The sequence below is a fragment of the Lepidochelys kempii genome, chromosome 5 (assembly GCF_965140265.1).
Source record: "Lepidochelys kempii isolate rLepKem1 chromosome 5, rLepKem1.hap2, whole genome shotgun sequence".
Classification (NCBI taxonomy): Eukaryota; Metazoa; Chordata; order Testudines; family Cheloniidae; genus Lepidochelys; species Lepidochelys kempii.
Window position 1 is genome coordinate 30,310,161 of NC_133260.1, and position 72,089 is coordinate 30,382,249.

The 72,089-nt window shown below is 42.1% G+C and overlaps 2 protein-coding genes across 2 annotated transcripts; one reads left to right on the forward strand and one right to left on the reverse strand.

Annotated features, from left to right (window-relative positions):
* Positions 1 to 9,841: 9,841 nt before the first annotated feature.
* On the forward strand, positions 9,842 to 42,306 carry CCDC152 (coiled-coil domain containing 152). The gene is made up of 8 exons (XM_073343863.1): positions 9,842 to 9,928; positions 12,464 to 12,569; positions 19,754 to 19,822; positions 27,207 to 27,271; positions 27,748 to 27,850; positions 38,338 to 38,465; positions 39,497 to 39,583; positions 42,184 to 42,306. Exons 1-8 carry the CDS (start codon positions 9,842 to 9,844, stop codon positions 42,304 to 42,306), a joined length of 768 nt encoding a protein of 255 aa, XP_073199964.1.
* Positions 42,307 to 42,433: 127 nt separating this feature from the next.
* SELENOP (selenoprotein P) lies at positions 42,434 to 55,257 on the reverse strand. Its single transcript, XM_073343862.1, has 5 exons — positions 55,154 to 55,257; positions 53,415 to 53,630; positions 49,407 to 49,619; positions 48,055 to 48,172; positions 42,434 to 44,274 (listed from the first exon to the last, which is right to left on the reverse strand). Exons 2-5 carry the CDS (start codon positions 53,615 to 53,617, stop codon positions 43,921 to 43,923), a joined length of 888 nt encoding a protein of 295 aa, XP_073199963.1. The 5' UTR covers positions 53,618 to 53,630; positions 55,154 to 55,257; the 3' UTR covers positions 42,434 to 43,920.
* Between the last annotated feature and the right edge of the window lie 16,832 nt (positions 55,258 to 72,089).

The window sequence follows — 72,089 nt, forward strand, 5'->3', positions numbered from 1 at the left end:
CACCAAGAGGCTGCCCACAAGAGGGAAATGGAGGCAAGGAAGCATGTGGAGGAGGAGAGGGAAAAAGAGAGGAAGCATGTGGAGGAGATGGAGAGGATAAAGGCCCAGCAGAATATACCAACAAACCCTAGCAATCCTTCTCCAGGTACCACTTCCCATCCCAGAAAGTTCCCCACCTACAAGGCAGGTGATGATACTGAGGCCTTCTTAGAAAACTTCGAAAGGGCCTGCCTTGGGTACAACATCTCTACTGACCAATACATGGTAGAGCTGAGGCCGCAGCTCAGTGGACCCTTAGCTGAGGTGGCAGCTGAAATGCCTAAAGAACACATGAACAAGTATGAACTGTTTAAATCCAAGGCGAGAGTCAGAATGGGGATAACACCCGAGCAGTCTCGTCGGAGGTTCAGAGCCCTAAGGTGGAAACCAGACATGTCATTTACCCGACATGCCTACCACATTGTAAAACATTGGGATGCCTGGATATCAGGAGCAAGTGTTGAATCTCCAGTAAATTTGCCCTTCCTAATGCAAATGGAACAATTCTTAGAGGGTGTTCCTGAGGAAATAGAAAGATACATCCTAGATGGGAAACCCAAAACTGTAATTGAGGCAGGAGAGATTGGAGCCAGATGGGTGGAGGTGGCAGAGAAGAAGAAAACTGGTCGCAGTTGGAGCGGAGACCAGAAGGGACCACCCCAGACCACACCCTATTACCGGGGGCCGCCCAAAGCCCCACCTACCTCCCAAAGAACCCTCCAGACCCCTTATCGTCCCACCACCCCGTTCTCCAGCAACCCTCCTCGCCCCAGTGACCCGTCAGCTGGACGATGTTTTAAGTGTAACGAGCTGGGGCATGTAAAGGCCAACTGCCCCAAGAACCCCAACAGATTACAGTTCATTGCACCGGAATCACACCAGAGGTCCACAGGCCCAGATACCTCCCAGATACCCTTGGAGCGGAGGGAAACTGTGAGTGTGGGTGGGAAGAAGGTCACCGCGTGGAGGGACACCGGAGCACAAGTGTCAGCTATCCATGCTTCCTTAGTGGACCCCAATTTAATCAACCCAGAGATCCAAGTGACGATTCAACCCTTCAAGTCCAACTCTTTCAATTTGCCTACAGCCAAGTTGCCTGTCCAGTACAAGGGCTGGTCAGGAATGTGGACTTTTGCAGTCTATGATGATTATCCCATCCCCATGCTGTTGGGGGAAGACTTGGCCAATCATGTGAAGCAGGCCAAGAGGGTGGGAATGGTCACCCGCAACCAGGCTAAACAAGCCGTGAGGCCTAGCTCTGTTCCGGAAACTTCTATCAGGACCCAGTCAGAGGTGATGGACCTGGACCCCAGGCCAATGTCTGCAACAGCAGTAGTGGATCCAGTCCCAGAGACCCAGACGGAACCAGTCCCAGAACCGGAACCAGCCGAACAACCAACACCAGACCCCGTGTCAGCACTGAATCCAGTACTTGCAACCTCAACACCAGAGGGCCCCACCGAACCTGAACTGGCAGCAGCCGATAACCCTACACAAGAGGCTCAGCCGGAGCCTGAATCCCAACATAGTACACCAGCGGAGAGCGGTTCACAGTCAACAGAAACAGCTCCACCCCCTATATCGCTTCCAGAGGGACCAAGCCTAGGTCCACAATCCCATGAGGAACTGATGTCTCCAGCATCAAGGGAACAGTTCCAGACCGAACAGGAAGCAGATGACAGCCTCCAGAGAGCTTGGACGGCGGCACGGAGCAACCCACCGCCTCTCAGCTCTTCTAATCGATCCAGGTTTGTTGTAGAAAGAGGACTTTTATACAAGGAAACTCTTTCTGGGGGACACCAGGAAGACTGGCATCCTCAGAGACAGTTGGTAGTTCCAACTAAATACCGGGCCAAGCTCTTGAGCTTAGCCCATGATCACCCTAGTGGCCATGCTGGGGTGAACAGGACCAAAGACCGTTTGGGGGGGTCATTCCACTGGGAGGGAATGGGCAAGGATGTTTCTACCTATGTCCAGTCTTGTGAGGTGTGCCAAAGAGTGGGAAAACCCCAAGACCAGGTCAAAGCTCCTCTCCAGCCACTCCCCATCATTGAAGTTCCATTTCAGCGAGTAGCTGTGGATATTCTGGGTCCTTTTCCGAAAAAGACACCCAGAGGAAAGCAGTACATACTGACTTTCATGGATTTTGCCACCCGATGGCCGGAAGCAGTAGCTCTAAGCAACACCAGGGCTAAAAGTGTGTGCCAGGCACTAGCAGACATTTTTGCCAGGGTAGGTTGGCCCTCCGACATCCTCACAGATGCAGGGACTAATTTCCTGGCAGGAACTATGAAAAACCTTTGGGAAGCTCATGGGGTAAATCACTTGGTTGCCACTCCTTACCATCATCAAACAAATGGCATGGTGGAGAAGTTTAATGGAACTTTGGGGGCCATGATACGTAAATTCGTAAATGAGCACTCCAATGATTGGGACCTAGTATTGCAGCAGTTGCTCTTTGCCTACAGAGCTGTACCACATCCCAGTTTAGGGTTTTCCCCATTTGAACTTGTATATGGCCGTGAGGTTAAGGGGCCATTGCAGTTGGTGAAGCAGCAATGGGAGGGATTTACACCTTCTCCAGGAACTAACATTCTGGACTTTGTAACCAACCTACAAAACACCCTCCGAACCTCTTTAGCCCTTGCTAGAGAAAACTTACAGGATGCTCAAAAAGAGCAAAAAGCCTGGTATGATAAACATGCCAGAGAGCGTTCCTTCAAAGTAGGAGACCAGGTCATGGTCTTAAAGGCACTCCAGGCCCATAAAATGGAAGCATCGTGGGAAGGGCCATTCGTGGTCCAGGAGCGCCTGGGAGCTGTTAATTATCTCATAGCATTCCCCACCTCCAACCGAAAGCCTAAGGTGTATCATATTAATTCTCTAAAGCCCTTTTATTCCAGAGAATTAAAGGTTTGTCAGTTTACAGCCCAGGGAGGAGACGACGCTGAGTGGCCTGAAGGTGTCTACTACGAAGGGAAATGTGCTGGTGGTGTGGAAGAGGTGAACCTCTCCATGACCCTTGGGCGTATGCAGCGACAGCAGATCCAGGAGCTGTGCACTAGCTACGCGCCAACGTTCTCAGCCACCCCAGGACTGACTGAACGGGCATACCACTCCATTGGCACAGGTAATGCTCACCCAATTAGGGTCCAACCTTACCGGGTGTCTCCTCAAGCTAAAACTGCTATAGAACGGGAGATCCAGGATATGTTACAGATGGGTGTAATCCGCCCCTCTGAAAGTGCATGGGCATCTCCAGTGGTTCTAGTTCCCAAACCAGATGGGGAAATACGTTTTTGCGTGGACTACCGTAAGCTAAATGCTGTAACTCGCCCAGACAACTATCCCATGCCACGCACAGATGAACTATTAGAGAAACTGGGAAGGGCCCAGTTCATCTCTACCTTGGACTTAACCAAGGGGTACTGGCAGGTACCGCTAGATGAATCTGCCAAGGAAAGGTCAGCCTTCATCACACATCTCGGGCTGTATGAATTTAATGTACTCCCTTTCGGGCTGCGAAATGCACCCGCCACTTTCCAAAGACTTGTAGATGGTCTCCTAGCGGGATTAGGAGAATATGCAGTCGCCTACCTTGACGATGTGGCCATATTTTCGGATTCCTGGGCAGACCACCTGGAACATCTACAAAAAGTCCTTGAGCGCATAAGGGAGGCAGGACTAACTGTTAAGGCTAAGAAGTGTCAAATAGGCCTAAACAGAGTGACTTACCTTGGACACCAGGTGGGTCAAGGAACTATCAGCCCCCTACAGGCCAAAGTGGATGCTATCCAAAAGTGGCCTGTCCCAAAGTCAAAGAAACAGGTTCAATCCTTCTTAGGCTTGGCCGGTTATTACAGACGATTTGTACCGCACTACAGCCAAATCGCTGCCCCACTGACAGACCTAACCAAAAAGAAACAGCCAAATGCTGTTCAGTGGACCAGAAAGTGTCAGAAGGCCTTTAACAAGCTTAAAGCGACACTCATGTCTGACCCTGTACTAAGGGCCCCAGACTTTGACAAACCGTTCCTAGTAACCACAGATGCATCCGAGCGTGGTGTGGGAGCAGTTTTAATGCAGAAAGGACCTGATCAAGAATTCCACCCTGTAGTGTTTCTCAGCAAAAAACTGTCTGAGAGGGAAAGCAACTGGTCAGTCACTGAAAAAGAATGTTATGCCATTGTCTACGCTCTGGAAAAGCTACGCCCATATGTTTGGGGACGGCGTTTCCACCTGCAAACCGACCATGCTGCACTAAAGTGGCTTCACACCGTCAAAGAAACTAACAAAAAACTTCTTCGGTGGAGTTTAGCTCTCCAAGATTTTGATTTCGACATCCAACACATCTCAGGAGCTTCTAACAAAGTGGCTGATGCACTCTCCCGTGAAAGTTTCCCAGAATCAACTGGTTAAAATCGTCCTTGAGATGTGGAAAATATTGATAGTCTTTATGTACTTGGTAGTATATTTAGAGATGCATGTGTCTTATTAACTCTGTTTTTCCTAGAGCTCCAGGAAGAAATCCCAGCCAGTGTTTCACCCTAGCTGAGATTTGGGGGGCGTGTCATAAATATAAAGGGAAGGGTAAACCCCTTTGAAATCCCTCCTGGCCAGGGGAAAGCTCCTCTCACCTGTAAAGGGTTAAGAAGCTAAAGGTAACCTCGCTGGCACCTGACCAAAATGACCAATGAGGAGACAAGATACTTTCAAAAGCTGGGAGGAGGGAGAGGAACAAAGGGTCTGTCTGTAGTCGTCTTGGCCGGGGACAGAACAGGAATGGAGTCTTAGAACTTTTAGTAAGTAATCTAGCTAGGTATGTGTTAGATTATGATTTCTTTAAATGGCTGAGAAAAGAATTGTGCTGAATAGAATAACTATTTCTGTCTGTGTATCTTTTTTGTAACTTAAGGTTTTGCCTAGAGGGGTTCTCTATGTTTTTGAATCTAATTACCCTGTAAGATATATACCATCCTGATTTTACAGGGGGAATTTCTTTATTTCTATTTACTTCTATTTTTTATTAAAAGTCTTCTTGTAAAACACTGAATGCTTTTTCATTGTTCTCAGATCCAAGGGTTTGGGTTTGTGGTCACCTATGCAAATTGGTGAGGCTTTTTATCCAACATTTCCCAGGAAAGGGGGGGTGCAAGTGTTGGGAGGATTGTTCATTGTTCTTAAGATCCAAGGGTCTGGGTCTGTAGTCACCTAGGCAAATTGGTGAGGCTTTTTACCAAACCTTGTCCAGGAAGTGGGGTGCAAGGTTTTGGGAAGTATTTTGGGGGGAAGGACGCGTCCAAACAGCTCTTCCCCAGTAACCAGTATTAGTTTGGTGGTGGTAGCGGCCATTCCAAGGATAACGGGGGTAATATTTGTTACCTTGGGGAAGTTTTGACCTAAGCTGGTAAAGATAAGCTTAGGAGGTTTTTCATGCAGGTCCCCACATCTGTACCCTAGAGTTCAGAGTAGGGGAGGAACCTTGACAAGGGGCCACACTGTATGTGGAGGGTGGTCCAGGCTAATTTGTCCCTTATGGGGCACCCCCCTAGGAATGGCCCTGGTGGTGGAAGAAAAGGTTTTTGCATGCCAAACCAGCCGCAACCACGTTGTAGTCAGTGTAGCAGAGTTAAAGTGACTCAGTAATTCGATACTAAGTCATTCTCTCTGGAGTGCTACAGTGAGACGTGATTGAATCTTCTCATTTTCTAGTTTGTTGGTTGTTAGCATTCTCTCTGTTTTATTTTTATTACAACACAATAAATATTTTGTACACAAGTTCAGTGGATAAGTGGCTGAAAAAGGAAAGTGTAAAGACACAAGAATCAGCTAGTGTTTCCTCAAGTCCACACTATGGAAAATCTAAGTCTAATGATCATGATGGTCCTGGAAACTCACCTACAAAGAAAAGAAAATATGACGATGATTATATAAAATATGGCTTTACATGCATTGGTGATCAAGAATAGATCACCACTGTGTGTGATTTGTGGTGATGTTCTAGCAAACAGCATTCTCAAACCTTCTCTACTTCGGTGCCATTTAGAAACTAGGCATCCTGCACAACTCGACAAGCATGTTGATTTTTTCAAGCGAAAATTAGCTGAGAGGAAAAGTGACACTACCAGTTTTATATCCAAAGCAAGTACTGATAATGAAAATGCACTTGAAGGATCATATTGCATGAGCTACTGAGTAGCAAAAGCATCAGAAACCTATACCGTAGCAGAGAGCTTGATTGGTCCATGTATAAAAGACGTAGTTCATTGCATGCTCAGAGAAAAGGCTGCAAAAAGGATTGACATGGTACCTTTGTCCAATAATACATTGTCACGAAGAATTAATGACAAGTCAAATAACGTAGAGACTACAATGGTACATAGAGTGAAAACTAGTCCATATTATGCTATACAGTTGGATGAATCAACTGATGTAGCTAATCTAGCCCATTTTGCTATAGTTTGTATGTTATGTGAATGAAGCTATGGTTGAAGACTTGTTGTTTTGTTGACCACTGGAAGAACGTACAACTGGAGAAGATATCTTCAATCTGACTAATGAATATTTTCAAGAAAAGGAAATAGATTGGTTTCGTTGCCTAGGCGTTTACACTGATGGGGCCACATGAATGACGGGGAAGTATACTGGATTTGTAGATAAAACAAAAAAGGTTGCATCAAAAGTCTCTTGGACTCATTGCAGTATCCATAGACAAGCCCTTGCAACAAAATGCATGCCTGAGGGACTGAAGGAAGTGCTGGAATATGCAGTAAAAATGGTGAATTTCATAAAATCACAGCCAACAAATTCCAGAATATTTCACGTACTTTGTGAAGAAATGGGTAGTATACACAATTTTCTGTTGACCCACACCGAAGTTAGATGGCTCTCACGTGGCAAAATCCTTTTGCGCTTGTTTGAGCTTAGAATGGAAATCCTAGGGTTTTTTTCAACAGCCACCCTTTCCACCTTGCCAGCTGTATGGAAAATAATGTCTGACTCCAGAACCTGGCTTATTTAGCAGATATTTTCTCAAGAATTAATTACCTAAATTTATCTCTTCAAGGCCTCAATATAACAGTTTTCAATGTGCAATAGCGAGCTGAATCCATGATAAAGAAGTTGCAGTTCTGGGAAAGTTGTCTGAAAACAATCAAACTGAGTGTTTCAGTACTCTTCATGACTTCCTGGCAGAACATAAACTTCAGTTGGATCAGTGCACTAAAACCAATACACCTAACAGGACTTTGCACAACTTTCCAGCTCTGTCAGGCGATAATGACTGGATTCACAACCCTTTTGATGATACCACTTTCTCAACACAGATATTGAACACTGAGAAAAAGAGAAATTGATTGAGATCTCCTGTGATTACTGAAAAGGAGTTTCAGAAATCTGTCATTGATCAACTTTTGGCTGAGTTTAAGAAACGAGTAGCTTTTTCTGCCAGAAGAGGGTATTACAGTTTTGTTACCATTTTCAACAACATACTTATGTGAGAAAGCATTTTCCTCATATGCACATCTGAAAACCAAATACAGAAACAGACTTGATGCCGAACCAGACCTGAGACTTTATCTTTCTCCAGTGGTTCCAGACTTCCAAGAGCTATGCAGAGCAAAGCAAGCACATCCATCACACTGAGGAAATTTAAACTTAAATCCCTGGAAAATTTTTAGGAGGGGGTTCACAAGATTTCACAATTTAGTGAAAGGGGTTCGCGGGTTCTTAAAGTTTGGGAACCACTGGGCTAGACAACTATATTTCAAGGATGGCACAGGTTTACTTGGCCCTCCCTTACCACTGGGCTTTATAACTTCTCGAGGTCCTTTATAGCCCTCCATTTCTATGATTCTGTACAGGTAATTACTTATTAGGAAGAAAAGTTTTATTCTGTAATGCTAACCACATTTTGTACATATCTTCCTGAAAAATATTTGTAAAGTTAATTAGCTGTTTAAGTAATCTGTGAGAACAAAAAAAAAATGTACTCATCACAGAGTGCTAATGTTTTTACATTATTGTTTTACTAATGAAGCTATAAAATATATGTGTATATATATATATATTATACAGGCTTCTAATCATTACATTACCAAGAATATCTGCTGGCTTGATGACATAATTTTGTCTGCTAATCAAAACTGGTCACTTAAATGCACATTTCTGTGTAATTTTCTCTTAAATGGTTTTATCTAGAAATCCATTCAATTTTTTTTTATACTGCACATTCCAACCTCTGGTCTTTTTCTATCATGTTGCCACTTACTGTTTGTAAAAATTGAAAACAAAAGGTTGTACAAACCATCTTGAAATTAAAAGTTGAAATTAAAAGTTGAAGTTAAAGCTCTGTCCTAATTCATAATTTGTTCTGGTCTTTCGGTTGTTTCCTAACAGAGTCTTCAGGTTAATGCATATAGACTGTCTTTATAAATATTTATTACAAGTGAGACTTTCTTGTAAATTTATGTTTAAGTTCTTAGAGTGAAATTTCAAAAGTGTTGACCTTTGTTTCCACTCAAGTCAATGGAAGTTTTTTACTGTTCACTTCAGTGGGAAAAGAGTTAGGCCAGCACAGATTGCTTTTGAAAATCACACCCCACTGTGAGACATAAAACCGTGAATATATGCTATATATACTGTAATACAAGGCTCACTGGCCTGCACCCAAATCATGGTTTAAAAGAACACATAAAAGTGAATTTATGCAGGATTATAAACCTGAGTAGTTAAGTCTAGCAGCATGTACATTATAAACATAAAATAACTGGGCCAAATTCTATATTAATTTACACACTGTAAAATCCCACTGATATCAGTAGCATTGTATAGGTTTTAAAGCAGCACAACATTTGATCCACTGGTTCTAGTATCGGTGCAGTGTGGTATAAAGGAGTAAGCACATAGCTGTCTTAACTATTCATGTACTGTGTAGTTTGGGTACATCACTTAGCCTTTCTGATTCAGTTTCCCTAGCTATAAAATGAGGACAATCTATTTCACAGGGTACTGTGGATTAATTGTCTTTTAATGTTTGTAAAGTTCTTTGTACATGTAAACCACTAATATTTATTTGGCATAGTATGTTGATGATATGGTTGCAGCTTTAGTTTTGAACTTCAGCAGAAAATTCAAATTCTTACAAGATTGCCCGCTATTCTATTTAATAACATTGCCTCTGTTTTCTGACATTTAAATATCATTCCTAGAAATGTCACTAAAGGTACCAGAGAGACAAGATGGGTGAGGTAATATCTTTAATTGGACTAAATTCTGTTGATGAGAGAAACAAGTTTTTGAGCTTACACAGAGCTCTTATTCGGATACTAGTGAGAATGATTTTTTAAAATGGTTCTCATAGGTGCATATGAAATAGCACATCTAGAAAAATGTCTGCAACACTTTCTGGCTTATTAATAAAGATAAGTGAAATATTATATGTAAAATCAGCTATGTCTAAGTTGGATAGAAATTCATTTTAATTTGCAAGACTAATTTGATTTGAAGATAAGACATATTTTGCCCACATTCACACCCATGCAATCCCTTTGACACGTGAAATGAATGAGGGCATAGGTGCTGGAACTTGGGGTGTGGGGGGTGCTGCAGCACCCCGTGGCTTGAAGGGGTTTCCATTACATACAGGATTTACAGTTTGGTTCAATGATTCTCAGCACCCCCACTATAAAAATTTATTGCAGAACCCCTGAATGAGGGAAGAATTTGGTTCAAGTAGTACAAATTCTTAAATCAATGTTAATTTTATATATAATAAATACTGGGTGATATTTTCTAGAAACAAATGAATCACACCAGTGAAGCAAATATGAAGAAAATCAGCGTGGCAAATCTTGATAAACTTTTAGATGACTTCTCACAGATAGAAAAGGTAGGTAACAAAATTAAGCTGAAATGGCTCTTTGTTAACACTTTGTGACATCTTTTTAAATGCTTTTTTTAGTGAAATTGTCTTCAGTGTGGCATCTGCAGTTGTCATACTTGTGGAATGCGCCCCCTAGTGCCACAGAACTTCAAAATCTGTTGCAAAGTAGTGCCTATTTGTGCCACACAATATCCTCTCTCATCACTGAATGTTTGGAGCCAACGCTGTAAAAAGGCTGTCGTACAAACATAATCCTGGATCTGACAGTGGATCAGACATCTGCCCTGCATAGCAATAGAATGGGCTATCTTCAGCTTTAAACCCAGCAAGTCAGGGATAGCTGGCACCAAAGACTTCAGAGCCAGGTATATCAGATCTATAGCTGTAAGGCCAGATTTCTAAAGATATTTGAAAATCCCACTCATAGCCTATCTGCATATTCAGGTGCCAAAATACCTTTAAAAGTCTTGTTCATGGTGCTTTATTCACCAATGAGCATCAAGACCTCATTGGCACAGGGAACACCTCAGAGAAGCGGCCCCTCTGGTACCAAAACTTTATCAGTGCTGAGGCCACTTTGGCTTCTAGATAATATGACAGAGCAGCTCTCACCAGCACCAGTTGCTAATATTAAGTAAGCACTTACTGGTGTGTTGGTGCATTGGTGCTAGACTCCTTCAGTACCAAAGAGCTTTTTCCGTTGGAACAAGTCATGCAGATACTTTTTCCGTGCAGGAATTGTCCAAGGAAATTGCAGCAACAGTGAGGACCTCTTTTAAGTATGATCTCCTAAGCATCAAGCAGTTCATTTTAAGGATGTATCACTTCCTCAAAGATTGCACACTTTCAGAGATATTACTGCAATTTTTATTTAATTAGAACGACTCAGCCCAAATTCCTAAGGGATTGTACTGCTCACTAGATTCCCACAGTGGGAATATGCAGAGGCCACCTCAAGAGAAAATAATGATTTTCCATAAAAACTGTGGTTATACAACAGTGTTGTCTCTGCATATTCACACTACCTGCCCACCTTGACTCTTCCTCAGAATTCTACTCATATGGGGCCTTCGTCAACTCCACTGAAATTAAGAGGGATTCCCATTGAGTTCAATGGGAGCTGGATCTGGCCCATAATGTTCTGGAGTTTAGTGGAAGAAATTGAGTCAGTAGAGCTACACTACAGTACAGCCCTTTTATAACGACTGTCATTATCATTACCTTCCTCTCCTCTTTTCCAACACCAAGGTTGGATAGGGCCAAGATTATGAGCAGATGCTGTCCACATCAGTTTTGAGTTACTATTTTAGCCTACTGAGGGGGTTGCCTGGGTGGTTTTATATATACCACTCTCTCCTGGGACATCCATGGCTTCTTTCACCATGCACTCTTCCATAGAGAATAATTTTAGGGTGTCAGTATGAGGTTATTTTAGCAACATCTCCAACTATTGTAGTTGGCACCTTCTGATGATTGTATTTAACTACTGCACTTTGAGTCTTCTACAGATGTCATCATTAGGCATGACAAGGTTAAGTAGACAGGTATGGCACAGGCCCCTCATTTTAAATGTGTGCAGCTTTTACTCCAGACACTTAGTCTGTACCCATGTTTCCTAATTGTAAAGTAATGTGGACACATGGGTGTATATAATCTGGTTTTAGCTGTCGTGGACACTGATTTAAGATTCCAATTGTTTTTATTCAGGCACACAAACATTCTGCTGGCGTTAGCGATCCACTTGTTGATGTCATCATCCTAATGGCTGTCATGTATTATGATGGAGATCAAGTAGCAAAAGCTGTCCACTTGGTCGATGTCTACACCAATCATGACTAGTTTAGCCTATTTCTTTGATTTTTTGATGTTACCATTAGTTTGGTCTTTTGTCATTCTTTTTTAATCCCCGTTCTCTGACTGCTGTGTACAGGTTGGTTGCAACTTTTTGGTTGTATTCCTCCAGAGGCATTATCACTACAATATCGCCTACAAGGTCAAGGTGATTGATAATTTCCCCCCATTATCATCCAACTTCCATCAGTACTACCAAGCGTGTTGGACAAGATGTTTTCTAAATATAGAGCAAAAACCTTGGCTTGAATATTTAGTTCTGCAAGAAGGAGCTTACAGAGCCCGAATGGATTCTGCTTCCCAAAGATTCCCACAGCTCTGCAGCTTGGACAGGGACATCCCTAAGCTTGAATATGAAGAAGCAATACTCTGAAAGACCATTTCCATAGTAACCATTATCAGAGAGGAGCCTAAACCTTTAATTATCTACAATGCAAGCCTCTAACACCTAACTTCATTTCTTTACGGCTAAATCATAATGGCAGTATAATAGACCTGGGAGGGAGGCACTGAACTATTCTGTAAACCTCAGCTCAATGTTGTTGGTTTTTTGTTTGGTTTGATTTGGGATTAGTTTTTTGTTTGGTTTTTGTAACTTTCACTTGAAAAACCAGAGATTTAGATTGAAAATTTAGAACAAAAGGATTTAATTTAGCATTAACCTACAGATATTTCAATATTTTTTTGAAGAAAATATGCGAAATTGATGGAAAGAATAGCCTTCTGGATCTTCAGCTGGAAAAATGTAATAGGTTATTAACATTAAGCCAATCGAAGGAAGACTCAATAAAAGAGGGTAAGCATTATTTTAATGCTTAAAAATACAGTTGATTCCATTCTTGTATTTGACAATTCAAAAAATAATTCCACTATCTTCCATCATAAAATGTACAATAATAACTTAGTAAGGAACGTAAGATATCCTATTAATAAAGCAATTTTCTACAAGACTTTGGAGCGAATCCAGTCAGATGTCCTATTTAAATGTATGGTAGACAAGAATGTTGATTAATTCATAACAGACTCAATATGAAAGGTAGAAGGCCAAGGGGAGACGATTACAGTAATCATGCCAAGGCATGGACAAGAGTTTTAGCAGTACAGATAGTCAGGAAAGGTCAGATTTTGGTAATGTTAAAGAAGCGGTGACAGAATTTGGAAAGAGGGTGGATACAGAGGAAAAAGTAAAAAGAAGAGTTGAAGATTACTCCAAGCTTTCAAGCCTGGGAGACTGGAGGGGCTTGTAGCAAAGGAGAAGGATCTGGAAGAAAGGTAATTTCTGGTTAGGAAAAGTTTGAGAAGGTGGTGGGATGTTCAAGAGGAGATTTTCAGAGACATTTGGTAATGGTGAGAGTGGAGAAGGGGAAGGGAAGATATCAAGGGTATAGACAACAGACGTTAGCTGCTCCCCTGATAACTAGTGAAGCAGCAAACATTTAGCACAATATTGCTTTTTTTATGTAGGCAAAACTCCCAGTGGGCCCACAGTTAATTGTCAAGGTGTTTTTTTTTTTTAAATCAATCACACAGGTATAACCATATGGAAAATTTGTCAAGATATGTCTTACAGACATGGTCACATTAAGGCATAATTCTTGGGATTGGGGATTCTTAATCACAAGTGGTTTACATTCAAATAGGGGTGGAGCAGCAAGCATTGGTTCAGTCTGCAGCTAGTTTCTCTCCACTGCCTTGCCTACTAGGTATACTGACTGGGTTGCCTCATTTGTGAATATCACCAAGGATTCAAAATGAAAGGAAGACAAGAGCCGTCCAGGGGTGTTGGAAAAATATTATTAAAATATAATAAAAATTTCCACAAGATGTATGCAGCAAAGGTTTTCAAAATGTGCTTGGACTAGAGCCCTGCACGGGACTTTTTAAAATCCTACTTCCACCCGCTCCTGCTATTATGGCAGCGAGTCCTGCTGGACCCATGGGATCCCAGTCCCTCTGAGGGCTCTACACTAGTCTTGTGCAGGACTCTACCTTGAACCTAAAGGATGGTATATGGGCAACAAGTTTCCATCATTCTGAGTGGAGAGGCAGAACCAGTCACTGAAAATGGAGGTAGGAGTAAAGATGTGGATGCTTTCCCTCTATGGGTCATATTTGAAGAAAGTTGGTTTTCCTTGGGTCCTAATCATAAAGCATTGAGATGCAGTATGTAATCTATTTTTTAGCATGAATAAACATTATTTCTGAAAATAAGTCTGTAGGACACCCAAATAAGACATAATTTAAGGGACTGGGATTGGAAGTAAGTAAAGAAGAATTACATGATTCCTGAATAAAGAATGCAATTGTGTTCTGTAAATTATAGGTGGAGCTGAGAGCGCCACCTATTGTTAAGATCACTTGACACTAATTATGAGACCCTGTTTTTACTTGCTCTGCCAAACTTACTGTGTGTGTTGAAATTTTCCACGTAGTGTGTCTGCCTCGGGTTGAATTCTTTTAGAAATTTTCAGCAAAAATGGTTGAGCTCCTTCTCAAAATAAGGTGAGGGGAAAACACATAACTTTAGATACATTTAAAAAAATCTTACCACCTTTTTTGGTGAAAAGCTTTGTCGTCTCCATGCTTTGGAGCAGGCACTTCAAATTTGGCAGCGGGGGGTATCCTTTAGCATCAGAGGTGTGCCTTTTGTTGTCTCTTTGAAAATTCTCCAAAATTTGGCCAAATTATGAGCCTCTGAAAATCTCAGTTCACAGTAGAGACAAATCTCAGTAGAGACTTGGAAGTTTGACAGGTAATTTTTCTGAAGAGTCCTTCTGTACAGAGCATATTCGAGTCTGGTACTGTAGGCGCTGAACAGGACTTTCCTGCAATTACTGCTTCTGGCTTCTGAGGATGCTGTGGTAATGGGCACAAGAAATGAGAGCAAGGAGATTAGCTGTCTTTCCTGTGCTCTCTATGCTCCCCGTACTGGCCGCCAAGCAGTGTGAAGAGGAGGATGAAGTAGCCTACTGAAATGCAGGGGCTGGAAATTCAGAGGGGTAACGGAGGGAATAGATTGGGTGAAGGAGCCTAGGGGAAGACTGGGAGAGGAAACTGGAAGCTTAATCTAGCTCCTTGTGTACATCGTTGTTAAAGTCTTTGATTTCATGATCACATACTATTTGTTTCCACACGACCCCTACTTCATTCAGTGCAAAGGATGGATGATGCTCTGGAGTTGTATCAGGATTGTACAGTGAATGAGGTTTTGGTCTGTTGGACCCCCTGCCTTATTTGTTGCAGATGTTGGAAGATATACTGCGAATGACAGAGGATTGCAGGAAAAGAAAGGATGGCCTCAGACACAGGCAACCTTTATTCTAGCATTTCCTGACTTCTGAGTGCTTGGTTTTGCAACCTTAATATTCTTTCAATGTAGTTTTCTGTGTGTAGTTTCTAAACAGTATGAGTTTTTTAAAAGAGGCATGCACACAATATCTAATGAGGATTTTATATTTTAACATATTACAGGAGAGCCATCTTGTGTTCACATGTTAATATTGCAAATGTTTGCAAAAACTGAATAATTTTTTGCTTATAAATATGTTCTAGTTTCTGAAATTATTTACCAATAAGAAATGGCCAGTTTCCCAAACAAATACAAATTGTATTTTCATAGTGGTTTTATTTAAGATGCTGTGATGGGGTATTTAAACCTGTACTAGCATGGAAGAGGATAAGGAGCTACTTTGGGCTGGAGTAGCCCTGCCCTGTCACACCTGCAAATGGTGCCAGGACTGGAGGAGGAGTTAAAAAGAGGTAATTCCACTCAGATGGGGAACCCTGGAATGGGAACAGACTGTTGAGCTTTTCCAGCCCAGGAGAGGGGACTGACAGCTTGCAGGGCCCCTGCCCTCCAAGAAGGAGGGTGCAGAAATCCTGAGTTGAAGGAGAAAAGAACTGGAGCCCAGTGAACTCTAAAGTAGATACTGATACTCCAAGGGCCCCTCTGAAGTAAGGGAGGTCCATATGCTGGAGGGAGCTGCTTTACCTTTCTCTTGTTTAACTCCTTTTGCTGGCTATGGGCTGTTTAGTGGCATCACTTGGGACACAGAGAAGGGATCAGACAGTCTCAAGGCCCCAGTAAGAAGGTGAGTGCTGACATGCTAAAAAGATGACCTGCGACACCTGTTGGGATGGGGGTGGAGTAATTGACTTGTGTGTGTGCACTCCCCATGTAGCCTAAAGGGGGTGCTCACCACAGAAAGATTTGTAACAGATGGAAAACTGGAACAAAGTACAGAGCTGCATACTCTTTGAATTTCTCCAACTTTGGTCTGGATTATAAAATACATGTTAATATCTGATATCCAAAAGGGGAAAAGAAAGATTGGACAATAAAAAAACCTTATGTTTATTTAGGAGCTATGTCTAAATTAATCCTCCTTCACCTTCTACTTAATAGCCAAATTTAAATTCAATTAAGAAGAAATGGAAGAATATCAGAAACAATATCTCCATTTAAAATAAATTTGATGAAATTTGAAGATGCATTTAGCCTTCATCTGTTGGTATTTCCAATAAAATGTGAGACTTAGAACACACAAAAACTATATAAATTATCAAGGTACTGGTTCCTCTCGTCCTGTAATCTTCAGAATTAATAATCCCACCAGTGTCATTGTATATTATGTTAAAAAAACTATATTAATTAAACATTAAGGTTGCAGAGTCAAACACTAAAAGTTAGGAAATGACAGAATTCGAATAATAGCATCATAGAAGTGTAGGACTGAAAGAGACCTCAATAGGCCATCTAGTCTACTCCCCTGCACTCAAGGCAGGTCTAAATAATAACTAAACCATTCCTGACAGGTGTTTGTCTAACCTGTGTTTAAAAATCTCCACTGATGGAGATTCCCCAGCCTCCCTAGGCAATTTGTTTCAGTGCTTAACTATCCTGACCACTGTTCCCTCTAAGCTGTGTGTGTGTACGTGCACACACACAGATGCTAAACCCCATGCGCACGGTGAAAACACCGTGCGCACAAAAATTTGCACAGAAGAAATTTTTTACGCAAATGGCCTGTCAAAAATTTGAGGGAACATTGATCCTGACAGTTAGGAAGTTTTTCCTAATGTCCAACCTAACCTTCTCTTGCTGCAATTTAAGCCCATTGTTTCTTGTCCTATCTTCAGAGAACAGTTTTCACCCTCCTCCTTGTAATAACCTTTTATGTACTTGAAAACTGTTATGACGTACGTACGTCCTGTCCCCCACCCAGTATTCTTTCTTCAGACTAAACAAACCCAATTTTTTCAATCTTTCCTCATAGGTCATTTTTTCTAGACCTTTAATCATTTTTGTTGCTCTTCTCTGCAAAATGGGAATAATAACATCTTACCTCACAGGGGCGTTAATATAAATTAATTAATGTTTGTGAAACACTCAAATGCTACAGTAACGAGTGCCATAGAACAGTCCCTGAGAAACTTAATAATTCTGTACTCATAACAGGGCTTGAATGATGTGCAATAATGCAGAATGGAGCCACAAACTGAATGATGAGAAAATGAAATATTGCATAGCTGCTCCTTCAGTGAGCACCATTCATCCTGTGCACTGAATGAAGGGGCCGCTTTAAAAAAAAATGTGAAAATGTAATTAAAGACTGTATCATAATGCATATGCACAAAGCAACCAAATTAAGATTTTAAGGTTACCTTAATTTTGTCATTGCTTTGCTGTTGGGTGCTTAACTTCACAACCTTGACATTCTTTTAATGCAGTTTTTGTATGTAATTTCCTAGGTTTAAAAAACCCCCTGAAAAAACAGAAATTCTATCATGTTAGCACCATATTTACACCCACTTGGTCCATCAGCAGGCTTGGAACCTTTAGATCTAAAGAAATCTCTGCTGCTTAATCTAACAGAGTAACTGGTAGAAGTAGTAGGTTGTCATTGTTTTATGTGGGTCAAGCACTAGTTAAATGAGGCACACGTTTGCCAGTGGATTTCACAGGTATTTATTGACAGCAGAGGAATGCTGACATTTAAGGAGCCTTGTTCTGTTCAAGAGTTTGAGGGCAGCATACTTTAAGAGTTGTAGGCTCTTCGTCCTTGGCCTTCCATTATGTTTTTGTCCCAGTCTTTGTCCTCCACCCCCACCGCACTTTGGCTCCTCATCTAAGTCTCATTCCCCTTCCACCAGCCCCCTTGATTCTGTGTCCCGGTCCCCTGGTTTAGGGTCCCATTCTTCTCCCAACTGCTGCCTCTTGGTTCACAGTTTCAGTCCCTCCCTGGTTTCTCATCCCACTTCCCCCTCTACCTACCCCCGCCTAAGTCTCCACCATGGCACCATACCCCAGTTTACCTCCTCCTCTACATTCCAGTCCTCCTCCTCCTTGCTGCCTAGGCTCCAGCAGTTAGAACACAGGACAGACAGCCTTCCTGCTTTCACTTCCTGTGCTTGATGCCCCAAGAAGCCCCTGGTATTGTGAATAGTTCTCTGAAAACATTCAGTCAATGTGCAGCAGCAGTCAAAAAAACTAACAAAATGTTGGGAATAATTAGGAAAGGGATAGATAATAAGACAAAGTATCATGTTGCCTATATATAAATTCATAGTATGCCCACATCTTGAATACTGTGTGCAGATCTGGTTGCCGCATTTCAAAAAAGATATATTGAAATTAGTAAAGGTACAGAAAAGGGCACAAAAATGATTAGGGGCATGGAACAGCTTTCATATGAGGAGAGATTAATAAGACTGGGACTTTTCAGCTTAAAAATGAGACAACTAAGAAGGGATATGATAGAGGTCTATAAAATCATGACTGGTATGGAGACAGTAAATAAGGAAGTGTTATTTACTCCTTCTCATAACAGAAGACCTAGGGATCACCAAATGAAATTAATAGGCTGCAGGTTTAAAACGAACAAAAGGAAGTATTTCTTCACACAGTACAGTCAACCTGTGGAACTCTTTGTCAGAGGATGTTGTGAAGGCCAAGACTATAGCTGGTTTCAAAAAATAACTAGATAAGTTCATGGAGGATGGGTCCATCAATAGCTATTAGCCAGGATGGGCAGGGATGCAAAACCATGCTCAGAAGTGTCCCTAGCCTCTGTTTGCCAGAAGCAGGGAAAGGGTGACAGAGGATGGATCACTTGAGGATTACTTGTTCTGTTCATTCTCTCTGGGGCACCTGCCATTGGCCACTGTCAGAAGACAGGATACTGAGCTAAATGGACCATTGGTTTGACCCAGTATGGCCATTCTTATATTCTTATATTGCAAAGAAATTCCTGTTCATCCCTGTTTGGATTATGCCCCATGCAAATAGAATCTTCAGAGAATTTAGCTGCCAAACTCTAAAAGGTCTCTACTGAACATGTGCAAATTAAGATTTTCAGAGGCTCAAAACTTGGCCAAGTTCAGGGAGATTTTCACAGGAATGGCAATAGGCACATCCCTAACATCAGCATGACCCCCCACTTCCTGGCCAAATTACAAGTCTCTGTTCTGAAGTAGGGAGGTGCTAGAGCTTCTCAACAAAAGAGTTGTAAGAATTTTTTTAACATGGCAGAAAACAATGTATTCTTCCCTCATTTTGTTCTGAGAATTGTCTGAACTATTTTTACTGAAGTTTTCATTAAACAGAATCACACTGAGGCAGACACCTAGTGTGGAAAATTTCTGTTCAAACACTTAACATTTGGCAAAGCTTTAAGTGACTGAAAACAGGTTTGTTCTTACAATGGACAGTGTCGGGAAACCTGACTATAGATGTCATTGCCTGTACTACCTATAATAGGTATAACATGGATTTGTACGTTTGGAAAAGTCTGTAACTGAACACTGAAATAGTTGTAAGATTGTTTTTCCTTGAAGTACCTGCTACCTGTTACAAAAGACCACTCATTGTTAAATAAGATATTTATGGTTGTTTTCAGTTCTTAGAGTGGAATCCTAAAATGAAAATAATGAAAAAATTATTGAAAAATAATATAGTTATATTTCTTTTTGTTTGTTTAGAATATGCCACTCTCCAGAATGTGATAAAAGGTCTAAGACAAACAATTGAAAATCAGTGTAACCTGAGAGGTAAAAAAAACAAACACAAAATCCTGTAAAGTATATTGCATTATATTTTAGAACAAATATGCATCTACTGAATAAACAAGGAGATTCCTAATTCACATGTAATCCTTTTGTTAGGCCAATCTTTAACTGCCAATCAGAAAACACAACAAAATTAAATTTAAAAAGAAACAAACCTATCATTTCATATGTACCTAAGTTTAAGTGTGTGATACACAATAAAGGTCTTTTCCTGCAGTTCTACACATACAAAAATTGCTTTATCTTCAATGGGAGTTTTGCCTGAATGAGGATTTATATCCTGAATTTGTGGTTTGTTTTTTATTTCTTAGCAGTGCAAGAAATCTTGCAAGAAATCAAGGTAGTGTAAATCACTTTTTTTAAGTGCTCTGTAATCCAGCAAAGCACTTAATCATGTGCTTACACATGCATTAGTGCTTTCCTGGGTCAAGGAAGCCTAGGCTTTAGTTTGATAATGTTCTTAAAATGCAGCTATCATCCAGAAATACTTTGATCTAGGTAGTTATTATTAGATATTATTTTGAAATTAAATGATAAATATATTTGTAATGTTTTGTCTTATTTTTGATACACATCATAATTAGAAGCAGACGGTTATACTCATAAAGATGTTGATTTCTGTGAAATCTCTGCTTCTTCTGAATTGTTACTTGTGAAATTCACCCTTTATGAAGGGCCAGCAGAAACTATGTTCTTGTTAAGTGCTCCTTGAGCCTGTGCATTTAAGTGGTACTTAGGCCTTGTGCTGGGAAGTGAATTTTCCCTAGAATGAATGCCATCTCTCTTTCACTTATTAGTTTCACATTAATAAAAGTATGATATCCAGTTCTAATCAGCTCATCTTGTATTCTGTCAGTTTGCCCAATATTTTGCATTTACAGGTTTAAACTTTGCTTAGTTCTAATTATCTGCTATTGGCTTATAAACCATCTATTCTATGTTAGTACGTCTGAATTGTTCAATACGGTTTTTAATTTTTCTGTGATATTGACAGTCTTAGAGACATTTCCTCCATGCTTTTTTCTCCTTGTGTTTACTTCATGCCCTCTCCCCATATTTACCCTACAACTTTGTTTATCTCTAGAACCTTGATATCATCTGCTATGCCCATTCCAAATACTCCCCCAGCTTCTCATAATGCTAATAAAATATTACACCCCTTCAGGAAAATGCTGATAGAATGTATATCATGTAAATAGACTCCCTGAGGGAGTACTTCTGCTGTCCTTCAGAAATGGTGATTTCTTTCACCCATTTTAGAAATCCTCCTTGTGCTGTTTTAACTAAGACATCCTGCCTAGTTCATTTACTGGACAGTGTCAATCTTGAAGAATAGAATGCAGTGAGAGAAAATTGTCCAAATTTGAATTTTTGCCAGTCATACATTAATGTCACAAATTTTACTACATGTGCATAGTCTTAAAAATGATTGTGTGTGTGTATTGAGTTTCTTAGTTTCTTTCTGTGTACTATTTTTATGGAAAGATTTTTTTTGAAAAAAGACTCCACAGTTTTCAAATGTCCTTGTAGTCTTAGTCTCTGGTCTCCAGTTTGATGACCTTGATTTGTTTCCAGTATCAACTTTTAGCAACAAAAATGTCTACAAGTATGAAACCAAAAGCTAGAGAAAAGTATTAGCAGATGATTCAGATCTAACAACCCCTGCCTTCTAAAAGAACATGACCATCCAAATTTGTGAATTTTTGAATACATAACTCATAATGCAGCGTTTTATGTTGATGACAGCTAAGCAAAATAGATTAAAATATACATATATTATATATATTAAAAAGCTAAGAGTCTGCTCAACGCACATCAACTAATAAGAAAGGATCAAATCCTGCAAGACACTGCGCCATCTAATTTCCATGGGAGTCAGACATTTAAACACCTTTGAGGATCTGGGCCTCTGAGTGTCTCCTGTCAGCTACTGAGCAACCTCAACTCACATTAGCCTCTATGGGAGCTATGAGCATTCAGCATGTAAAAGGAGGTGCTCTGCACCTCTGCCCTGTTCCTCCATAATTCCTACTGAAATCCATGGGAATTTTGTGTGGGAAACAGCCTTAGGACTGGTGTCTTAAAGGGCTTTCATTACCCAAGTGAAAGTGATTCAGCTCCTCTTATTGAAGCTTTACTGTCCCATTTACCATCTGTCTGGGAGGTAGGTTGGCCCTCTTTTTAACAAATGAGCAAGGACTCTAAAGTACTGATTCTCATTTGTTCTAAAGCCACTTTACACCACTCCAGCAGTGTAAAGGACCTTAAAAGGGTGTATATATAATTTACTCCCACTTTATGGCTCCTTTACACTGGTGTAAAGTGGCAATAGTATCTATGAGAATCAGCCTTAAATAAAAAGAAAAGGAGTACTTGTGGCACCTTAGAGACTAACAAATTTATTTGAGCATAAGCTTTCGTGAGCTACAGATCACTTCATCAGGTGCATGCAGTGGAAAATACAGTAGGGGGATTTTATACAACAGAGAACATGAAACAATGGGTATTACCATACATACTGTAACGGGAGTGATCAGGTAAGATGAGCTATTACCAGCAGGAGAGAGGGGGAGAAAAAAAAAAAAGAAAAAAAAACCCTTTTGTAGTGATAATCAAGGTGGGCCATTTCCAGCAGTTGACAAGAACGTGTGAGGAACAGTATGGGGGGAAAATAAACATGGGGAAATAGTTTTACTTTGTGTAATGACACATCCACTCCCAGTCTTTATTCAAGCCTAACTTAATGGTGTCCAGTTTGCAATTAATTCCAATTCAGCAGTCTCTCGTTGGAGTCTGTTTCTGAAGTTTTTTGTTGTTGTAATATTGCCACTTTTAGGTCTGTAATCGAGTGACCAGAGAGATTGAAGTGTTCTCCGACTGGTTTTTGAATGTTATAATTCTTGATGTCTGATTTGTGTCTATTTATTCTTTTACGTAGAGATTGTCCGGTTTGGCCAATGTACATGGCAGAGGGGCATTGCTGGCACATGATGGCATATATGACATTGGTAGATGTGCAGGTGAACTAGCCTCTGATAGTGTGGCTGATGTGATTAGACCCTATGATGGTGTCCCCTGAATAGATATGTGGACACAGTTGGCAACGGGCTTTGTTGCAAGGATAGGTTCCTGGGTTAGTGTTTTTGGTGTGTGGTTGCTGGTGAGTATTTGCTTCAGGTTGGGGGGCTGTCTGTAAGCAAGGACTGGACTGTCTCCCAGGATCTGTGAGAATGATGGGTCGTCCTTCAGGATAGGTTGTAGATCCTTGATGATGCGTTGTAGATCCTTGATGATGCGTCGGAGAGGTTTTAGTTGGGGGCTGAAGGTGATGGCTAGTGACGTTCTGTTATTTTCTTTGTTGGGCCTGTCCTGTAGTAGGTAACTTCTGGGTACTCTTCTGGCTGTGTCAATCTGTTTTTTTACTTCAGCAGGTGGGTATTGTAGTTGTAAGAACGCTTGATAGAGATCGTGTAGGTGTTTGTCTCTGTCTGAGGGGTTGGAGCAAATGAGGTGGTATCGTAGAAGCCTTAAATAAGAATCAGGTATCTTCTGAGATTCACTGACCGGATATAATCTCAAAGCCTTGGTGGCTATCACTAAATTCTTTCTAGGAATTAAGACACTATCCTTAGCTAAGAGATTTGCTGTCTAATTAAAGGCAGACTGAGGGCCAGAGTCCTATTTTGTAAAATGTTCTCTAAGGCTCTAGGATCTGATTGCCCCCAGCAAAAGACATGTTAATTAGCTATCAGGTTTTTCTAATCTTCTGTCATACAGTTCCCACTATAACATCTTTATCCATAAAAATAAGTGTTAACATCCAGAGGCAATGAAACATCTTAGAAGGGCATGACATTTTAGTAAGGTTTGTTTTGCCAAATAAAGTTTAGAAGTCCTTTCAACTTGGCAAGTGTTCACTAATTCCATCAAAAGGGATTAATTCAACAAGATTTACTCAATACTGCTGAAATAAATAAGGCTTAATAACATAATGAACTATTAAATCCATATAAATTATAAGGCTTGAACTCATAAAGTGGACCTAGAAGATCGCTGAATTGATTAATAGGTGATTATAGGGTCTAGAATTTCTGGCAAAATAACATGTATCATCCGTATGAAGAGTCAGTTTGTTATTTCTCTTGCCTGTTGAAACTCTATGAAAATCCTTTGCCTGTATTAGGTTTTTAATAATGGTTTGTTCATAAATCCAATGATACGGGGCATAGACAATCTGAGTTGTGATTTTCCCCAGCCTAAAAAATACTACTGAAAATATTGGGGGAAAAACAAGGTTTTCTGAGGTGAAATATAAATCGCTTACACTATATGATTCACTTCAGAAGCAATCCCTAAGACACAAAAAGGAACACATACTATTCAAAATGCAAAGATTGCATTTCTATAAGTAAAACAAAAGTATGCTATAACTGAGTCCCTAGCCAACTAAGTAGTTAGGCCAATCACTCTTTTGTGTCTGTCCTTAAACATTACTATACTTTTACCAAAATAATTTGCTCTTTCAGCACCTATGCTACTAAGTTTGAAACAAATTTGTTCAAATGGAAAGGTACCATGCACAAGTTCTGAATTTTTCAGTTTTGCCTTTGTGTGGTTCCCGTTCTTTGTTGTTAAGCAAATGAAGCCAGATTTCCAGAGACTGTAATAATAGTGTTCTTTGCCCAGTGGTTCTCAAACTTTTGTACTGGTGACCCCTTCACATAGCAAGCCTCTGAGAGCGACCTCCCTTATATAAAAAAAGTGTTTTTAGTTTATATTTAACACCATTATAAATGCAGGAAACAAAGCAAGGTTTGGGGTGGAGGCTGACAGCTCGCGACCCCCCATGTAATAACCTCATGACCCACTGAGGGGTCATCCCAGTTTGAGATCCTCTGCCTTAGCCTCTCATCTGTCAACTCTCTCCAAAATTTCCAATTGTTTTTGCAAGTTTATTCCTTCTTTGTAGAATCCTTTGTTCTGCAGAATGTGTGCTGTATTTTGATCAAAAACCTCTTCTGTTTCATAAAATGTCAACAGACTTACAGTAGTTGGATGCAAGTGTAGAGACACAATATTACTGAGAGTTCCAACAACAGTTATTGGGAAACTCAGTAGTAATCTCCCCTTTTTCAACCAACCAACCACCCACAAAGTTGATGATGGTTGCAGAATTTCTGAACTTCCGCACTGTGCTTTAGGATTGTGTTAGGTGTTACTTCTTTCTCAAGAAGGTTTAAATATTTTGCTGAACATTCATACCTCAGAAGTTTAGGACAATTGTATCTGAGAGGTTCCTTCATTATTTTAATTTTATTTTGTTGTCTGAGCAAATGGCAAAGAGCTTCATGTCGTACTTTTGTTTGTATTCTTGGATGGCATACTCTGCAATTTGGACAATATTCTGCAGTTTTCATTTTAGATGTAGTAGAAACAATAATGTTACATATGAATGCATTTTTCCCTTTATGGATGGTTGAAACCATTGTTGGGTCATTTCCCATATTTGACCAAACTTCCTGTATTAATGTCAATGTTGAGTCTTTTAGTTTTCCATTTACTATTTCTTCTAGTTTTTCACCTGCAGCATACAGTAGCAGACCTGTGAGTTCACATCTGTCAGGAGGAATACATTCAGGGTGAAATGCTTCAACCATTTCTTTATACTACTCATTTTGTGCTATGTCGAAAGCAATGTTTCATAAAAGTGGGTTGCAATTTTCTTTTCTAGTTCAAGTCTTTTCCTTTCTGTTTCCATAGGTGTCCACTAATTGTGTGTTCCTCATTTGCTGCAAACCCAACCTGAGACATATACAGTCTGATTTTCAGAAATTCTGAGCACTCATGATTAAGGCTACAATTTTGTCATTGAGGTCATGGAAGTCATGGAATCCATGAGTTCCAGAGACCGCTGTGACTTCCTTCCCACAGTGGCTGGGAGCTGCAGATTCTCCCCGCTGCCCACTGTGGCCAGGAGATGTGGGGGCCCCCCAGAGCTCCTAGCCACCACGTGTGGTAGGGATACCCCGCAGCCCTCGGCCACCACGGGCAACAGGGGCTCCCGGAAGGTCCAAGCCACCGCAGGCACCAGGAGACCCCACAGCTCCCGGCCTCCACAAGAGGCAGGGGGGACCCTGCAGTTCCCAGCCACTGTAGTCAGCAGGGGGGACCTGGGAGCTCCCAGCTGTGGGCAGCAGGGGGACCCCGGAGCTCCGAGCCACAGGCGGGGAGACCCTTTAGCTCCGAGCCTCCATGGGTGGTGGGGGGCCCTGGAACTGCCCAGCCGTCACTGGGGACTCTGCAGCTCCCAATTTTCTCATGGATATTTTTAGTAAAAGTGACGGACATGTCACGGGCTTCCGTGAAGTTTTCTTTATTGCCCGTGATCTGTCTGTGACTTTTACTAAAAATATCCATGAGAAAATCTTAGCCATACTCATGATTGCAACTGAACTCGAGGGAACTGCAGATGCTCAGCACCTCTGAAAAATCAGGTCCTGGATGCTTCAAGGCACCCAAAGTTAGTGGGCACTCTCTGTACCTTAGTTTTTCATCTGTAAAACTGGGATAATAATACTTCTCTACCTCACAGGGGTGTTGTGATGATAAATTGATTAATTTTTGAGAGGCTCTGAGATGGAAAACTGTGAGGAAGTTTATAATTCTGTATTCAGTGCAGGATTTGGATGGAGTTTAGTAAGTAAAGAATGAGGCCACACATTGAATAAGGCGGGTAAAAAGAAAGCTTGAACAGTTGCTTCAGTTCACTCAGTCCAGTCCAGTCTGTGCACTAAATGACACAAAAATAGGATGAGCACGTGTAATTAATGTTTGTAAATGAATATGTACAAGGGGGCAAAAATAAGGTTACATGGACAACCTTAATTCTGGTATTTCCTAAATGTTGAGTACTTAACTTTGCAACCTTAAAAATGTTCTTTTAATAGTTAATTTTTATATGATTTAATACAGCAGCACCCCAGAGGCCACACTCAGTACTGGGGTCCCACTGTGCTAAGTGCTGTACAAACATCTGTAAAGACTTCATTCCTGATCCAAAGATTTTAGCATCTAAAATTCTGATCAACTAAATCAATTATTATAAGGTTCTTCCAAATTAATAAGACTGAGACAAATACTATAAATAAACAATAATCGTGCTTTTAAAAGAGTTTTAAAATGTATTAGAAACCACAAAGATGTAATAAAAGGGTGTGGTAATGGAATCTACTACTAAATAAGAAGTTTTATTTTAAGGTTCAGATGGATAATAAAAATACATACAAAAGTATTTCCTTATTCTGACTGTTGTTCAAAAAAATGAAATCTCATCAATTCCATCTGATGCAATATTTTATTTATACAGATGAAAATGAAAGGCTGAAGAATAATACCCGTCTCTTGGAAGAGAAATTAAAGGTTCATGAACAGGTGAGACATGACTGGGCAGTCTGTATTCAAAGCAATAGGGCTTATATATCTATATTTCCCTTGACTGGAGCATCTCAAGCAATGGTTTACAGGTTTTCATGTTCTCAGGGGCATGGTATTGAACTTTGGGGAAATTCTATGGCCTCTGTTATATGGCAGGTCAGACTAGGTGATCACAATGATCCCTTTTGACTTTGGAATCTATGAATCATTCCTGAAAGGGCTGTGGCTGAACTGAATTATTCTTTTAATTTATCTTATTATTGCTTTTCTGAAGCGGATCTTGCACATAAAAACAGATGAGCAGCTGTTTAAAGGTCAGATCAGTACAGATAAGAGGTGATGTTTTGGAGAGCCAGGGTAGGTCTTGTAAGGTGCTGAGCACTCTGGCTCAGTCCAGCAAAGTACTTAAATATGTGCTTTCCTTTAAAGGCACTTAACTTTAAATTCAAATACTCACATGTTTAAATTTACAGGAATATAAGAATCAAATTGACAAACTTGTGACAGAAATTAAAAACAAAGAGGAAGAATACAAAATGGAATTAACAAAGGTTCATTGTGACATGAGCAGAAAATGTAAGTTTTCTGAATGCTGCACTAAGTTTTAATGATGCTGAGATATGACATATCCAAATCAAAATCACCAGCTGTTTATATATGTTCTGTATCTCTTTTTCACTGTTTCATATTGTTCAGGAAACTTATAGGTAGCACATTTTGTACCTATTTGAGACCTTTTTGTAGATAATTTAAAAGCAAAGTTTCTATAGACGTCTAAGACCCTCTGAAAAGATATTCCTGCCTACAATAAGGGATAAGGGTGAGTTCCACTTAACAGATTATATTTATTTGTTTAATTTGAAATGTATTACTTGTAAAATATTGAACTCTGTGTGTGTGTGTGCGTGTATACATGTAACCCTTCTGCCCATCAGAGTTGGCAGCAACAAAGGCTGGGTTCAATATCTAGGGGTTCCATTCCAATAACACAATGCAAAATCGACTTGAGCCCCCACCCAGTGACCTGAGACAAATATATACCACCCCCGCTGGGTGCCTCTAAGAGGCAATACTTCCCCTCTCGCAAGCACAGAGTCTGAGTGTAGCAAAAAGCCTTTTAATAACAGAGAGAAACAATGTGCCATTATATTGGGGAAACACCTCCAACAGGATTCATAACACAACCCATGAGCAAAAACCCACCCCAAGCAAATTGGACCATGTCCTTTCCCTTTGATTCTTGAGTCCAGCAACCCAAGGGACACTCAAGTCCCAAAAGTCCAACAACCCAAAAGTCTGCCCCTAGTCAGTGCAGCCCCAGAGTTCAGAAGTTTATCTGCAGAGTTTTACCTCCCAACCTGGGTGGGGATGAAGAGCTAAGGGGCACCTTACGTGGTCGGAAGCCGATTGCCCCACCTCTCTATGGGGCTCTGCTCCACTCTACCAGCCATCCCACGAATCGCTTTGCTCTGCCAGCCATCCTGTGAGCTGCTCCGCTCCACAAGCCACTCTGCTCTGCCAGCTGTCCCATGAGCCGCTCCAGTTGTCCAAAGAACTGCTCCACAATATATCTTCAGGGCCCCTCCCCACTTAACACAACAATCAGTGATTTCAGCTCTTAGCAATTTTAGCTCTTTTGTAATTTCAGCTTGTAATAGGGGAGCCTCAGCTTGTAGTAGGGTACACCATTAGCCCAAAGTGAATTCAGCTCAGTAGCCTGTAACTAGACTCCTAATAAAATCAAAATTAACTCTGATATTCTACAGTGGAGAGAAGAGAAGATACAACTGGCATACAGAGCCCATACCACAAGATATGAATACCTGTCCCTAGCCTCTGTCAATTCACTGAGTTTTGGAACCCATGTCCCTTGCCTAGCAAGTGCTACTTAGTTGATGGCGAGTCCCTCAATCATAACAAAAGGCCAAGTACAGTTCCACTGTCCTTGATTCACATAATCAGGATAATAACAATTTATTCTTTCTGCCCCAATAACAGAGAAACTGGGGATCCCACAGCAGCCAAAGTGACCATTTGGGCAGCTATGGGCTCATGCGAGACTGGGTGGGTGTGCCTATGCAAATGAGATCAGCCCCTGAAATTATTTTCCACAGCTTGCCACAACTCACCACCAGATGTCAGGGTGGAGCTCATCCTGACTCTGCTTACAAATAGCAGGGGTAGGCAAACTATGGCACGTGTGCTAAAGGTGGCACACAAGCTGATTTTCAGTGGCACTCACGCTGCCTGGGTCCTGGCCACCGGTCCAGGGGGCTCTGCATTTTAATTTAATTTTAAAATGAAGCTTCTTTTAAACATTTTAAAAACCTTACTTACTTTACATACAACAATAGTTTAGTTTATATATTAAAGACTTATAGAAAGACACCTTCTAAAAATGTTAAAATGTATTACTGGCACATGAAACCTTAAATTAGGGTGAAAAATGAAGACTCAGCACACCACTTCTGAAAGGTTGCCAACCCCTGATATATAGCAATGGTAATTATTATCCTTTCTCAAGGTGAGGTTCACAGCTTCTTAGGGTATGTCTACACTATGAAATTAAGTCAAATTTATAGAAGTCGGTTTTTTAGAAATTTTTTTATATAGTCGATTGTGTGTCCCCCCCCACACAAAATGCTCTAAGTACATTAAGTGTATTAACTCGGCAGAGTGCTTCCACAGTACCGAGGCTAGCGTTGACTTCTGGAGCGTTGCACTGTGGGTAGCTATCCCACAGTTCCCACAGTCTCCGCCGCCCATTGGAATTCTGGGTTGAGATCCCAATGCCTAATGGGGCAAAAACATTGTTGCGGGTGGTTCTGGGTACATGTTGTAAGGCCCTCCCTCCCTTCCTCCCTCCGTGAAAGCAAAGGCAAACCATCGTTTCGCGCCTTTTTTCCTGAGTTACCTGTGCAGACACCATGCCACGGCAAGCACGGAGCCCACTCAGCTCACTGTCAGCATACGTCTCCTGGGTGCTGGCAGATGCAGTACTGCATTGCTACGCAGCAGCAGCAACCCATTGCCTTGTGGCAGCAGACGGTGCAATAGGCCTGATAACCATCGTCGTCATGTCCGAGGTGTTCCTGGATGCCTCGGTAAGGTCAGTCAGGAGCACCTGGGCAGACATGGGCACAGGGACTAAAATAGGAGTGACTCGACCGGGTCATTCTCTTTAGTCCTGCCAGCAGTCCTATTGTACCATCTTATGGTGAACAGGCAGGAGATGAAGATGGTCAGTAGTCCTGTTGCACCATCTTCTGCCAGCCAAAGATGTAAAAGATAGATGGAGTGGATGAAAACAAGAAATACACCAGATTTGTTCTGTATTCATTTGCTTCCCCTCCCTCCCTCCGTGAAATCAACAGCCAACAATCGTTTTGGTGATGTCTGTCAGGGGCACCTTGAAAAGTTTAAGGGAGATTCAGTCCTGCCTGAAATACTAGGGGGAGAGATAGCTCAGTGGGCTGAGCATTGGGTTGAGCATTGGCCTGCTAAACCCAGGGTTTTGAGTTCAATCCTTGAGGGGGCCATTCTGTGTGACAGTTGTTTTTGTTTCTCCTTGATGCAAGGCCACTCCCTTTGTTGATTTTAATTCCCTATAAGCCAACCCTGTATGCCATGTCGTCAGTCGCCCCTCCCTCCGTCAGAGCAATAGCAGACAATCATTCCACGCCTTTTTTCTGTGCAGACGCCATACCATGGCAAGCATGGAGCCCACTCAGATCACTTTGGCAATTAGGAGCACATTAAACACCACGCGCATTGTCCAGCAGTATATGCAGCACCAGAACCTGGCAAAGCAAAACCGGGTGAGTGGGCAACATCAGCGCAGTGACGAGAGTGATGAGGACATGGACACAGACTTCTCTCAAAGCACGGGCCCTGGCAATGTGGGCATCATGGTGCTAATGAGGCGGGTTCATGTGGTGGAATGCCGATTCTGGGCCCAGGAAACAAGCACAGACTGGTGGGACTGCATAGTGTTGCAGGTCTGGGATGATTCCCAGTGGCTGCGAAACTTTCGCATGCATAAGGGCACTTTTATGGAACTTTGTGACTTGCTTTCCCCTGCCCTGAGGTGCAAGAATTCCAACATGAGAGCAGCCCTCACAGTTGAGAAGCGAGTGGCAATAGCCTTGTGGAAGCTTGCAATGCCAGACAGCTACCGGTCAGTTGGGAATCAATTTGGAGTGGGCAAATCTACTATGCGGGCTGCTATGATACAAGTAGCCAACGCAATCAAAGATCTGCTGATATCAAGGGTAGTGACCCTGGGAAATGTGCAGGTCATAGTGGATTGCTTTGCTGCAATGGGATTCCCTAACTGTGGTGGGGCCATAGATGGAACCCATATCCCTATCATGGCACTGGAGCACCAAGCCGGTGAGTACATAAACCGCAAGGGGTACTTTTCAATAATGCTGCAAGCACTGGTGGATCACAAGGGACGTTTCACCAATATCAACGTGGCATGGCCGGGAAAGGTACATAACGTTCGCATCTTCAGGAACTCTGGTCTGTTTCAAAAGCTGCGGGAAGGGACTTTATTCCCAGACCAGAAAATAACTGTTGGGGATATTGAAATGTCTATATGTTTCAGAGTAACAGCCGTGTTAGTCTGTATTCGCAAAAAGAAAAGGAGTACTTGTGGCACCTTAGAGACTAACCAATTTATTTGAGCATGAGCTTTCGTGAGCTACAGCTCACTTCATCGGATGCATACCGTGGAAACTGCAGCAGACTTTATATATACACAGAGAATATGAAACAATACCTCCTCCCACCCCACTGTCCTGCTGGTAATAGCTTATCTAAAGTGATCATCAGGTTGGGCCATTTCCAGCACAAATCCAGGTTTTCTCACCCTCTACCCCCCCACACAAATTCACTCTCCTGCTGGTGATAGCCCATCCAAAGTGACAACTCTTTACACAATGTGCATGATAATCAAGTTGGGCCATTTCCTGCACAAATCCAGGTTTTCTCACATCCCCCCCACCCCCATACACACACAAACTCACTCTCCTGCTGGTAATAGCTCATCCAAACTGACCACTCTCCAAGTTTAAATCCAAGTTAAACCAGAACATCTGGGTGGGGGGTAGGAAAAAACAAGAGGAAATAGGCTACCTTGCATAATGACTCAGCCACTCCCAGTCTCTATTTAAGCCTAAATTAATAGTATTCCATTTGCAAATGAATTCCAATTCAGCAGTTTCTCGCTGGAGTCTGGATTTGAAGTTTTTTTGTTTTAAGATAGCGACCTTCATGTCTGTGATTGCGTGACCAGAGAGATTGAAGTGTTCTCCGACTGGTTTATGAATGTTATAATTCTTGACATCTGATTTGTGTCCATTTATTCTTTTACGTAGAGACTGTCCAGTTTGACCAATGTACATGGCAGAGGGGCATTGCTGGCACATGATGGCATATATCACATTGGTGGATGTGCAGGTGAACGAGCCTCTGATAGTGTGGCTGATGTTATTAGGCCCTGTGATGGTGTCCCCTGAATAGATATGTGGGCACAATTGGCAACGGGCTTTGTTGCAAGGATAAGTTCCTGGGTTAGTGGTTCTGTTGTGTGGTATGTGGTTGTTGGTGAGTATTTGCTTCAGGTTGCGGGGCTGTCTGTAGGCAAGGACTGGCCTGTCTAAGATTTGTGAGAGTGTTGGGTCATCCTTTAGGATAGGTTGTAGATCCTTAATAATGCGTTGGAGGGGTTTTCGTTGGGGGCTGAAGGTGACGGCTAGTGGCGTTCTGTTATTTTCTTTGTTAGGCCTGTCCTGTAGTAGGTAACTTCTGGGAACTCTTCTGGCTCTATCAATCTGTTTCTTTACTTCTGCAGGTGGGTATTGTAGTTGTAAGAAAGCTTGACAGAGATCTTGTAGGTGTTTGTCTCTGTCTGAGGGGTTGGAGCAAATGCGATTGTATCGCAGAGCTTGGCTGTAGACAATGGATCGTGTGGTGTGGTCAGGGTGAAAGCTGGAGGCATGCAGGTAGGAATAGCGGTCAGTAGGTTTCCGGTATAGGGTGGTGTTTATGTGGCCATTGTTTATTAGCACTGTAGTGTCCAGGAAGTGGATCTCTTGTGTGGACTGGACCAGGCTGAGGTTGGTGGTGGGGTGGAAATGTCTATAGTTATCCTTGGGGACCCAGCCTAGCCCTTAATGCCATGGCTCATGAAGCCATACACAGGCAGCCTGGACAGTAGTCAGGAGCTGTTCAACTAGAGGCTGAGCAAGTGCAGAATGGTGGTAGAATGTGCATTTGGACATTTAAAAGCGTGCTGGCGCAGTTTACTGACTTGGTTAGACCTCAGGGAAACCAATATTCCTGCTGTTATTACGTCTTGCTGTGCGCTTCACAATATCTGTGAGAGTAAGGGGGAGACGTTTATGGTGGGGTGGGAGGTTGAGGCAAATCGTCTGGCTGCTGGTTACACACAGCCAGACACTAGGGCGCTTAGAAGAGCACAGGAGGGTGCAGTGTGCATCAGAGAAGCTTTGAAAACCAGTTTCATGACTGGCCAGGCTACGGTGTGAAAGTTCTGTTTGTTTCTCCATGATGAAATCCGCCACCCACTTGGTTCACTCTACTTCCCTGTAAGTTAACTACCCTCCCTTCCTCCCTTCAATCACCACTGTCAGAGGCAATAAAGTCATTGTTGCTTCACATTCATGCATTCTTTATTTATTCATCACACAAATAGAGGGATAACTACCAAGGTAGACCGGGAGGGGTGGTGGAGGAGGGAATCACCGGGAGAGGTGGTGGAGGAGGGAAGGACAAGTCCACACAGCATTTTAAAAGTTTAAAACTTATTGAATGCCAGCCTTCTGTTGCTTGGGTAATCCTCTGGGGTGTAGTGACTGGGTGGCCGGAGGCCCCTCCACCGTGTTCTTGGGCGTCTGGGTGAGGAGGCTATGGAACTTGGGGAGGAGGGCTGTTGGTTACACAGGGGCTGTAGTGCCAGTCTGTGCTCCAGCTGCCTTTTCTGCAACTCAACCATACGCTGGAGCATATTAGTTTGATCCTCCAGCAGCCTCAGCATTGAATCCTGCCTCCTCTCATCATGCTGCCGCCATCTTTCAGCTTCAGCCCTCTCTTCAGCCTGCCACTTACTCTCTTCAGCCCACCACCTCTCCTCCCCATCATTTTGTGCTTTCCTGCACTCTGACATTATCTGCCTCCACGCATTCGTCTGTGCTCTGTCAGTGTGGGAGGACAGCATGAGCTCAGAGAACATTTAATCACGAGTGCATTTTTTTCGCCTTCTAATCTTCGCTAGCCTCTGGGAAGGAGAAGATCCTGTGATCCTTGAAACACATGCAGCTGGTGGAGGAAAAGAAAGGGACAGTAGTATTTAAAAAGACACATTTTATAGAACAATGGGTACACTCTTTCATGGTAAACCTTGCTGTTTAACGAAAGCACATGTGCTATGTATGTAATGTTACAAGGTCGCATTTTGCCTCCCCCCACCACGTGGCTAGCCCCTCACCCCTCCCCACTCCCCGTGGCTAACGGCAGGGAACATTTCTGTTCAGCCACAGGCAAACAGCCCAGCAGGAATGGGCACCTCTGAACGTCCCCTTAAGAAAAGCACCCTATTTCAACCAGGTGACCATGAATGATATCACTCTCCTGAGGATAACACAGAGAGATAAAGAACGGATCTTGTTTGAACGCCAGCAAACATACACTGCAATGCTTTGTTCTGCAATGATTTCCGACTACGTGCTACTGGCCTGGCGTGGTAAATTGTCCTACCATGGTGGATGGAATAAGGCTGCCCTCCCCAGAAACCTTTTGCAAAGGCTTTGGGAGTATATCCAGGAGAGCTTTATGGAGATGTCCCTGGAGGATTTCCGCTCCATCCCCAGACACATTAACAGACTTTTCCAGTAGCTCTACTGGCCGCGAATGCCAGGGCAAAAACACGCTTGCTTTTAAACCATGTATACTATTTAAAAAGGTACACTCACCAGAGGTCCCTTCTCTGCCTCGCAGGTCTGGGAGGCAGCCTTGGGTGGGTTCAGGGGGTACTGGCTCCAGGTCCAGGGTGAGAAACAGTTCCTGGCTGTCGGGAAAACCGGTTTCTCCGCTTGCTTGCTGTGAGCTATCTACAACCTCATCATCATCATCTTCCTCGTCCCCAAAACCTGCTTCCGTGTTGCCTCCATCTCCATTGAATGAGTCAAACAACACGGTTGGGGCAGTGGTGGCTGAACCCCCTAAAATGGCATGCAGCTCATCATAGAAGCGGCATGTTTTGGGCTCTGACCCGGAGTGGCCGTTTGCCTCTCTGGTTTTCTGGTAGGCTTGCCTCAGTTCCTTAAGTTTCACGCGGCACTGCTTTGGGTCCCTGTTATGGTCTCTGTTCTTCAGGCCCTGGGAGATTTTGACAAATGTTTTGGCATTTCAAAAACTGGAACGGAGTTCTGATCGCTGTGTGGGGAGAGGAATCCATGCTATCAGATCCTGTACCTCCCTTTTGGTCCATGCTGGAGCTCTTTTGAGATTCTGGGATTCCATCATGGTCACCTCTGCTGATGAGCTCTGCACTCACCTGCAGGTTGCCACGCTGGCCAAACAGAAAATGAAATTCAAAAGTTTGCAGGCCTTTTCCTGTCTACCTGGCAAGTGCAAGTGCAAGAGTTGAGAGTGCTGTCCAGAGCAGTCACAATGGAGCACTCTGGGATAGCTCCCGGAGGCCAATTCCATCTAATTGCGTCCACAGTACCCCAAATGTGACCTGGCAAGGCTGATTTCAGCGCTAATCCCCTGGTCGGGGGTGGCGTAAAGAAATCGATTTTAAGAGCCCTTTAAGTCAAAAAGAAGGATTTCGTCGTGTGGATGGGTGCAGGGTTAAACTGATTTAATGCTGCTAAATTCAACCTCAACTCCTAGTGTAGACCAGGGCTTAGTGTGGGTCAATGCCTGTCTGTAGCTGTAGGGGGCAGAATCAAAGCATTGAACTGGGGACAAGGGACTAGCCCCCACCCCACCTTCCAGAGAGGACCCCCTCAGTTACTCTTTGTCTCCTGTAGCTAGGGGCAGGGCAGGGAATCCAGCACTTGCTGCAAGAGAGAGAATTTTTTTAAAAAACCTGAAGGTGGTGGGTGGCCGCCTGCCTGCAATTAGCACAGTCCCTCCCCCTGCCCTGACTGTTCAGGTTATAGGGTAGGAGGATGGTGGAGGGAGACCAAGGCTATGCTTCTCCTGCGCTGTGCCCCTGCCAGAGGGTACAGAAGAAGAGGGTTGTGCCTTGTGCAACCCAGTCGCCTCATCTTCTCAGAAAGGTTTCACTTTGGCTGACTCCCACAAACCCCTGAGCCAGTTCCCCAGGAGTTCCCCACTAGTGAGGGAGGAGTCTGACAGTCAGAGACCACAAATGTCTCAATGGGTGGTGGAAAAATGAAGAGAGCACTTGAGCCACCAGAAGCAGTTACATCAAAGGGCAGCGGCCCGGCATAGGAAACCATAAGCCAGTTGTCTGAATCCACCACAGACAGAGCCAGGAGCGGCCAGTAAGACCATTTTGGGTGCATGCCGTCCCATGGCTCAGGTCTTACCATCCCTCCCTTGGTTCATTGGGCAATTCAGTCTCCTCTTAGCCTCAGGGAAGTCAGGAATTCTGCATGAAGTGGCGAAGAAGGAAATCAGTCTCCCCCTCAGAAAGAAATTTCCTCTTGGGCTAGGGAGTTCTTGGATTTGGCACAAAAAGCACCTTTACCTCAGAGGCCACCATCTTGTGAGCCCCAGCCAGAGGCTGCAGTATCCCCTTACGGGCTTTTTATCCACTCTCAAAAGGACAAAGATAAAGAGATACCTGCTAGCAGAAGAGGTTCCCAGGACTCCTCATCTGACTCAGGTCCCCAATCCCCACCTCCTTTAAGAAATCAAATTATAAAAGGGGGAAAGATTCAAGAAATTAATTCAGAAACTTTGAAGAAAACTGCCCTGTTCTTCTTGGGATAGCAGTTCCACTGACACATCACCAGAAGGACCCAGAACTAGAGGCTCTGCTCAAAGTTTTCATACAGGGAAAGAAAAACCATAATAAAGGGAATACATTGTTTAAGCATCTGGTTCTTCATCATTATCATTTAATTAACCAGTTCAAAATCTGAACCACACATTCCCCTTTATATCTTTTTGCAAAAAGTAATAAAGGCTGAATGGGGAACATCAGCAAAGTGTATGAAATTGTCCAGGTGTGCCAAAATATTCTACAACACAAACTGTAGCAAACCAGTTTTTGTCTCTTTTCCCAAAGTGGACGGGGCAGTCTCAGCACTAGTCAAAGACACTGCTACCCCAACTCTCTGAGGGCTTCTGCAGCAATGCATTTTGCAAGAGCAGAACTGGCCTGGACTGACAATTTGGCAGCCAGACTGCCAAGAAAAAGGGCTAAGAAATCATTTAGGTTAGGTTTGGAGTTAAAAGAAAATCCCAGTGGCTTCAGCATTCATAGCCAATGCTACCAAGGATTGCTTTGATGTTTTCAGCACATGCTGTGGCCTCCAATGTGGTGACCAGATTGCACCTCTGATTATGAGTCTGGAACAGTGAAGTACAGGCCAAAATCATGATAGTGGCTTTGAAATAGTCAGTTATTTGGGGAGCCATTAGACCAGTGGTTCCCAAACTTGTTCCGCCACTTGTGCAGGGAAAGCCCCTGGCAGCCAGCTTCCAGCAGCTCCCATTGGCCTGGAGCAGTGAACCGTGGCCACTGGGAGCTGCAATAGGCTGAACCTGCGGACGTGGCAGGAAAACAAACCGGCCCGGCCCAACAGCGGCTTTCCCTGCACAAGCGGCGGAACAAGTTTGGGAACAACTGCTTTAGACATTTAAAATAACCATTTTTTATTCCAAACCAAGAACAATACATTTTTAATATGTTAGTGTTCCCCTTTTTTCAGTTTGTGTTTTTAGTTGGTTCATGAATTTGTCACATTACAGCTTCTGCTGCTTTTGAAGTTTTCTCAGCTAATAAAATTAATTTTCTTGATAATTACAATTTTATATTATTATTTTATTGTTATTAGTTGAACTAAAAGAAGAAGAGCATAAAGAAAAGCTAGAGAAAAAAGAGCTGACAATATTAGACTTAACCAGACAGCTGAGAACTCTAGATAAAGAGAAACAGAATGAGATAATCAAACTGCAGATCGAGGTATGCACTACTGGGAAGAGAGGGTTTCATAAGTTTAAAGACCAAATAGACACGCACCTTGGATAGATTTAGAAGAGTCTATGTAAAGAAAAGGGTTGAGATTAGCATTTACTAATGTAATTTGGATCCTCACAGTTTTAAAATTTAAAGAGGCAGATCCACAGGTGGTGTAAATTGTCATAGCTCAATGAGCTTTTCATCTGAGCTGAGGATAAACCCTCCAAAGTTGGCCAGTACAGAAAATGTTTATAACCTATTATGTTGTTTTTGAGAAAGGTAGAATTGTTTTAAGTACAACTGTTATGCCCTCTTTGAAAATTTTGCCCTATATGTTTTTGAGCACCTAGAGGGATGAAAAAAAAATGCTTTTGTTTTTTGCTTATTTTTTCAAATGTTTATAGTTCCTGTAATGTTTGGAAGATGTCTTTATTTAAAAATGTTGAGAGCTTGAGGCCCTGATCCAGCAATGCACTGGCAGCAACCCACTGATTTCAGAGGAGCGTTGCATAGGTACTGTAAGCTTCAGGACTGGAGTTTTATTTAACCGCTGAGGTTTTAAAGCCACTGCACTGCTACTGAAAAACTAAGCAAAGATTTCAAATGCTCTAAATGTTAAAAATAATAATAATAATAATAATAAAATAGGGGATGAATCTCTGGTTGGGATGAGCTCTCCTCAGGACCCAAACTTGGGGCTGGTTTAATTAAGAGTATGCAGAGCCTTCTTTTGCCCAGACACACTCCCTACAGTTGGGGAAAATCCTCAGCTGGTTGGCAAACTAATATTATGGCCCCTCTGAACCACAAGAACCAAGGGCCTGGGCCTATATTTTTAAAGGGACACTGTCAACTTGTAATTGTATTAATTTTTAATTTTAAAAAACTAATTGGCTCACCCTGACCATTTTAATTTTAAGGTACAACATTATGGTGCAAAAACATGTGGAAATTATGCCTATTTTTATGAAAATGTTTTCTTCTGTTGGGTCAGTGTAAATATTAGGGATTTTTGTCCTTTCCTTTTGTTTCAGTTCAATGCTAAACTAGCAAGAGTTCAGAATAAAACAACAAAATCATATCCAGATACCACTGTCTTGCCTCAAAATATCTACAGAAGGGTATGTGTTTTAATAGCTTTTTCCTAAAAATGTCTGTGGGTTGCAAATACTGTTGCTATAGAGTACCTAGCTGGTATTTCTGTATGATATGCAAGGTTTTAAAGTGCAGCTTGCTTTGAAAAGTGACTTTGTAAAAATGGTAATGTGCCACTCCTTGTTTATTGTGCCACCATGGCTCCAAACCATATTGCTCATTTACCAAGTAAAACAATTATTTTTCTATGTATCTGAAAGTGAAGCTGTGATCCTTCCAGCTCATGTGTCATCCCCAGCACTAAGGATTCTAGGGAACAGATTCTATCATCAGTTACTCCTATACAACCCCAGTGTGTTTAGCGGAGGCTCCAAAGAGAGGCATAATTTGCCTCAATCACACCACCAGTATCCTGGAAAACTGTCCAGAAGGAGGAAGCAACAACCAGTGGATTTAATTGCAGTGTGCATCCCCCAACAAAGGGCCTGATCCAAAGCCTATTGAAGCCTGCTGACTCTTTCTATTAACTTCAATAGAGTTTGGATTGAGCCCTAAATATTCCTGTATATAGCTGTCACATGTTGGCAGCTATGCATGACATGCAGCCCCACCATGGTCTTCCAGCTTTCATTGATTATGCTCTTTCCAGTATGATGATGTCACGGTTACTACAGAACCATTCTGGTGCCAGCTTATGGAGGTCAGGGGTTAGGGTTGAGGATTTACTATTATTATTATATATCTTAAAGTGTATGTAATAATAATAAACTCTGAAAATTTTAAACATAGCACCAGGTGGATTTTTTTAAGTATATGCATGATCCCTTGCTTCAGGGACTTAATTTTACTGCCATTTGCACATAACCTTCAAATAAGCTTGAATTTTTTTGTAGATGTTTAAATATATTTTGTTAAAATAATACCCATACACAATCAAACATCTACTATTGCTTTCATTCCAGTGTAAAGTGAGGATTGTGGGATTTAAGATTGGCCATGTACCAACAAAGCACTTAAGCACATGTTTAACTTTACCTTGAATAGTCCTATTGACTTCAATGACAGTACTTGTATGCTTAAAGTTAAACTTGTGCATTGTGTACATGCTTTTCTAGATTAGGGCCATTAAGCTGTCAAAGAAAGAGGATTTTGTGAGACTTATCCTTGTAAAATACATATTATTATGTTCTCATTATTGTACTTAGGATAATTTTTCATTAGTAGCATCATGTTGTGTTGATACAGTGGAGTTGCATCATACGCGCATTTAATTTATGTGAATTCAACTATACGCATGTGGCAAAAAAAAAGAAAAACAACAATAACTCACGGCGGTGGAGTACTGTACAGGAGTAGACGGGAGAGCGCTCAGGGGTCTGCCTGCCGGTCCGGTGAGCATCTCGCTGTACTGAGTGTGATTCTAGTGTTTAAAGATACGTATTTTTTTGCACAACATTACCCCTAAACGCAAGCCAACTACTTCATCTGGTACTCAACCAAAGAAACAGCGATCTGTTCCAATGCTGGAGGAAAAACTGGCTGTGTTGGACTTATTGAGAGACGGTATGTCGGTCTCCAACGTGGCGCATAAATATGGCCGCAACAAATCTAGCATCCGTGCCATCAAGATTCGAGAGAGAGAAATTTGTCAAGCCGTGGCATCAAGTGCTCCAGTAACTGCTAAGGTGATGAGCCAGGTGCGTGATAAGACTTCAGTGAAGACTGAAAAGGCATTAAACTTATGGCTGGAAGACATGAACCGTAAACCTGTGCCTATCGATGGCAACGTGTTGCGAGAAAAGGCTCTTAGCCTCTACGCGCTGTTCATACCTCCCAACGAAGAGGGACAGCCTTCTGATGAGAAGGAATTCAAAGCCAGCCAAGGTTGGCTTAACAGTTTTAGGAACCGCTTCAACCTCAAAAACGTGCAGACTACTGGTGAAGCTGCATCTGCCAATGAAGAGGCAGCAAAAGCCTACCCCGAACAATTAAAGAAAATCACAGAAGAAAAGGGCTTTCTTCCCAAACAAGTTTTTAATGCTGACGAGACTGGGCTCTTCTGGGAAAAAAATGCCCAACCGCACTACACTTCGAAATCAGAAAGACAAGCCCCTGGCTTCAAAGCAGTTAAAGACCATGTGTCTGTGTTGTTTTGTGGCAATGCGGCTGGGCATTTAATAAAGCCAGGCTTGCTCTAGAGGGCTGCAAATCCCCATGCCTTAAAAGGCAAGAACAAAAATCTCCTGCCTGTGTTCTGGCAATCAAATAAAAAGGCTTGGGTGACAGCAGCAGTATTTCTGGATTGGTTCCACAAGTGTTTCATTCCAGAGGTCAAGCGGTACCTTGAAGAGAAAGGACTTGACTTTAAAGTGTTGCTGATCATAGACAATGCTCCTGGCCATCCTGAGGCACTCCGGTTTGTGCATAATGACATTGAAGTCATCTTTCTCCCTTTTTTATTCTTTCATTCTTCCGTCTCTCTCTCTTTTTGACTATACACGATTTTCGCCTTACGCGCTGTCTTTAGAACCTAACCCCCATGTAAGATGCGACTCCACTGTACCCCTATGCTGTATTTCACTTCCAAATTTTAATTACCAAAACCATTTTATTTATATTTCTATAGAAACTTCAGCATCTCCAGGAAGAAAAAAACAAGGAAATTGAAATTCTCCGTAACACTATTAAAGACTTAGAGCAACGACTCAGCAATGGTCCAGATTCCCTCCTCAAACGGAGGCGGTTTTGAGAGTAACTTTGAACATGCAGTACTGAAATGGTTTCTTGACTTAATACAACTGAAAAATACATTATAAATGCAATAGCACAAGCTATGCACTTGGAAAGTGAAAACAAAATATAAGGCAACTCTGGAATGCCATCTATTTTTTTATTGAAAACTCCCTTATCAAATATACCATACATCTATATTCTCTTTATATTCAGTACTGCTTTCTTGCTTATTAGCATTCACCATAAAAGGATTCAGGTTTTGTAGGAGACACAGTTTCCCTATTAAACCATCATTAACTATGGCATGTACTTTCAAAGCATTCACCTCTATTCTCTTTTCTTTCTTCCATGATCCTTCAAATTAAACACTACGTTGTTTTCAGTTCAGCTAAGATAGTCAAATTGTAAGAATAACTACACCAAGAGAGACATTATACAAGTTTCATTCGTAAGTTACATTAATAATCTATATATGGATAAATTTAACCCTGGCATAAATAGGTGCAATTCAGTGAGAGTTGTGTTTGCTTATACCAGGATTGAATTTGATTCATAACCTTGTTTCATGCCCTGATTCCACATCAAGATCTACTAACACTGCCCCCTGTGCCCATGCAGAATCCTATTGTCTTCAGTAGGGCTTCACAAAGGTACAGGAGTCCTTGCTAATGGATCCTGATACAGGATCTGGTCCTTAAACTATAAGACTATCAAAAAGTACAACAATTATTACTTTTGAACAATGCAATTTTTGTCATATAGTTTACAGCTGAAATTAAACATTGTTATGGCAAGTTGCTCTTGAATAAGCTTTTCGTGTGCATCAAAAACAATATGGTTGGATCACTTTCATAGCTCCTTTTTTAATTGAGAAAAAAATTAACTTTTTAATATTTCGTGTTCTTCAGAAATAAGTAGTAAAACATTATTAGAATGTCTTTTCTGGCTTTCTTCTATTCTTGGTTGCTAAATATCAAACAGAAGCCCCTAGGTTATAGTTTATGCTTCTGTCCTCATTAATGCAAGCAGAATATTAGGAGAGAAACGAGAAAGACAAATTAACCAAATACTGTAGACACTCTTCAACTAGCACTGAAAAAACAAACTATGGCTTAGGTAATTTTACTTTTTAAAAAACCCAGAAAAATAACCCTCTACTAATGGTATTGTAACACACATCAAATTGTTTTCAGTGTTATATTTTAACTTCTGTGCGCTTTTCCATTTCCTGTCTAGGGTATTAATCTGATACGTTTGAAGTTTGTTATTACAAGTTGTATTACAATTAAATGCATTAAAATTGAAGGGATCTTTCCTGATGTTAAAATGTTTAGTTTGCTTTTCATGCTCAGTTTCCTGTCTTTCCGTCTCACTGTCAGGTGTCAGATGTTTCATGCTCACTTGCTGCTGGTGAACGTCAAGCAGCTGTGGGCAGACGTCACTGTCAAGATTCAGTGATGTTCTCTGCTAACAGCTGGCCATGTCACCTGCAGGAAGATGGGAGTTCTTCCTGACAGTGTCAGGTGGCTGCATTTTCTGATTCTTCAAACAACAGGTGTCGGCAGTGTCAACATCAGCTACTAGAAATTGACTGTGACACTTTCTGCCAGTTACAGGTTAACTGATTGTTTCAGCTGGCAGTTCCTTTTTTTCAAGGCCTCTTAATTTGTGTAGGAACCTTCCCCACTTCTCTTTGTGGGGCAGTTTCTACATTTGGTTGATTACCTTTCTGACCCTGTCTATTATGACCCACAACCCTATTATAACGTTGACTGCTCTGGTGGGAATGATGTCTTGGAGCTTGACCAGCATCCTGTTGAGTCTGATCTTCTGAAAGCTGGTCCCCTTCCTGGTGGTGGTGTCCATGATGTCTATGTTGACTGTGGTGGTGTGAATGGTTGTTGTGTGGCTTCAGTGCTTCTTCAGTTGTCTTTTTGTCTGCTGTCTGAGATATGTTTTTGCATATATCTTCAACGACTGGTGTCTGGAAAATATACGTTCATACAATAAAAATGCACTCATCTGAAGTAAACAGGGTTAGTTTTAAAATCTCAATTAACTGATGTCATTATTACAGTAACTGAAAACAAAGGCTTAATCAAATCAACATAAAATATTGTCATTGCTTAGGTATTTTTGTTCAAGTTATCCTTTTTAAATATGTTTTTGAAAGCCATGACTGTAACATGAACAAATTAAAGGCTAGATTTTGATGCAGTAGGGCAACGTGCATTGCAGATCCCAGCACTCACGGGAGTGCTGGAACTATGCAAAAGATGCTCTCACCAGAAGTAAGTTGGCCTGGGGAAGGAGAAGCAGGTCAGCTGGCTGGGGGAATTTTTCAGCATCTCAAAGGGTATCATCAATTGCTGCTCCCCATTGCAGAAGGGAAGCTGGGGAGGAATTGTGCCTCTGAGGGCTTTCTCTGAGGCACAGTGTCTCCCTACGTTCCCCAGGTGCATTATGCGTATACTCTGCCACTTACTTCAGGCTGTGTCTTAATGGCACAATTTAGCCCTAAATAACTATGCCAGCAGAGCAACTATGTACACTAGGCCACATGGCTAAAGTTGTATTTAGATTTCCAGCTAAGCTAAAGAGAAACTCCTTTATTTGTAACCTGCAAAATATTATTTCAGAAATTTGTGAAGGACATGAGGTTTAAGAAAGAAAATCACTTCAGTTATCAAGCTGCTTTGTGCTACCAGGTGCATATTCACATGAAACAGAGTAATTCAGATGTTTAAAAAAATGAAGCTGAGGAAACTGAATGCCTCAACTGACTAGTAACAGAATATGAAAACGCTCTCTTTTTCACAAGGTCATTGATTTCAATCCAGCCCATTTTAGTAATGACTTAATGTCATACTGTTTCAGTGGATTATTAGCAAGACAAAGTGGGTAAGGTAGTATCTGGTACTGGACCAAAGTAGGTTGGTGAAAGAGACAAGCTTTTGAGCTACACAGAGCTCTTCTTCAGGTCTGGGAAAGGTTCACTGGGGGCACATCTACAGTGCAGAGTAAGCCCAGGGTGAGCAGAACTTGAGTAAGCAGCCCTGGGTTTGTTAACATAGGGTTTGAGTATCTACACTCGTTTGTATCCCCAGGTTAGGAATTGTTGAGCCCTGGGTCCCAACCTGGGGCTCCTGCATTTATACTGCATGATGTGGGCCCAAGTCCAACCACCCATATCCCAGACTTCCTAGTGCCCTCCCAAAATGTGGTTGCTCTAACCCTTTGTTCATGGTGCAGTCTCGCAAAACTTGATGGTCCACCAAACTTGTCTTTGTCTGTTGACAAAGAAAGTTGGCCTGGGGGTTGTGGAATACTTTTGGCAGACTCCCAGAGCACTAGTTCAGTGGGACTGAAAAGCAACAGTGCTTGAACCCTGGATCCTGGCTTGATTCAAGCTTGAACCATTCACCCCCTGGAGCCAAGCCCTGGATTAGCAAGAGTTGTGTGTAGATGGAACCAGGGTTAAGCTTGAGCCTGAGTTTGAATCCTGGGCTTACTGTGCAGTGTAGACATACCCAGAGTGTCACAGCTAAACACAAAGTGGAATAGATTGTTTTGCATAAGTAGTTAACACATATTGTATCAGACCATTCAATGTGAAGTGGCCTGTTAACACTTTTGCAGTAATCAGACACAAAAATGAGGGTTAGTGGGTAACAGATTGTTATAATAAGCCATAAATCCAGTATCTTTATTAAGACCATGATTTTTGGTGTCTAGCAAAGTTATAAATTTAAGCACCTAGGTTCATGTTTTGAAGATGTTGTGCAGGTTTCCTTTGAGGACAAGGACAGAGAGATCTGATATGGAGTGATCACTTTGTGAAAAGTGCTTCCCCATTGGTGATATGGTATTTTTTGTCTTTTATTATTTTTCTTGTCTCTCTAATATCCTGGCACCAACATGGCTATAACTACACTGCAAACATCAATGGATTATGTGAAACTTTATGGAATGCTTGTAGGATGCTGCATGTATTAATCCTACTTATAATAATTGTATTCCATGTTATAAGGTAATGTTTAAATGCTTTCTCTGTAATTATACATATGTTTAAGACACTAAATTTCCCACAGTCGGGGAGAAGAATTACCAAGTGTGAAACATTAGTTTACCCCAAGAGGTGTTATCTCCGTCAGGAAGGATTATTGAATCCAAATGGGCTATTGGGGGAACAAAGACTTTGTCAATTGCTCCCCCCCAAGAAGAGGTTATATGCAAGAGTGCTCATCTCATCAGCTTGGATTCTGGGGTGAAGGGGAGAAGGAAGGGTGTGACAAGGAGAAACTGGATCTTTTAGACTCTGGACTCTCAGTGGAAACATTCTTAAACATAAGGGAGAGATCCCCAAGTTGCTTGGCTTGGGTTAGCCCCAAAGGACATAAAAGTTTACTTATTTATAGAAGCTTCTATTACCTTTTGAACTTAATATTGTACCTCATTTGTGTGTGTATGTTCATCTGCTTTAATCTTCTATGTAAGAGAGTTATTTCTTTTCTTAGTTAATACATCGTTAGTTAGTTTATTAGAGGATTGGCTTCAGGTGTTGTCCTGTGTCCCTGTACAGTGTGGCCAGGGATTGCTTGAGTACAAACCCGCCCGGACTCCCTGAGTATATACTCAGGCGGCTAGCCCAAGCTGCTGCCCAGGCTACCCTTGGCTCCACTGCTATTTTTAGCATGCTAGCTTGAGCAAAACTAGTTTATTTCTGTCTGCCTGAGCTGGGAAGTATTCTCCCAGCTGCGGTGTAGGCATACCTTCAGGGCTCATAAAGTGGACTAGTGAAAAGCAGTAAGATAAGAAAACAAAAGCAGCAAGGGATTTTTGTGGTCAGCACTAGTAAATGCAGTAAGCAGTCTAACGTATTGTAAACTGCTAAATGCTTCCTGTTAGTTAATTTTCCCAATTTTGTGAATTTTTCAAATCCACTATAATTAACTGGTGGCAGTTATTTCACTCTGATACGGCCCAATTGCACAGCCCATTGGTTGGCTTCATATTCCCCAGATGAGAAGAATAGGCACTTGCCCTTCTGCTGCCTATCAACTAGCAGCACGAGCAGTGGTTGTATTATGCATATCAGCAAATCACTAAGGTTAATGGGTAATATCCTGGCCTCATTAAAGTCAATGACTTCACCGAGACCAGGATTTCACCCAGTATGTACAAATTACACATCCAACCTAATTGCCATTGACTTCAATAAAGCTAGGTTTTCACCCATACAATTCAACAGTAAAACTATCATTGGCTTCAGCAGGACCAAGATCAGGCCCAAAGGCAAATTCAGAAGTGCTCAAAATAAGTCAAATGTGACATTTTATAGTTTACAGAGGTATTAATGATCATTTCAAAAGTTAGGAAGTATCTAGAGAATGAGTCACATTAATTAGAAAGACAAGAGAATCTCAGAACTCTGTTGGTTTTCTGTTTTGCTGATTATACACACAACTAAGTAAACAGAATTGGCAGCCAAGCCAGGATTTAGATTTCTCAAAATGATTCACATTTTTACACAAGGGCAGCAATTTAGCCCTTATATTTCAATCTTTTCTGAGCTCAAGTTGATCCATTTTGAAAAATGTGTAACAAATTACTTAATAATTGAGGAGCCATAAAATGGCCAGGTTGGTGAACAATGGCTTTTGGGATTAATCAGGTAGAAACAGTTCCTTTAAACATCAGTCAATCTCACTTCCCCTCCCAATATATTTATATATATAAAAAAAGAATAAAATTAGGAAAATACCATATAAGAGCAGTTTCCACACTTGTATTCACAGTATGCAGTCTTAATAGATGCTTCCACATATGGGAGAGTCAGGAAGCTATAAGGCAGACCAAGATGATACACCAGACGGCCACACCTAAGAAGAGAATGAGATTTACAGTTATACAAAAAACCCAGAAAATATCTATTACTATTATTCTTTGTGTTAGTGTACTGCCCAGGAGCCCTAGTCACGGACCAGGACCCCACTGTGCTGTACAAGCATAGAACAGAAAGATGCTCCCTGTCCCCAAATGTTTACAATCTAAATATCTATAATGTGCAGTTTCAACATATTGCAAACGTAAACTTAATTCTGTAAAAATAGAACTCTTCCTTACACCCAGCTCTGCCTGAATAAAGACTATGGGCCATATCCTAGGAATGCTGTTTACAACAAGACAAAAGCAGTTGTCAATCTGATACATGGGGGTGGCGAAGCAACAGCAACCGAAACACCATGCACACGTTTCTCTCCAGGAAAAAGATCATTGCACAAAAAGATCATCGCACAACTTCCCAGAGGGAGGGATTGTGGACAAGCTACGGGTGTAGTTGGTGCATCCATGCATTGCACTGGGTGAAAACTCCATATGTAGATAGGAGCTGTGAGCTACACCTGCTTCTTGTTTCCATGCTGCATGAAATGGCACAGACAGGGTACTCAGATGGGGCTGAGGTTTAGTTCATCAAACCTAGGATGTTTTCACATGAGGAAAATATGTTTATTTGGACTTTGCTCTATGCTCCAGGATTTGGCTGTAGATAAGGACATTGACCTTCGATACTGTTAACTCATCTACATAGTTATTTCTTTTTTAAAAAATCCTATTTAAGCAACACAAATATTTTCTTTCTACTCAGTAAACCCACAAATGTCTAAATGGATTTACCCCTCCTTTTCTCACACAAACAGCCTTTTAGGCTCAGATTAAATATGCTAAATAAATTTTCTGTGTAAATCAGACTCAGAATCAGATGTCCTAGTGTTGTGTAAATATAAAAAATGAGCAAGTGTGATTGGAATCCTCGACCAAATTCTGCTCTGTTACTCTGATCTAAATCCAGAGTAACTGCACTGAAAAGAATGAAGCTATTCCAGATTTACACTGATTTAAATAACAGCAAAATTTGGTCCATATTAGTTCTTCTCTGGCTGTAAAAGGTGAAAAAGACTTTGCTTAATGGCATTTAGAAAAGCAGAATATGATGCACTTGTTATGAGATAAAGGGCTTTTGGCAAGCAAATGAGAAAATATTCTGTTGGGTTACAAAATACAACACTGTAAATTAATATAAATCATTTCCTAATTTCTCCTTTATATACAGACCTGTCATAGATAAGAAAATCATCTTTGTTTCCATTTAAGGTAGTCCAGACATCAGTTTGATTCTCATCCTGCTGGTATACAGTAATATTCTCCGATACCTTCTCCTTCAGTGTGTGAATTTTCAGTTGGGAATGGATTCCTTGATGATTAACCACCAAGTATGAGATATTGACCAATCCTTCATTCTCTAACTTTACTCTCAGGTCTTCCAATCTGATGGAGATTTTAAAAGAAAAAGACCATTAATCAGGCAAGAATCAACTTTATTTCTTGATAAATAAAGTATGTTTTTTAAATGGACATTTGCTTTTATGGATCAATGATTTGCCTTGATCTATCTGAGAGCTAATAATTCCAATTCTTCCATTGCAATCATTGATTTCAAGCAGGGTCATTAAAATCAATGGGAGCGTTGACATTGTCATCAATGTCCTTTGTATTATGCCCAGGATTGGATCCTATAAGAGTACACAGTGTAGCTAAAAAATACAGTATCCTATCCTTTAATATATTTTACATACATAGGTAAAGCAGATTCATTCATTTAATTGATCTTTCCATTTCAATTCCTTTGTTTCTTTTACTGATATAGATTTAGATATTTAATCTAACGGGTGTATTTGAGTGATAATTGATTAATGACCAAATACTGGTGTGACATCTGAGTGCATGTACAGTCCAAACACAGCAGAAACAGTGCCTCACTATAGATGATCAAGAAGGGGTACTTACAACGAAGGGCTGCTAACTCTCCCACTCTTTTGGATGATATAACAGCTACTCAATAAGTCAGAAAAAGGATATGGTAGCCATTGGAATAAAAGGGGGAAATAAAACTTATGCAGTATGAGGTTGTGTTACTAATGATCTTCTTCAAGAATTACAGGATAAGCAAATTCGGTTCCCTAAAATTGGCAATGCAAGAGTTCCGACTTTGATACATAGCAACAGCGTGGTCATACTTTCATACCCTACTGAAGTGTTCTTTAAATGCATTTGCTCTGTAAACTGAATGAATGTATTATTAACTACCATACAGTGAAAATTCTTCATTACCCAGAACTTGAAATCCTCTGGTCCATTATAAAATTTGGTTTTCTAGGGTCAGAGTCTACTCCATTGACGTTAGTGGCACAACTCCCATTGTCTTAAACTGGGCCAGAATCCCATCCCTAGTTTTTCAAATCCAATTACTGAAAAACTCATAAAGACCATTGTAATATTAGCCCAGTGCAACCTCTAGAAGGGGTTTAAAAGAGTCAGGCTGTGAAAGCAGCTCTGTCCGTTTTCAACTCAAAGTGATTTCATAGCTGCAACAGGAATCCAAGTTCTGAGCAGGGGGGAGCAACTGCTGCTTGATTCCATCCAAAAGAATTGTCTGACTCTTGCTGCTGTTGATTTTTTTGTATTCTGGTAGGGTCCACAGGCTCCACCCCATTGTGCTAGGTACTGTATGAACATGTAAAAAGACAGTCTCTGGAATCCTTGGCCTATCTCCTTACTCACAAGTTGACCCTTACTCACATGGGGAAAAATACATTAAAAATACCAGCTTTCATGTGTCTTTTTCCATTAGAATTTGAATAAAGATTATTTATCTTGAATAAAGAATATCCATCCTACTTATGCTTTTACGGACAGTAATTCCTCACTTAAAGTCATCCTGGTTAACGTTGTTTTGTTGTTACATTGCTGATCAATTAGGGAACATGCTCGTTTAAAGTTGTGCAATGCTCCCTTCTAACATTGATGGGCAGCCGCCTGCTTTGTCCACTGCTTGCAGGAAGAGCAGCCCATTGGAGCTAGCTGGTGGGATCTTGGAACCAGGGTGGACCGGCAGCCCCCCATCAGCTCCCTGCTCCCCTAAGTTCCCTGTGCAGCAGCCACCTGGCAAGCTATCAATTACCGGCAGTTCAGCTGTCCCTCCCCCCACTGCCATGTGCTGTTCCTGCCCTCCGCCTTGGAGCTGCTCCCAGGAGCCTCCTGCTTGCTGTGCGGGGGGCCTAATGTCAGGGTGTCCCCCTCCCCGCTGCTCCTGCACCCCATTTATGCCATCTCCATGGGGGTGGGAACGACACAACAGGGCTCAGGACGGAGGGAGCTCCCTGGGAGCAGCTGCTGTCTCAACTTGCTGACCTACTTAAAAAGGCAGTGCACTTAGAGTGGAGTCAGCCTACTTAAAGGGGCAATGCGCTGTGTGTCTCTGTCTGCCATGCTGTCTCCCCTCCCTCAATTCATGCTGCCGTGTAGAGTGTGAGGCTACATTAACAGCAATGGGTTAACCCTTGAGAGCTCAGCCAAAAGTTAGTTCATCATTTAGCAGTAAGGCATTCCCTGGGAAATATCCCACCCTCTTCCACCCTCTGACTTCACCACCTCAACCAAGCTTCACAATCATCATCACTGGGTACAGTATTAAACTGTTTGTTTGTTTAAAACTTATAGTGTGTGTGTATGCCTTGTGAAAAAAATTTTCCTGGAACCTAACCTCCCCATTTATATGAATTCTTATGGGGAAATTGGATTCACTTAACATCATTTCACTTAAAGTTGCATTTTTCAGGAACATAACTACAACGTTAAGCGAGGAGTAACTGTACAGCTTACCTCTGCTGATCACAAAAAAGAGAGTGAAACATATAAAGATCTCTCTATTTCAAGTAGTCTTTTACATATGTGAGAAATATGATTTTACTCAGCTTCAATAGCTCTGCCAAATTACTAACTAAAGAGTCAGAGATAGTGGCAGTTTGAAAGAACTAGCGAATCTCAGGTCATCCCTTTATTTTTTCTTTTATCAACTCAAGAAAACATTCTGTATTTCAACCAGCTGTTTACAATGAAATTCAGCACTGCCTGTGTTCGACCCTGATTTCTAGCAATGAAAGACCTGACCACAGGTGTAAATGATGACTATGCAAGGAGCAAGGCACTGGAGAATGAAGCCCACTGATGATCGCCTTAACACAGACGGAAGGGTATGCTCATAAATGGATGAATCTGAGCATGCATTGCAAATGAAATGGAGACCCTTGAATGTTAGGGCCAGGATTTGCAAAGGAGCCTGAAGGCATAAGCAGCTTTGAAAACCACATCCCACAAGACTCACCTTTAGCTTCATTCTGATTTCAGATGGATCTTTCTCTTAGGGACTGGTTTTGCAGTGAGAATAGGATCAAGCTCTTAAAAAGTAGCGAGTCTGGCTTACAGCTTCCGAATGTATTGCCATTTTCTTTTGTATTAGTTTGTTTACCATTACTGATCTAGGGACTACTCTTGGTAATGAGTAATGCTTGGAAAACTCTGTAGGATCAGGCCCTAAATCACATCTCAGTGCAGTAGGTCTCAAACTTTTGTATTGGTGACCCCTTTCACACAGCAAGCCTATGCGTGTGACCCCCCTAATATATTAAAAACACTTTTTTTATATTTAACACCATTATAAATGCTGGAGGCAAAGCGGGTTTGGGATAGAAGCTGACAACTTGTGACACTGCACACACCCCCCGGTAATAACCTCGCAACCCCCCCCCAAGGGATCACCACCCCCAATTTGAGAAGCCCTGTCTTAGTGGGAGTATAGCTCTGGAGGAACAGTTTCTGCTGGATTTGCTAGGGTTCATTTGCATTTGTGTGGCCTAAGATCTTAAAGGTCTATTTTGGTTTTGGTTTTATTAATGAAGAGTTGGTTGTTGTTTATATTTATATGGTGGTAATTGGAAGATGGCAAGACTTTTAAATGGTTGCTTCATCTACCAATGAATACTGAGGCAGTGATTTAAGAATCTGAGTCACAGGGACGGATTTGTCCATCTAGGAACTCAGTCAATGGAGCTGCACCTGTCACGGGTCCTGTTTGATACACAAGCAGGTGAGGAAGCCATAAATAAGTGACCATATCGATCTATAATATAAAAGCTTTGCATACATGTTGTAATTAAATAGCTGAGTTTTAAAAACTGCTCTGTCCCATTTTCAGATGTACATGGAAGAGACAAATGTCCTTACCTGGAAGCCTGCAGCAGGCACAAATATCAGCTGGCTTGGAGGAGCGCTATCACTGTGACTGAGCCCCTAGAATTCTGCATTGGACTGAGCTCCTGGATTTGCCATTCTGGTGGTTCTTTACAATGGGCTCTTGAACCCTGGCTCTCTGTCCCTCCTCCTGGGAGGAGACAGAGAACCAGGGCCAGACCCAGCCCTCCCCACATGGCTGGGCTTCAGCTGCAAATGAGAGAAAACAAAGGAAATGAGATACATGCACAGAGCAGTTCCAGTTGCTGAAATTCTCATAACAAAACCAGCAGGCCGTTAACTCTCTGGGGCTTGCACAGAAAGTAAGCTCAGAATTTGGCCCACTATGTTTATTGCTATTGGCAATATTCCTTTGATTCCATGGAAAGCACTAATGGATAACCTTGATATTTTCTTAATTGAAAACAGGACAATCTAAGTATTCCAACCAGTTGGGTGACCCTTTATATTAACTAAACAAATTGAGTTGTTCCCTACTCCTATTTCTTCTTCTTATCAAACTGCAATTTTAATGACTACAGAACTGACTCCAATTCTGCTGCTTTTGACTTATTTGTGCATTGACGTCAATGGTGCTATGCCAGTTTACACCAGGTAGCGATCTGGATCATTGGTCCAAATCAATCTGGGGTGCAATTCCATTGACTTCAAAGTAGTTGCCCCAGGGGTATATGTTGGCTCATAGCAACTACTATACAAACTGGGAGCAGAATAAAAGAGTCCAGAATTTTTAGAAGATTTTTTTTTTCAAATTTGGACCTTAGCCAGAAAAAGCTCTAAAGAAGGCAGACACCAGAGACAACTGAGTAACAAAGAAAAGGAAATGAAAAATCCAAAATTTCAGGATTCCCTAAATCTCACAAAACCTCTTGCATGCACCCAGGGCATCTTATATTTGTGATCATCATAAAACATAGAAATATTGTAAAACCTCTTTTTCTCCCAATGATACATTAACATAACACCCTTTGGCTTTTTGTGTTTAGAAACCATGCATTATCTAGGAAAGAAACTGAAAAACTACTCTTTTCCCCCTCACAAGCTGCAAGATTGTATTGCATATCCCACAGCCACATTCACAACAGAATCTGATCAGACGCACCGTTGTGCTCTGTGATGTAATAACATACATAATACATGAAACTCATATACATAATATACGTTTTCATCAACCCCAGAGCATTCCAATACAAGGAAAGTTTTGTATTACCGATCTCAGGCAGACAGACGAAATTGCTGCAAGCCAGCCTTATTGTCAGACTCCATATTTCCTGACTTTTCTTTCCTCCAATTCTGTAGAAGCAATCTGGTAAAATACTTTAGGGATGAAATTATGGAACCATTGACTTCAGTGGAGCCAGAATTTCATTCCAGGTCTCTGCACACACTTGGAGAACTGCATTCCGTTCATGTGATTCTCTTGCAGACATGTACAAAACTTCAAGACATGCCAGGATTGTTCCATGACTTTAGCATTCTGCAGTGTTGGCACACAATGCCCAACAACAGTTTGCCAAGCCCCACAGACAGGAAATAAGTTTCGTTCTGAATTACACTTTCTTCTATATTTCAATTTTTTTAAACAGCCATTTGAGTTAGTTTCAAATGGAATTTTCTAGCTCCCCAATCAATCTCTACAACCAAAGAAACAAAGGAACACTTTGCAGAACCAGAAATCAAGATGATATTTTATAGCAAAACAACACACTTACCCTGTTTTCCCCTTTGGTTGGCTGCTCTGCTTAATTCCGCTTTGCAGGAGTAAACAGCCTCAGCAGCTGCTGCTCTCTAGTATTTATACTTGCCTTGTTTATCTCACTTCTCCGATGTGGTTCAAAGTTCGGGGAACTCATTGGAAACGACCTTGCAAGCAAAGCAAAGCCAAGCCTTTTAGCTAAAGCAGCCAAATCCTTTCTTGATTAACTCACTGAAAGTAGCAATCATTTATCATTCAGCAGGGAGGTATTTTTATACAAACATGAATATCAGGTTATGAAGTTTGCCAGCCACCCCAGTGACATGGAGGCAGTGGTACAGTTGAAGAAGGGGAATGGGCTTGAAAGCCACATTCTTTACCTAACAGACTACAGAGGGAAAATATATATACACATTTGCTGAGCCAGCAAGTTTTTGCTCTCATATCCTTTAGCCCTTATTTGTCTTAGACTGTGGTGTACCCTGCCCTAGTATGTGTAGAAAGGTAACCTTCCTTGTGAACAACTGTTGTCAATTACTTCCATTTGCTTTTAAAATTGTGTTTGTGCATATAAACAACACTTTGTGTTGCTTTTATATTTACTCCTGTTGAAGGAGATGGGCCAGATCCTCAGCTGATAGAAATTGTTGTACATCCATTGAAGCCAGTGGACCTATACTGGTTTACAACAGTTTTCTGTTCTATATAGGTTCTTGTACTGCCCTTATCACTTTAGGATCTGAGCACCTTCTGGTAGTGCATTAAGTGGTGTGACTAACAACTGTCACATGTGGTTCTTTCTCTCTCTCATCTTCTCCCCAGGGCAACAGTTGTGTGCACCATTTTGTTTTGGTAGAGTATTGGGTTTGGTTTTTAAATATTTGCATTGTTCTGTGTCTAGGTTAGGGAAGGCAAGGTCAAAGAAATGTGCCTTGAACTTAGCATGGAAGGTGGCGAGGTTTGTGTTGGTCCTTAGTTCCTGGGGGAGTTCATTCCACAACCTCGGACCAGCCCCCAAGAAAGCTCTGTCTCCAACATAAATCAGCTTTACTCTTATGGTAGAAAGTTCCATTGTGCCAGAGGAGCAGCTTTATTGACCACGGTCTTTATCCCCGAGCTTTAGACTCTCTTAGATAGCTTGGGCCCAGGCCACTGAGCACTTCGAAAGTAAGGGCTGAAACCTTGAACTTGACTTGATATTGTCTGGGAAGCAAGGGGAGGAAGAGTCCGATGTGCTCCCAATAGCTTGTGTTGCTGAGTAGATGTTCTGCAGCATTCTGCAGGGAGCTGGCCCCACATACCTGTGATGATATCACTTGGTTGTTATTTCTAGAGACAGTGTATTCACTAAGCTGAATACTTCATCAAAGCTTCCTACCTGGCAGGGGTGTTGTGTGAGGTAATTAGTGTTTGTAAAGCCCTTTGAGGTTCTTGGATGAAAGACACTACAGAAGTTCAATAGTAGGGTTAATATTATGTGCACAGCTGGTCAGTCTGTTGGGTAAATCATAGAATCATAGAATATCAGGGTTGGAAGGGACCTCAGGAGGTCATCTAGTCCAACCCCCTGCTCAAATGAGCACAGCAGCTGCAGAAAGCAGTTCAAACTAGAACTGCTTAGAATCATAGAATCATAGAATATCAGGGTTGAAAGGGACCTCAGGAGGTCATCTAGTCCAACCCCCTGCTCAAAGCAGGACCAAGCCCCAATTAAATCATCCCAGCCAGGGCTTTGTCAAGCCTGACCTTAAAAACTTCTAAGGAAGGAGATTCTACCACCTCCCTAGGTAACGCATTCCAGTGTTTCACACCCTCCTAGTGAAAAAGTTTTTCCTAATATCCAACCGAAACCTCCCCCACTGCAACTTAAGACCATTACTCCTTGTCCTGTCATCTTCTACCACTGAGAATAGTCTAGAACCATCCTCTTTGGAACCACCTGTCAGGTAGTTGAAAGCAGCTATCAAATCCCCCTTCATTCTTCTCTTCTGCAGACTAAACAATCCCAGTTCCCTCAGCCTCTCCTCATAAGTCATGTGTTCCAGACCCCTAATCATTTTTGTTGCCCTCCGCTGGATGTTTTCCAATTTTTCCACATCCTTCTTGTAGTGTGGGGCCCAAAACTGGACACAGTACTCCAGATGAGGCCTCACCAATGTCGAATAGAGGGGAACGATCACGTCCCTCGATCTGCTGGCTATGCCCCTACTTATACAGCCCAAAATGCCATTGGCCTTCTTGGCAACAAGGGCACACTGTTGACTCATATCCAGCTTCTCGTCCACTGTCACCCCTAGGTCCTTTTCCGCAGAACTGCTGCCTAGCCATTCGGTCCCTAGTCTGTAGCGGTGCATTGGGTTCTTCCGTCCTAAGTGCAGGACCCTGCACTTATCCTTGTTGAACCTCATCAGATTTCTTTTGGTCCAATCCTCCAATTTGTCTAGGTCCCTCTGATCCTATCCCTGCCCTCCAGCATATCTACACTCCTCCTAGTTTAGTATCATCCGCAAATTTGCTGAGAGTGCAATCCACACCATCCTCCAGATCATTTATGAAGATATTGAACAAAAACGGCCCCAGGATGACCCTTGGGGCACTCCACTTGATACCGGCTGCCATCTAGACATGGAGCCATTGATCACTACCCGTTGAGCCCGACAATCTAGCCAACTTTCTACCCACCTTATAGTGCATTCATCCAGCCCATACTTCTTTAACTTGCTGACAAGAATACTGTGGGAGACCGTGTCAAAAGCTTTGCTAAAGTCAAGAAACAATACATCCACTGCTTTCCCTTCATCCACAGAACCAGTAACCTCATCATAGAAGGCGATTAGATTAGTCAGGCATGACCTTCCCTTGGTGAATCCATGCTGACTGTTCCTGATCACTTTCCTCTAGTGTAAGTGCTTCAGGATTGATTCCTTGAGGACCGGTTCCATGATTTTTCCGGGGACTGAGGTGAGGCTGACTGGCCTGTAGTTCCCAGGATCCTTCTTCTTCCCTTTTTTAAAGATGGGCACTACGTTAGCCTTTTTCCAGTCATCCGGGACTTCCCCCGATCGCCATGAGTTTTCAAAGATAATGGCCAATGGCTCTGCAATCACAGCCGCCAACTCCTTTAGCACTCTCGGATGCAACACATCCGGCCCCATGGACTTGTGCACGTCCAGCTTTTCTAAATAGTCCCGAACCACCTCTTTCTCCACAGAGCGCTGGCCACCTACTCCCCATGCTGTGTTGCCCAGTGCAGCAGTCTGGGAGCTGACCTTGTTCGTGAAGACAGAGGCAAAAAAAGCATTGAGTACATTAGCTTTTTCCACATCCTCTGTCACTAGGTTGCCTCCCTCATTCAGTAAGGGGCCCACACTTTCCTTGACTTTCTTCTCGTTGCTAAGATACCTAAAGAAACCCTTCTTGTTACTCTTAACATCTCTTGCTAGCTGCAGCTCCAGGTGCGATTTGGCCCTCCTTATTTCATTCTTACATGCGCGAGCAATATTTTTATACTCTTCCCTGGTCATTTGTCCAATCTTCCACTTCTTGTAAGCTTCTTTTTTATGTTTAAGATCCGCAAGGATTTCACTGTTAAGCCAAGCTGGTCGCCTGCCATATTTACTATTCTTTTGACACATCAGGATGGTTTGTCCCTGTAACCTCAATAGGGATTCTTTGAAATACAGCCAGCTCTCCTGGACTCCTTTCCCCCTCATTTTATTCCTCCAGAGGATCCTACTCATCAGTTCCCTGAGGGAGTCGAAGTCTGCTTTCCTGAAGTCAAGGGTCCGTATTCTGCTGCTTACCTTTCTTCCCTGTGAACTCGACCAACTCATGGTCACTGCCTCCCAGATTCCCATCCACTTTTGTTTCCCCTACTAATTCTTCCCGGCTTGTGAGCAGCAGGTCAAGAAAAGCTCTGCCCCTAGTTGGCTCCTCCAGCACTTGCACCAGGAAATTGTCCCCTACATTTTCCAAAAACTTCCTGGATTGTCTGTGCACCGCTGTATTGCTCTCCCAGCAGATATCAGGATGATTAAAGTCACCCATGAGAACCAGGGCGTGCGATCTAGTAGCTTCTGCGAGTTGCCGGAAGAAAGCCTCATCCACCTCAACCCCTGGTCCGGTGGTCTATAGCAGACTCCCACCACTACATCACTCTTGTTGCTCACACTTCTAAACTTAATCCAGAGACACTCAGGTTTTTCTGCAGTTTTGTACCGGAGCTCTGAGCAGTCATACTGCTCCCTTACATACAGTGCAACTTCCCCACCTTTTCTGCCCTGCCTGTCCTTCCTGAACAGTTTATAACCATCCATGACAGTACTCCAGTCATGTGAGTTATCCCACCAAGTCTCTGTTATTTCAATCATGTCATAATTCCTTGCCTTCACCAGGACCTCCAGTTCTCCCTGCTTGTTTCCAAGGCTTTGTGCATTCATATATAGACACTTGAGATAACCCGCTGATCGCCCCTCATTCTCAGTATGAGGTAGGAGCCCTCCCCTCTCAGACGTTCCTACCTGTGCTTCCTCCCGGTATCCTGCTTGCCCACTTACTTCAGGGCTTTGGTCTCCTTCCCCCGGTGAACCTAGTCCAGCTTCACTGGAATGGGAGGGGCTCAAATTAACCCCTCCCCCACCATGAACTGTGCAGGGGAGATGACCCTCCCCCCACTCTAAGAACCCTGCAGCCATGTGGCCTTTGGGAAAGAATTGCAGGGAGAAGCAAGTCACAACCTGACTTGCCATTTGCCATCATCACTTTACATGTATGTTTTGTGCCTTTCCCCTACCATTTTCCCACCTTGTCTGTGTAGACTGTAAGCTCTTCGGGGCAGGGACTGTCTCTCCTTGTGTTTGGACAGTGCCTCGCGCAATGGGACCCCATTCTCAGTTAGCCTCTAGGCACTACTGTAATAAATATGAAGAATAATAACAACAGCAAATGAGCAAATTCGCTCTGTGGAATTTGTGTTTATTTAGTGATATGTAAGTGATATATTTCCAGGAAAATTGACTGGTTGGTTGCCAGTTATTGCAACACAGATTGAGACATCAGATGGCCAACTTTCCATAGCCGTCACTATTTCATTTACCAAGAAAGAAGAGTGGGGTATTGGTTTGGAGGTGTTCAATGTATGAGGCCTGTATATATTGCCACTGAGCATCTAGAGAACAGTAACTCTGGTTTAGGGATGAACACAGAGGTCTCCCTGCCAACACTACAGAAAGAGGGATTCTAGATGGACTCCTCCTGAAGGTCGAAACAGCAGACTGGACTTCTACATAGAGTGCTTCCGCCGACGTGCACGGGCTGAAATTGTGGAAAAGCAGCATCACTTGCCCCATAACCTCAGCCATGCGGAACGCAATGCCATCCACAGCCTCAGAAACAACTCTGACATCATAATCAAAAAGGCTGACAAAGGAGGTGCTGTTGTCATCATGAATAGGTCGGAATATGAACAAGAGGCTGCTCGGCAGCTCTCCAACACGAGTTTCTACAAGCCATTACCCTATGATCCCACTGAGAGTTACCAAAAGCAACTACAGCATTTGCTCAAGAAACTTCCTGAAAAAGCACAAGATCAAATCCGCACAGACACACCCCTGGAACCCCGACCTGGGATATTCTATCTACTACCCAAGATCCATAAACCTGGAAATCCTGGGCGCCCCATCATCTCAGGCATTGGCACCCTGACAGCAGGATTGTCTGGCTATGTAGACTCCCTCCTCAGGCCCTACGCTACCAGCACTCCCAGCTACCTTCGAGACACCACTGACTTCCTGAGGAAACTTCAATCCATCGGTGATCTTCCTGATAACACCATCCTGGCTACTATGGATGTAGAAGCCCTCTACACCAACATTCCACACAAAGATGGACTACAAGCCGTCAAGAACACTATCCCCGATAATGTCACGGCTAACCTGGTGGCTGAACTTTGTGACTTTGTCCTTACCCATAACTATTTCACATTTGGGGACAATGTATACCTTCAAATCAGCGGCACTGCTATGGGTACCCGCATGGCCCCACAGTATGCCAACATTTTTATGGCTGATTTAGAACAACGCTTCCTCAGCTCTCGTCCCCTAAAGCCCCTACTCTACTTGCGCTATATTGATGACATCTTCATCATCTGGACCCATGGAAAAGAAGCCCTTGAGGAATTCCACCATGATTTCAACAATTTCCATCCCACCACCAACCTCAGCCTGGTCCAGTCCACACAAGAGATCCACTTCCTGGACACTACAGTGCTAATAAACAATGGCCACATAAACACCACCCTATACCGTAAACCTACTGACCGCTATTCCTACCTGCATGCCTCCAGCTTTCACCCTGACCACACCACACGATCCATCGTCTACAGCCAAGCTCTGCGATACAACCGCATTTGCTCCAACCCCTCAGACAGAGACAAACACCTACAAGATCTCTGTCAAGCTTTCTTACAACTACAATACCCACCTGCAGAAGTAAAGAAACAGATTGATAGAGCCAGAAGAGTTCCCAGAAGTTACCTACTACAGGACAGGCCTAACAAAGAAAATAACAGAACGCCACTAGCCGTCACCTTCAGCCCCCAACTAAAACCCCTCCAACGCATTATTAAGGATCTACAACCTATCCTGAAGGATGACCCAACACTCTCACAAGTCTTGGGAGACAGGCCAGTCCTTGCCTACAGACAGCCCCGCAACCTGAAGCAAATACTCACCAACAACCACATACCACACAACAGAACCACTAACCCAGGAACTTATCCTTGCAACAAAGCCCGTTGCCAATTGTGCCCACATATCTATTCAGGGGACACCATCACAGGGCCTAATAACATCAGCCACACTATCAGAGGCTCGTTCACCTGCACATCCACCAATGTGATCTATGCCATCATGTGCCAGCAATGCCCCTCTGCCATGTACATTGGTCAAACTGGACAGTCTCTACGTAAAAGAATAAATGGACACAAATCAGATGTCAAGAATTATAACATTCATAAACCAGTCGGAGAACACTTCAATCTCTCTGGTCACGCAATCACAGACATGAAGGTCGCTATCTTAAAACAAAAAAACTTCAAATCCAGACTCCAGCGAGAAACTGCTGAATTGGAATTCATTTGCAAATTGGATACTATTAATTTAGGCTTAAATAGAGACTGGGAGTGGCTAAGTCATTATGCAAGGTAGCCTGTTTCCTCTTGTTTTTTCCTACCCCCCCCCCAGATGTTCTGGTTTAACTTGGATTTAAACCTGGAGAATGGTCAGTTTAGATGAGCTATTACCAGCAGGAGAGTGAGTTTGTGTGTGTATGGGGGTGGGGGGGATGTGAGAAAACCTTGATCTATGCAGGAAATAGCCCGACTTGATTATGTAAAGAGTTGTCACTTTGGATGGGCTAGCACCAGCAGGAGAGTGAATTTGTGTGGGGGGGTGGAGGGTGAGAAAACCTGGATTTGTGCTGGAAATGGCCCACCTGTTGATCACTTTAGATAAGCTATTACCAGCAGGACAGTGGGGTGGGAGGAGGTATTGTTTCATGATTTCTGTGTGTATATAAAGTCTGCTGCAGTTTCCACGGTAAACATCTGATGAAGTGAGCTGTAGCTCACGAAAGCTCATGCTCAAATAAATTGGTTAGTCTCTAAGGTGCCACAAGTACTCCTTTTCTTTTTGCGAATACAGACTAACACGGCTGTTCCTCTGAAACCAATCTTAGAACTGCAAACTTATCATTCAGCTGTGAACACAAAGACAGGTTTAGAACAGAAAGGCACGGTGGCTTTCGTTAAAAAGTCATCATTTGCCAACAGTTACAATGGAGTGGTATTTGAGATACTAATGATTCTTCCTGTCCTAGGATAGGAAACAATTGTGGTTACTACATTGTATCTGATGGCAAACTTTTATGTATTTGTGACTAAATGTTAAAATGTGGACTTTGGCAATGTCTACAGTTACAATCACAGACATCTTGCTTTAAAGTGTTCACTTTTTCTATCTAAACTACTGCGATCATTACTTTATGCTCCCAAGAGATGTTTTTAAGCTGACCTAAACCCAGTATAGACATCTTGGACCTAGCTGCCGCCTCTTGAGAGGGCAGATTTACTACAGCTATGGAAAAACCTCTTCCGTTGCTGTAGCAAGTGTCTGCCCTACAGCAGTGTAACTGCAGTGCTGCAGCTGTGTTGATGTAGAACTTGTAGTGTCGACATACCCTTAGTTTAGGGGGAAAAAACACTCTCAAAGCAACTGACAGAGAAGTACTAGAAAAACAGCTGTGGGAAAGGCTAGACAAACCAGGTTGTATAAAATAAGTATCAACTCCAAGCTTTGCCCAAGGTTCAATCTGAATCTAAACCCTTTTTGGGTAAGAAAATGTTTGGATAAATAGCCTCTACTACTAAACAAATTTACACAACCTTTTATAAAATAAAGATTTATCTAGAATACCCATAAAGTCTCAGTGTTTGCTCTCTGAACACTCCTATTGTATGAATAGCACCATAACCAAACTAATTACAGAAGAATGTCCAGACCATTCTGTTCCCCTCATTCATCCCCCTCAAGCATGCAAAATTGTCCTAGTCTCCCAGTTCCTCTACTGTAGCTTCCTAAGCAGTACTAGCCTTAAACCCTAATTTTGGCCTCTAGAGTAAGTACTTATTAACATCAGGCCATGTTCCTGTTTCACAGCAGGCAGCAGCTGTCAACCCTAATCTGGAAAAGCTTTTATTTTCAGGCAATAATTTTTCTAATTATTGCCCTATTTCCACCCTCTGTATTTGGAGGGGGAGGGTGAAGCCTTTGGTGGATGTCATGGCACCCCACTTATTGGACTTAAAGGTAATCGGTTTTATGAGATGCTTCAGTCAAACCTTCAGCCATGTCATAGCCCTAAAGCTGCCCTTTCCTTAGGAGGGTAACGACTTAGTAGTTAGGAAGAAAGCTTTTGAGCACTAATTGGCTTAATGCCGACGTAAGCAATGGAGGCAAGAGTGTAGGTATCTGACTTTTTCCTTTTCATTGTTTTCTAAATGTATGAATCTTCTAATGACACATTGGAGGGGGAAATGTAAACTACTTCTACACCTTACAGGGTTCTAAATGAACTGTATCAACTCAAGAGAGCGACCTAGGCATCATTGTGGACAGCTCAATGAAGATCTCTGCTCAATGTGCGGCTTCAGTCAAAAAAAACCTCAAAAAACCAAGATATTAGAGTGCATAAAGAACAGTGTGGTGAGCTGGAGACTGTTATCATGCCTTTATATAAATGCCTAATCTGCAATCCTTTGTGCAATACTGGTCCCCCCATCTCAAAAACTAGAGAGAGTTCAGAGAATTGTGGTGAGAATGATCAAAGGACTGGGAAAACTCTCCTCTGAAGAGCGATTGAAAAGACTGGGATTGTTTACTTTAGAAAGGAGACAGATAAGACGGAACATGATAAAAGTATATAAAATAATTACTGGATTAATGAAAGTAGATTGGGAATTTATCTTCTCCCTGTCTGATAACACAAGACCAAAAGGACAAAATTTCAATAAAAGTAAAAGGTATGACATTTAAAACTGATAAAAAGAAATACTCTTTCACACAATGTGGAATTAAACTGCTGAATTTATAGCCACTGTAAGTCCTGGAGGCCAAGAATTTAACAACATTTAAAAAGTGGATATTTCTGTGGATATCAATAGTATCCAGAGTTACTATAAAACAAAACAAATTTTGGGGAAAATATATTAAATCTTATGCTTCAAGTCTTAAGACAATCTCTAAATCTGAGAGATTGGGATGATGATAACTAATGTAGAGGACAAGATTACTACACAACTATCTCCTATTGTGGGTTCTTACATCTTCCTCTGAGGCATTTGGGGCAGGCCATTGATGGAGATGGGATACTGGATTAGATGGACCTTGGGTTTGATCCAGTCTGGCAATTTCTGTGACCCTACAAAGCCAATAATACTTGCCATTTATATAGTACTATGCGTTCAAACTGCCATAAAGGCATCATCTAATTCCTTACTAAGTAAATAGCAGAATGTCTGTGGAACTAAATTCATCTGGGCTGGGAATGATCATTAGGAAGAATCACACTGCAGAGCCAGTTTTCTTACATTTTCAATACCTCTTGGAAATCAGTGCCTTTTTTTAGTCTCTCGTTCAGTTTTACTTATCTCATTGGCCCCAAATCTAGACAGGTGGAAGAATTCAGACCCAGGTGTTTTTAAGACATTTCCATCTGAAGATCGATGCTTTGATAAATCAGGTGGGAGCAAACTTGTGAAACTTACCTCTTGAGTGAATACCTCAGAGGGTCGTGTGCTGGGATCTGAGCCCTGGCTGGGGACGGACTTTTGAAATCAGCTGTTTGTTTGCTGCTATTTTTGTAGCCTGGAGTGCCACATGAACGTTTCTGAAAATTTGATATGAACAAGGAATGGGAGGCTGTCAGCACTTCTGCTTTGGTAAAAGGAGCTAGACTATAGCGATGACTTATAATACACTGGTTCGTGAGATCAATGACGGAGAGGTGTCAAAAGATACTGAAATCTAACAATGGTTTGTGAGAACTGGGATTTAAAATCTATTGGTAAAGTCCTTAAGTAATTCCTCAGAGCCTGAGTCTCCTCTTTATTTAAGATGGTTTTTATATCAGTGTAACCTTTTGACCACAATGGAGTTACTCCTAATTTACTCTAATATAAATTAGAACAGAATCAGACCCTTAGATTTTATTCAGTCCTTAACCAGGTGAACGCCCATTGACTCACGGGGCCTGATTCTCTTTTCTCAGTGGTGTAAATTGAGAGTAACGCCTGTAAAATCAATGGATTTACACCTGTGTAAAACTAGAGTTAGTGAGATCAGACTCAGGACAGTGAGCTCAATAACTGAAGTAACTCCTGAACAAAGCAAGTGTCAGTGTGATGGAGCAACGACGCTACAGTCCGGGAGATCTCAGCCAGAGGTCTACACCTGGCGAGGTGATAATTAAACCATGGCGTTGAGGCAGCTGCACTTGGAATGCTGCGTGCAGTACAAGAAAGATGTTAAAATACTGGAGGGGATCCAGAGAAGCGTAACAAAGGTAATCCAAGGACTGTAGAAACTGACAACTAAGAAGAGTTAAAAGAACCATAATCCTCAAAAATATTTAGGTGCCTAACTAATGGGGCCTAAACACCTGGGAAGGTCTTGGCCTAAGGACCTGATCTTGCAAGGTTCAGAGAGCTGTACACTGCTGCTACATCTTGCAAGATCAGGCCATGAATGGACCATATTTGTCCACAATTATATGCACACAACTCCCATTGGAGTTCATATACCAGATATTTCTCGTCTCTCACTAGGTTCTCCTTGAAGAAGAGCTGAGCTGTGATGAAATATCAGCCTACCTGGTTTCTGACTCTAAACGACCACAAAAAAAAATTTTTTCTTTATGAATTTATTTGTCTGTTACCTCAGCCCTCATGCTGCTTAACTTTCCTAGGTGCACAACCTCAAACCAAAAGTTCACCCTCTGCAATGCAGACTGCAGACTTTAGGACCAGATCTTCAAAGGGTGCAAACTGGAGCTTACATGTGAAGTTAATGGTGCTCCATTGATTTGACACCAGCTGAGAATCTGCCCCATATGCACTCTCTATTGGATGCTGGTTTTGATGGTGTTTCCCAATTAACTGAATATGTCATCATCTAGAAGGCTGCATTCATGCCAGAAACGAGTTCTGTGTGCCTTTTCATAGGGTAAAGTATGTGCATCCGCAAGCAGCACGAGCGATGAAGCCATAGCCAGAAACAACAGGCCTTTTGGAGTCATCTGTTAGTCATGGGCAGTTCAAGAGTGCCTGCTGCTTTGGCATCAAAACACTGTCCAGCAGCAAACTATTTGTGCTGCATCGTGAGCTGCTGAACCGCTTTGTGGATGGAGCACAAAAATAAATAAGCCAAAATTAGCTATCAAAAGCAGCACTCCATGCTAGTGCAATGCTCATCCAACAAGCATGGACCCACAACCACCTATTCCAGCTGTAATTAAGACAGACCTCCTAATACCGTGATGGCCTCTGAACTTAAACCTGACATGAATGGTAGAGTTCTGCTGTGCAGAATCAAGGACAACTCAAAGATTTACTCTACAGTTCAGACTTACAGTGGGAACATTGAACTGTGTGTTAAAGGGAACACTTTTAACCCTTAGACCCCTGCTTTTTAGAGCACACGAGTTCGCAAGCTCACTTCACGGAAGGGTAGAATTTGAGCAGATTGAAAGAGGCTTCTGCTGCCAATAGGCCAGATCTTGAGAGTTGCTGAACACCTGCTGAGCAAACTTGGTTGTGACAGACCCTCAGCTCATGTAAATGAGCATACCTCTACTGCCATCATGGGAGCTATGCTGATTTTCACCAGCTGACTTACAAAACCTCAATCAGAGCTGTGGTGCTTAACATTTCTCTGGATTTGGCCTGTGTTAACAAAATAATCTTGCCTTATACACTTTGCCTCTGATGGCAATACCCTGGCAAAACACAAACAAACCCCAACAATTAAAATATGAATCTTTGACAAGTGGCTGCATGGTGTCTGCATTTTTCACAGCTATCAGCACTTGTAATACAGAATGGGCACCGCTCTAACCAGATAGATAGATAAATATTTAACATTTTTACAAGGTGTGCTATTTATCTGATAGAATGCAATAGCTCTGCCTTTTGGGTACATAATACATATTTGATAAGTTTGTACCAAATAAGTGACTGATCTGAAGCCCAGTAACAAGGCTCCCATGGGCTTCACTGGGCTTTGGAGTAGAGCCTAAATCAACAACTCCAGACGGTGGGTCTCTATTCAATAGCTTGTCCCTGGTCCTACTGGAACTGTTAACTAATGTGTATTTGTTGAAAGCAGTGGATGTATTGTTTCTTGACTTTAGTAAAGCTTTTGACACGGTCTCCCACAGTATTCTTATCAGCAAGTTAAAGAAGTATGGGCTGGATGAATGCACTATAAGGTGGGTAGAAAGTTGGCTAGATTGTCGGGCTCAACGGGTAGTGATCAATGGCTCCATGTCTAGTTGGCAGCCGGTATCAAGTGGAGTGCCCCAAGGGTCGGTCCTGGGGCCGGTTTTGTTCAATATCTTCATAAATGATCTGGAGGATGGTGTGGATTGCACTCTCAGCAAATTTGCGGATGATACTAAACTAGGAGGAGTGTAGATATGCTGGAGGGCAGGGATAGGATCAGAGGGACCTAGACAAATTGGAGGATTGGACCAAAAGAAATCTGATGAGGTTCAACAAGGATAAGTGCAGGGTCCTGCACTTAGGACGGAAGAACCCAATGCACCGCTACAGACTAGGGACCGAATGGCTAGCAGCAGTTCTGCGGAAAAGGACCTAGGGGTGACAGTGGACGAGAAGCTGGATATGAGTCAACAGTTTGCCCTTGTTGCCAAGAAGGCCAATGGCATTTTGGGCTGTATAAGTAGGGGCATAGCCAGCAGATCGAGGGACGTGATCGTTCCCCTCTATTCGACATTGGTGAGGCCTCATCTGGAGTACTGTGTCCAGTTTTGGGCCCCACACTACAAGAAGGATGTGGAAAAATTGGAAAACATCCAGCGGAGGGCAACAAAAATGATTAGGGGTCTGGAACACATGACTTATGAGGAGAGGCTGAGGGAACTGGGATTGTTTAGTCTGCAGAAGAGAAGAATGAGGGGGGATTTGATAGCTGCTTTCAACTACCTGACAGGTGGTTCCAAAGAGGATGGTTCTAGACTATTCTCAGTGGTAGAAGAGGACAGGACAAGGAGTAATGGTCTTAAGTTGCAGTGGGGGAGGTTTCGGTTGGATATTAGGAAAAACTTTTTCACTAGGAGGGTGTGAAACACTGGAATGCGTTACCTAGGGAGGTGATAGAATCTCCTTCCTTAGAGGTTTTTAAGGTCAGGCTTGCCAAAGCCCTGGCTGGGATGATTTAGTTGGGGATTGGTCCTGCTTTGAGCAGGGGGTTGGACTAGATGACCTCCTGAGGTCCCTTCCAACCCTGTTATTCTATGATTCTATGTTTTGTTTAAGTGTTTAGGATATATAAACTGTAGAGAATGTAGAAATATTAGCCATATTTTGATGGTGCCCCTCTCCCCTATCTTTCACATGTCTCCGATCTCCTGAGTCCTGGGGCTGTCCATGGACCAGTCAGAGTAGTTCCCAGTGTGCGTTACAGCAGTTTTACACTTGGTGTCAATGGCTGTCTGTGGGGCTGCAAGAAATTCCAGAAGCAAGGCCATGGTGTGCACATGCCTATATTCAGAGGAAGCAGCTGTGGTACTCCCTGTAGTCAGACAGGGAGGGAGACATTTAACCCCTTCCTGGCAATCTTTGGTTGAGGTGTACACATGCCATCACACTTCCCCATGGGACTCACTAACCACTCCTACACACACACCACTGTGGTGGTTAGTAATCACCAGTGCTCATCACCCCAGGTACATAGCCTTTCTTTAAAATCTTGAAACACGTAAGTGAGCATTTTAACTTTCCTAAGGATTCCGAGTGTGAGACTGTCTCATATCCTCTCCTCTGCCTACAGATGAGTAGGGTGAATGCCTCTGTTAGATCTGCTCACCAACCCATTCCTATGGCATCAGCTCAACTTGAAGAGCTTGAACAGTAGCTGATGTCCTGCCCTGAAGAGGAACAGCAGCAGCATGGAGTACCCTCGCAGAGTCAATGGCTACTTTCATAGCTGCCCACCAATCTTTCCTGACCCAGTCAGACACAGGAGCATTTATAGAGCTGTAGAAGATGCCTGTGTAACTTGCTGGCCTGAAGAAAACAGCAGTGCCATAATAAGCCCTACTCTGCTCATCCCATTCTAGTTTTCCTTCCAAGTACACACAACCAGGAATAGAGTAGGGATGCCAGTTAGAAACATTCACTTGCTATCTCTATAAGTATCAGGCATATAATGTTCTTTAATGTCTCCCAGTCAACTGGTAACCAGCTTGTGTCTGCAAAAAAGCCCCAAGCTCACAGCTGTAGTTTTGAACTAGTTTAAAGCTGCATTTCTCTGAACTTTTGCCAATCAGCAAAGGAAACAAACGGAACACAATTTCTGCTGATCCTGCATCATGGGGTCTTTGCCAAACTTCCTGTCAGGACTTGTGGGAGGGAAATAAAATCTGTCTGTGAAATGAACTGCTTAAACAAACAGTGAGAGTAAAATCACAGGCTGTTTGCGGTACAATTAGCAGCCATCCAAAGGGTGAGATATACCACAAAACTAAGTACATTAGAAATCATATTACTTTATTAATAGTAATAATTGCATTTATATTTCTCCCTTAATTCCAAAAGATCCCAAAGGTCTTGATGCTGAACCCATTGAAGTTAATGATAAAACTCCCATTGATTTTAAGTACAGATCTGGTCCCAAAGTGCATTACAAATGCAAATAATATATTACAAACAGATCATGAGGGAATTCAGATTTCCTGATGCCAAATGTATGGTTAGGTCCTGCAGCCTTTATTCAGGCAAAACTCCCTGTGCAGTCAGAGGGAGATTTGCTTAGTGAAGTCTGCAGGATTGGGTGCATACTTCATGTAGTCAGGAACTAAATTCAGCCCAGGCTTAATATCACAGCTCCCATTGACTTCAATGGATGGTGCATCTCCTTTCACCAGGACTGGACTTGGTTCCCTGGAGTTTACTGTTCCATGGAAAATTCTGACATTTTGAAAAAAAAATTCACTCTGAATTGTAATGAAAGCCCAAAATGTCCTGTGAAACAAAAATTCTGAAAAACTTAATCCAAAACTAAAATTTTTCAGAATCATTTCATTTTGATTTTTTAAAAAAGTGTTGATTTACTAAGGTAAAATGTCTTATTTCAGAGTTGTATCCAGTGTTATTGTAGCCATGTTGGTCCCAGGATATTAGAGAAACAAGGTGGGGGAGGGTAATATTGGACCAACTTCTGTTGGTGAGAGAGACAAGCTTTTGAGCTACACAGAATTCTTCCTCGGGTCTGGGAAATGTACTCAGATTGTCACAAGCTAAATCCAAGGTTGAACAGATGGTTTGGTGTAAGTAGTTAGCACATACAGTAGAACCTCAGAGTTACGAACACCTTGGGAATGGAGGTTGGTTGTAACTCTGAACTGTTTGTAACTGAACAAAAAGTTATGGTTGGTCTTTCAAAAGTTTACAGCTGAAGATTGATTTAACACAGTTTTGAAACTTTAGTATGCAGAAGAAAAATGCTGCTTTTAACCATCTTAATTCAAATGAAACAAGCACAGAAACAGTTTCCTTACTTTGTCAAATCTTTTTTTAAACTTTCCCTTTATTTTTTTATAATTTACATTTAACATGGTACTATACTGTATTTGCTTGGAGGGTGGGCAGCAGAGGTTGTCTTTGCTGCTGCCTGATTGCATACTTCCGGTTCCAAATGAGGTGTGTGGTTGACTGGTCAGTTCATAACTGTGGTGTTCATAAGTCTAAGGTTCTACTGTATTCTAAGGGATCATTCAAAGTGAAGTGGCCCATTAACTACCGTGCAGTCCTAGGATAAAAAGGGAGCCGATAGTGAGTTATAGATTGTTGTAATAAGCCATAAATCCAGTGTCTTTATTAAGACCATGATTCTGAGTGTCTAGCAAAGTCATTAATTTAAGCTCCCAGGCATGACTTTTGAAAGTGTTGTGCAGGTTTTCTTTGAATCAGATATAGAGTGATCACTTTGTGAAAATTATTCACCAACACATGATATGATGTTTTTGTCTTTTATGATTATCCTGTGTGAGTTCATTCGAGAGAGTAGTGATTGTGTGTTTTCACTGACACAGTTATTATTAGCAAAAAGAAAAGGAGTACTTGTGACACCTTAGAGACTAACATTTATTAGAGCATA

Excerpts from the sequence above, each read along its gene's own strand:
- CCDC152 (XM_073343863.1), top strand. The coding sequence starts at position 9,842 with ATGAATCACACCAGTGAAGCAAATATGAAGAAAATCAGCGTGGCAAAT. Across the intron at positions 19,823-27,206 it reads AAATCAGTGTAACCTGAGAG|ATGAAAATGAAAGGCTGAAG; the intron begins GTAAAAAAAACA and ends TTATTTATACAG. Across the intron at positions 39,584-42,183 it reads CTCAAAATATCTACAGAAGG|AAACTTCAGCATCTCCAGGA; the intron begins GTATGTGTTTTA and ends ATATTTCTATAG.